The sequence below is a fragment of the Wolffia australiana genome, chromosome 8, assembly GCF_029677425.1.
Source record: "Wolffia australiana isolate 7733 chromosome 8, ASM2967742v1".
NCBI lineage: Eukaryota > Viridiplantae > Streptophyta > Magnoliopsida > Alismatales > Araceae > Wolffia > Wolffia australiana.
In genome coordinates, this window is record NC_135842.1 from 6,467,022 (window position 1) to 6,539,110 (window position 72,089).

At 39.8% G+C, this 72,089-nt stretch overlaps 4 protein-coding genes across 4 annotated transcripts; 3 read left to right on the forward strand and 1 right to left on the reverse strand.

The window, feature by feature from the left end:
- Positions 1-5,471: 5,471 nt before the first annotated feature.
- On the forward strand, positions 5,472-7,170 carry LOC144706370 (uncharacterized). The gene has a single exon (XM_078579286.1). The coding sequence runs from the start codon at positions 5,857-5,859 to the stop codon at positions 7,021-7,023; it is 1,167 nt and encodes a 388-aa protein (XP_078435412.1). The 5' UTR covers positions 5,472-5,856; the 3' UTR covers positions 7,024-7,170.
- A 932-nt stretch (positions 7,171-8,102) lies between these two features.
- Positions 8,103-11,975, forward strand: LOC144706371 (stress regulated protein). Its single transcript, XM_078579287.1, has 8 exons — positions 8,103-8,970; positions 9,540-9,758; positions 10,024-10,110; positions 10,224-10,370; positions 10,468-10,494; positions 11,128-11,223; positions 11,306-11,524; positions 11,797-11,975. Exons 1-7 carry the CDS (start codon positions 8,755-8,757, stop codon positions 11,504-11,506), a joined length of 993 nt encoding a protein of 330 aa, XP_078435413.1. The 5' UTR covers positions 8,103-8,754; the 3' UTR covers positions 11,507-11,524; positions 11,797-11,975.
- Positions 11,976-24,999: 13,024 nt separating this feature from the next.
- On the forward strand, positions 25,000-29,087 carry LOC144706476 (putative nucleolar protein 5-2). Its single transcript, XM_078579448.1, has 10 exons — positions 25,000-25,149; positions 25,355-25,452; positions 25,546-25,587; positions 25,665-25,844; positions 25,934-26,098; positions 26,376-26,576; positions 27,091-27,387; positions 28,113-28,313; positions 28,385-28,519; positions 28,598-29,087. The coding sequence occupies exons 2-10, from the start codon at positions 25,375-25,377 to the stop codon at positions 28,946-28,948; spliced, it is 1,650 nt and encodes a 549-aa protein (XP_078435574.1). The 5' UTR covers positions 25,000-25,149; positions 25,355-25,374; the 3' UTR covers positions 28,949-29,087.
- Positions 29,088-31,433: 2,346 nt separating this feature from the next.
- EMB2799 (NAD(P)-binding Rossmann-fold superfamily protein) lies at positions 31,434-35,004 on the reverse strand. The gene is made up of 9 exons (XM_078580069.1): positions 34,793-35,004; positions 33,466-33,578; positions 32,797-32,966; positions 32,637-32,730; positions 32,445-32,556; positions 32,273-32,361; positions 32,103-32,188; positions 31,777-31,841; positions 31,434-31,677 (listed from the first exon to the last, which is right to left on the reverse strand). The coding sequence occupies exons 1-9, from the start codon at positions 34,971-34,973 to the stop codon at positions 31,565-31,567; spliced, it is 1,023 nt and encodes a 340-aa protein (XP_078436195.1). The 5' UTR covers positions 34,974-35,004; the 3' UTR covers positions 31,434-31,564.
- Positions 35,005-72,089: the final 37,085 nt, after the last annotated feature.

Sequence of the window (72,089 nt, forward strand, 5' to 3'; positions counted from 1 at the left end):
ATATCAAACTCGAACAGATCATCGCACAGACCCGTGTGCGGTTCTATTGTTCGCTTTGTGCGAATTTTGTTCTAATTTTTTTTGGATGTGGGAATTTTTTTCGATTGTGCGAATTTTGTTGGAAGGTGTGAATTTTGTACGTTTTTGCACAAAAAAGAACAGAACAAAGAACAAGGCCCTGTACGGTTCTTTTCTGCAAATTTTTTGTTGTTTCAAATGAACAGAACATAAAAACCATGTCTACCCCCAACCCTACCCTGGCGCCAATTCACATGGCCACAAGGCACCATCAAGGTATGCTCCCAGAGACCTCCTAGACAAATGGGGTGTTTCGTTACCATTCTGCAAGATCGGAGGCTCTACCCGTGGTCTTGGTGGCGAAAGCGACCAACATTGTGCTGCAAGCATCGCAGGTCTACATGCATGCCCGATTAGCACTTGATGGCAGACACGGTCCAACTGGCTGGGCATGCAGCGGCATTGCACGCACCTTATGAAACACTTTGGGAACGATGCTTGTCTTTGTCCTAGGTGATGACTGGAGTGCAATCGATGCTAGTCTTTCATGAAGCAACAAGTCAAGAATGGCAATAACAACATGGGACAGGGAGACCCCCTGCTTGGTACCAATGCCTATAGATGATGCACGCAGGGCAATTAGCTCTAGAGGGGCGTAGGAAGACATATTGTGACAAAGACCTGTGGGGTGCAATGCACCATAGAGGTATCGACCTCATGTAGCGCAGGCATTGCGGGAGAGGAGCGGCAGAGTCAACATTCAAATTGTGGGTTTGCAAAAGCAACCTAATGGGACATTGTGTGATATTGGTGCGGACCATCTAGCACCGAAGACCTAGTCTCAACTAGCGCAAGGAGTCAGCGCGAAGGTGAAAGACCCGGCCTTCAAGTATTAGGCCAAGTCAACGGGCACTCGGAGGTTGACGTTATCCTCGTTTGTATTTGTAGCATGTCTTCTCATTTTGTGGGCCCCCACGTTCGGACCCATGCCTTGTGTTTGGACTTGGATAGGTGAACCCAAATGTGGATCTTCTAGAGGCCCACTCATACCTCTATGTATGGGAGGCGAGAAAGGGGGTACCCCCTCACTTCGTATAGAAGAAAAGGAATAGAGACTGAATTTCTTTTATTTTTACCATTTTTTACATTTGGCTTATTTATGAAAATGCCACTGCAAATTTGGGCATCCCCTTGGAGACTCTAACGCCGCCAACGGCATCACCAATGTGTGCCTCACGCCCCCCCCCCCCTGTCGCGTGCCTCACTCTATTGCCGCCGCATCGCGTACCTCCGCGGTGCCGTCGACGAGTGCCTGCCTGCCGCCACAACTGTCGTTGCAGCTGCCCCACTGCCACTTCGCATCGCGCCAGCCGCTGATCCACACAATGCATGTCACCGAGCTGTTTGCGATGCAGCGCCACTCTGCGTCACCGCGCGCCTAGCACCTTCCCACGGCGCGACCGCCTGCAACGCCGCACTGTTGTGCCATAGTGTCGCACTGCACCGCTGTGAGGACCCGCGTCATTCCCGTCGTCGTCTGCACATCGATCACGCCACCATCTGCTTGTCCCTCATGCTAACCTATCGCGTCGTGACACCATTCGCACGTCGCCTTGCTGCACTGACGGCACCACCATGCAGCCACCACTTCCGCACACGCCGCAATCGCGCAGTCTTGCCCCCAACCCGCGTCATATCACCACCATCACGTGTTTTCGTTGTCAATACACCCAGGTGACCCGCGTCGCCACCACGCATCGTCTTGCCGCCACCATGCGACATCGCCATCTGCTCTGTTGTGTTGCTAGGCACGTCGCCACCACGCACCGCTCACATCGATACTGTGCCATTGTTCGCGTTGTCACCATCAGCTTCCCTCGTGCGGCTTGCATTTCCACCACACGCCGTCCATGCCAACGTCACACATGCCGCCCTGGCCGCCATCCGCGTCACCGACAAGTCCCACAACGACTCCCATTTCACTGTCTAGATGACCAGACCACTGTCTATTTTAGTACGCTTGCATATCTCCCAATCTACACATTTGATATTTCCTTCAGTGTCTCCTAAGCCCGTCTCAACCACCGGGGTTAGGTTAGATATAGCTAGGGTACCACCGGAGAGCTAGGGTTTCTAACGATACATCCCTGGAAGGACCCGTGGAGGGTGTGCCCACTAGCGGCAATACTCGTGCTCACCCTGTCAGTCTTCAACTGGAAGTCCAGGTCATTGGGAGCCTAGTGCATACCCAGGATCCTCTTACTGTGATTCAGTATCGCTGGTGTCTTTCAACGCCGAGTCTATGCTTCTTGTTGATTATAATGTTGCGCCAACATCGGATACCTTCCACTCGCCCAACTGATGTTGGAACAGATGTTCAATCCCGGCATGTCGTTCCACATTAGATGCCTTCCGCAGAATCCAATGTATGATGAAGGATAAATATTTAGGCAGCCCTCACACATAACCAGGCATGACCACCCTAGTAAGGTCTCCAGGCAATACTATGTAGTAAGGTCTCTCAGCGGCTGACCCTACTACATTTTATTTTTATATACTCTAATGAGTTTCAATGCTCTGGTCAAGACTGCCTAACTCTGAGCAAAATATCATAACCAACATGCTGCTAAACTACAAGTTTAGTCGCATGACTTAACCCTCAGGGTAATTACTCCTAGATACATTTTGATCTTAAAACTAGTTTTCATATTTATGGATCTTAAGTAAATATTCATTGTACATATTCATCTATGAAATATTTAACTTTCAGCATTGCTTGGATGTGTGACAGGTCCTCAGGCCCCAAAATTTTATTATTTTACACATGATTATATTAAATGTTTACATTTAAATGTTGCTTCTATGTTTAATGTCTTCCACATCGGGGCTGATCATAGTCTACATTTAGAACATCTTAAAAATGATTCACTTTTTTGTCATAGATGATTAAAGGTGACCATTTCAGTAGTGTCTAGTCAAAATCAAGGAATATATCTTAGACATTATTAAGTTGTGACGTAGGTATTTATTGGACAACCATATGCAACAATTAAGTCTACCGTGCACCCATGACATTGATAATGTGATATGTGTTCTGTGTGGAGCAGATGTCCCATGTGAGTTACACATGGTATGTATGTTGGTTATGGATATACGCAAGTGTAAACCCCCCAGGGGACCGAGGGGACCTTTTCCATTAAAGTCCCCAGCACTAAATTGGGAAACTGCATTGTCATTCACGAGGGGAATCATTCTCCCAAACTGAGGGCTCTAGGTATGAAATAGTTATATAATGTGTCTAGAATAAATCATTCTCCCGAACGCTCGATTAAGGAAGAGTTTTGAGTGTATTAATCATCTCTTTTATGTGATCCCATCATTGCTAGTTAGATCATCACATTTTAAACTTGTATACAAATTTTGTTTCACACATCTTCTATTGATATTCTCAAGATAATATTAAACTTATCGATGAATATTATGTTTAGTATTTACATCTTTTATCTGTAAAATTTTTAATACTAAACTCAACCTCTCCCTTAGGTTTTCCCTAGTTTCTAGAAGCAAACGCCATTATTTTGTCTAATGAGTGATCTATTTAGTGAATTATTAGCCTTCAAGAACACACGGAGAGATCATTAACCCTAAGACTATATCATGGAGTAGTCTAAACTACTGTGGGAACCTTTGCAAATTTCATCTATTCTAAGCTAATCCATATTTAGGAATTATCCATAACATATTGTACTTAGTAACTAAAATAAGTTCCTAGACAGATGCTCAATACTAGAATATCAAGTTTGTAGCTCCTGAGCTGTCGTTAATAAGTGAAGTTTACATTCAAAAGGTAATGACGAAATGGACATAATTGAGAGCACGTAGGTTTACGTTAACTGACAAAAATAACATTATAGTAACACTTAGAAGTGCAAAATAAACCCAAGGAAAGCGGAGCTAAAAGGGGACTCCTGGGACTGTCGTACTTCACTCTTCTCTTGCTCCACTCGTTACGCTATAAAACTAGGAAATTCCAAATCTAAACGAAGAAGACTCCCGAAATGATGAGATAGGAGAATCTGTTCCATCCTGGAGTGATGGAAAAGCAATGTATGAAGATCCTCAAAACTTTTAGTTTAACTATAAAAAACCCTATCCCTATTTGGATTTTAAATAGACTTATGCTATTTAAAGATCATTCAAGGCGATAGTAGAAGAAGAATTATTCTCATTTCACAAAAACAAATTATGAGAAGCCTTACTCTCAGGGGCTATGCAGTGAGCACTACTGTACTGTCTCGTGATTTGACTTATTTCAAGATGGCTCGCTACTATCTAAAAATAATAATATGGGTATAGTGCAGGGACGCGGACGGGATGGTTTTTTCATCCCAGGACAAAAAAAGTATCCTCTCCGCGAGGTTGGATGAAAACCGGGATGGAAATTCGTCCCGAGACGAATGGACGGGGCAGCTTTTGTCCACTCGGATGAAAAAATGTCCCGGCAGGAGGTCTTGGACGAAAAAATCGTCCCGTCTGCATCCCTGGTCTGATTCCGGACGTTAGACAGGATGATCTTCGTCCTGTCCTGTCCACGTCCCGGACGATCTGGAACTATACTATTGCAGAGATGCAGACAGGACAGTTTTTTAGTCTCAGGACGAAAAAATAGTCCCATCTGCAAGGTTGGACGAAAACCGGGACAGAAATTCATTCCAATACAAACGGACGGGACGGTTTCCATCCACTCGGATGAAAAAAACATCCCGTCCCGAGGTCTTGGACGAAAAAACCGTCCCATCCGCATCCCTGCACTGATTCCGGACATCACACGGGATGATCTTCGTCCCGTCTCGTCCATCTTCCACGTCCACCTTGGACAGATGAATATGAATGAATATCAAGCACCCAGTGACGAAGAAAGTGGGGGCGTACCGGCATCTTTCCTTCAGAAGGAAAATTCCGAAGTACCAGATCAAATAGTAACTTGAAATTGAAGTGCCCTAGTGGCCCCACTCTCTCGCGTCTCTGAAAAGATACCGACCGGCCATGGTCTTTACCTACTTATGCAGCGCACCTCAACAACAGTGTCTATCCTATCCGAATACTGCATACATCATGAGAGTCCGGTCAATCACAGAATGAGCACTTCCAAACGTTCATCATCTCTTTCTCTCCCTATCTCTCTTTATCTATATCTCTCTCTATTTCTCTCTCCATCTATCTTTCCATCCATCTATTTAATCTGTCTATATCTCTTTCCCAGATTCCCACCCTCCGCCGTAGCCCACGACTTTTCTCTCATCCAAACCCCCATCATTAACTAATATATTTTCTCTCATCTAATTGAGAAGCAACAGGATAAAATATTTCTATTTTCCCTCGTGGCAGGTTGTCATCCGACGTGCGCATCCAAATCATCAGTTTCACAGGGGCCCGCTGTCAAAATAGGGAACAGCGATCCGATCATGATCGGATCGGATCAACCCAGATTTTCGAGCAGTGGCCGATCTGACGATGTGCTCTCGATCGATAATTCGATCGATCACTAAGTTAAAACACCAGATATGAGAAAGGGGGGGTAAAGTTACCTCGTCGGAGCAGGGCGCCGGCCGCTGTCTTTCTCCAGAAGCCAAGCTCAGAGGCAGTGAGAAGCCGCTTTAAAGGACTGTGAAGCCAGACCTGGAAGAACAAGGCGAGGAGGAGCACCTGGCAATGTCAATGGCGGAATAGGAAAGCTCCTGTCGTGGACTGGAGCAGCCGCCGCCATTAAAGCAGCTCATTGCTCTCCCCCCTTAAAACCCTAGGCCCAAGACAGAAGGAGCGGAAGAGGCAAAGAGGATGACGATTACCGCGTTCTTCGTCTTCCTGTTCTTGAGGACTGCGTCCGGGCTTCTAGATCCGGTCGACTTTCTTGTTCTGCAATCGGTGCGAAGCTCGCTCGAAGACATGCCCGGCTCGCATTTCTTCGCTTCCTGGGACTTCAGCCGCGACCCCTGCTTCTTCTCCGGCGTGTTCTGCAGCGGCGATCGAGTCGTGGCGCTGTCTCTCGGCGATCCCCGCGCCGGATCGCCGGGGCTCTTCGGCCATCTTGATCCGTCCATCGGGGATCTGACGGCTCTGGCCGAGCTCACCGTCGTTCCCGGCCGTCTGATCGGCCCCTTGCCGCCCACCCTTGCCCGTCTTACCAATCTCAAATTCCTCGCCATGAGCCGTAACTTCCTCTCCGGAACCATCCCCTCCGAAATCAGCTCTCTTCGTCAGCTTCGCACTCTGGATCTCAGCTTTAATCTTCTATCTGGTGCTATTCCCGCTGGCCTCGGCCTGATTCGAACTCTCTCTAACGTCGTCTTGTGCCACAATCGCCTCTCCGGCTCTGTTCCCAGTCTCTGCTCGGCTTCCCTGGTGAGGCTTGATCTGAGCAACAACGATCTCTCCGGTGGAATCTCCTGCATGCCGGATTCCCTCCAGCACCTTTCTCTCTCCCAAAATCGCCTCAGCGGATCGATCGACCGAGTGATCTCTCGAAATCAACGGCTGAATTTCTTGGATCTGAGCTTGAATCTCTTCTCCGGCGGCATCCCGCCTCGCGTCTTCTCTTTCCCGATGCGCGGGTTATTTCTTCAGCGGAACTTGTTCACTGGACCTCTGCGACCGGCAGCGGAGGTGACGATTCCCACGGTGGATGTCAGTTTTAATCGTCTCTGGGGCGGGATTTCGCCGTTCTTCTCCTCAGTCCGAAGGCTGTACTTGAACAACAATCTTCTATCTGGCGCCGTGCCGGCGCAGTTCGTGGCTAAGCTGATGGATGGAGAGATCGAGATATTGTACCTGCAACACAATTATCTTACCGGAATTCAGGTCAGTCCTGCGTCGGAGCTGCCAAGGAGAAGCTCGTTCTGCGTGCAGTATAACTGCATGCTGCCGCCGTCGCAGATGTCTTGCCCGTTCAAGGCTGGGCGTGAGAAGATCCGCCCCGCCTCTCAGTGCGTCAGTCATCGTGGATGAGCCTTCAGCCTTGTTCTCAGATTCGAAGTCTGTAGAGATCTGAATCATGATTATACACGGTAAGAAATGGCGGGAAAAAACGATGTTTGAATCGTCTTTGTAACTAATTTTTTGTAAGAAACATGTGTCGGCCTCATTTCTCTTGCGGATCGTTCTTTTTGTGATAAACAATGTCCTAAACGGCAATCCAATCAATGAAGCTTTGTAGATCCGAATCTCGCTTTAATAACGACAGAAATGCCTGCAAGAAACGATGTTTGAATCACTATTGCAACTATTTTTTTGTAAGAAACTTGTGTCGGTCTCAATTTCTCACGCGGATCGTTCTTTTCCTGAACAACAATCTCTGCAACGGCCGTCCAATCAATGAAGCTTTGCGGATCCGAATCTTGCTTCTATAGGGGTAGAAATGCCTGTAAAAAAATATTTGATCGTTATTGCAACTTATTTTTTGTAAGAAATTTTGTCGGTTTCAATCGCTCTTGCGGATCGTTCTTTTCCTGAACAACGATCTCGTCAACGGCCGTCCAATCAATGAAGCTTTGTAGATCCGAATCTGGCTTTTATAGCGGAAGAAATGCCTGTAACAAAGATGTTTGAATCGTTATTGCAACTAATTTTTTGCGAGAAAGTTGTGTCGGTCTCATCTTCTCTTGCCGATCGTTCGCTTTCCTGAACAACAATCTTCTCTATGGCGCCGTGCTTGCGAAGTTCGTGGCGAAGCTGATGGGCGGAGAGATCGATATCCTCTGCCTGCCTCTCTGTGCGTCAGCCACCGGGGATGCTCCTCGTCTGAGAATTGAACCTCGGCAGATCTGAATCTTGCTTTTATCCGCGAAGAAATGGCGGGAAAAAACACGTTTTGAATTGTCATTGACTCATTGTAACTATTTTTGGGCAATAGTCGCGGTTGTATGAATAAATAAATTTAAATACCATAAATAAATATATTGGGCAAGTATTTTACGGCCTGGTGAACTAGTCAAAACGTAAATAAATTTAAATACCATTAATATATAATGAAGACAATCAGGAGGGGAAGACTGAAGACCAGACCGGCTTTCAACGACGTCGCAGATCGTGGACTTGGCGGACTAACCTTGAAAGTTTGAATCTGAAATTCGTCTTCGGAGTGTTGGCGCTGCAAACGATTTCTTCAGCAAATTTTCAATATCCAGGATCGGATTACGGTGTAAAACGCCGCGTGGTTTGTTTATCTTCGATTTTGATTTTAAACCAAAACTATTTTTCGGTGTAAACGAAACTCCAGTTCTGCACGTTTACATTCCAGATTCCGTAAGTCCATCTCCGGAATGCTGGCGCCGCAAATCAAAATTTCCTGCAGATTTGATCACCGCGCTTCAATATCAACGTTCAGATCGACTACGTCACTAGTTTTGCTTCTCGTTCTTCTTTTGGACGAAAAATGATTTTGATTTTTGCCGAGTAGGTCGAATTTTAATTGCTGTCCAGTGGTTCGTCGTCAATTGACTGGCTGTAGTTGCACACAAACCATCACTTTCCGATTGATTTCCTCCGCTCTGCCAAATTTCCCCCGCACTACTCCCTGATCTTTTCTTATCCTCGAAGCTTCCATCCCTCGCGTCCATTTGTCTGGTTTCTAAACCTGCGGTTCAGATCGAATGCAATTAAGCGGGGGAACAAATTCCTCTTGCGGATCGATCACCATAATTCCTTCAAAATTAATTACGCGTCGGACAGACTGCCGAAATGGCGATCTGTCGGGGTAACTGGCTACCTGCTGGTTGTTTGAGCGTGAGGGCGTTCAAATTTGTGTGTACAGCCGAACTAGGCCACCTTCGAGTTCAAGTTCTTGAAAAAGTCGACGAAGTGCTGAGAAGTGGGGACGAGAGAGGAGCCCTCACTCTTGTTAAAGATTTACAGGGCAAGAACGGGGGTCTGCGGTGCTTCGGCGCCGCCCGACAGGTCTGCTAATTGTTTTTTTCTAACTTTTTTTCGTTAATTAGTCTTTATTATCTGCGCAATGCCGAGACTCTAGTTGATCCTTTCGTCTTCGTAATTCCTTCTTTGTTTAGAGAAATTATAAAATCAAAATTGTGCTCTGTAATCTGATCTGACGATGCGGACTGAATCGCCACTCGGCGTGAATTTGATCGTTTTCTTCGCCTAATTATATCCTAAACATGGCCGCCGTTCGCTTGACGATATTTTAGCTGTTATTTTAGCTAATTCCGTCTTTATACCGCGTGGCCATCTCGATTGCCTTAATCTATGGAAGAAAAGTATTCATAATTTGTATTTAACATTTATATTTCTTTTCTTCTTTGTGGACGGGACGCTTTTCAATGTTCATTTAGCTCTCCCCTTGTATTAAGGAACTTCTTTCCTCAGTTTATATTTCTCATTTGACATGGTTCCTGAAATCGTTTTTAAAGGTCTAAATATTTAACCTGCAATTGTCCACTTTAAGATTTATTAAACTAAAAAACGTCTTTTTTTTCTTAAAATTTGATATCTTGGTGTTTCACTGACAGGTGCCTCAGAGGATCTACACATTGGAAGAACTGAAACTGAATGGAATCCAAACAGAAAACTTTCTCTCGCCAGTCGATGTCACTTTAGGCGGGATCGAGAGAAATATTCAGATCCTTGCTGTCCTGGGTGGTATCTCAGCTTGGTGGGCATTTGACCTGACACAACTTCAACTGCTTTTCATATCCGTGGGATTTCTTTTCTTGTGGTCCTGGGACTTGGTAAGTCCTAAGTCCATTAATTTTTCATTTTATACAAATTTTCTGTTTTAAATTACTTAAGCGCCAGATGACATGTTCTCTATTAAATTACTTAACCTCCTGTATCTAGTTTTCGATGAGTCTAATGAACATGTCAAATCATTGCTATTTCTATTTTATTTACTTCTCGAATTTAGTTTTCTTCATCTAACTGATGAAGAAGGATTTTATTTCCATATATTCTGTGAAAGAGATAAACGTTTTATTTGAGATGGTTTTGTTCCAGGTGGCTTTTAACGGGGGCGTGAAGAACTTGATCCTCGACACAATCGGTCACAGTTTCAGTAAAAAATATCACAACAGGGTTGTGCAGGTTAGCCTGAATTCCAGATCAGCGACTTTGCGTTAATTATGAATATCGATAAGTCATTAATTCAAATTATTTTATCATTTTGTATGTTTAACGAAATGACACTTGTTCTGCAGCACGAAGCGGGCCATTTCCTCATTGCCTATTTGCTGGGCATCCTTCCAAAGGGTTACACGCTGTCAAGTTTTGAGGCCTTGGTTAAAGAGGGGTCTCTCAATGTGCAGGCTGGCACTACTTTTGTCGATTACGAGTTTCTTGAGGAGGTCATTTCTATCACTCTGTTTTTTCTCACTCCATCTCTCCCCCTACACCTCTCAATCTCGTATCCCCCTAATTTTTCTAATGTTGGGTGCCATGCAGGTTAATTCCGGAAAATTGTCTGCATCAGTAAGATCTCTCTCACTTGCTCTCTGTCATACTCTCTTTCACTTTCCCTCTCTTATACATTGTCCTCCCTTTCTCTCTCTCTCTCACCTATCCTATATATCGTCACTTTCTCTCTCCTATCTTATACATTGTCTCTCTCACACACACTCTCTCTCCTCTCTTAACCTTCGTCCCTCTCTCTCAATCTCTTATGCGCTCTCACTTACTTTCTCAAAAATTGTCTCCCTTCCTCTCTGTCTCTATCATATTCTTTCACCCACACACACTCTAAATCTACATCACTTATTTCTCTCACTCTTTCTTACTTTCTCCAAATATATCTCTATCTCTATCAATTTCTCTCTCACCTTTCTCTCATGTACACTCTATCTATGTCTCTCTCGTTCACGTTCTATCTCGCTTACTCTTGCTCAATATCTCTCTCTCAAGTTCTCCATTTATATATGTCGCTCTTTAACTTTCTCAAGTTCTTTTTCTTTCTTTTCATGGATGTCTCTCTCTGTATATATCACTACATCTTCTATCCCATCTCTTGCTTAGCCATGGATTAAAGAAGATGAAACTAAACTTCCTAGATTCATAATTTCAATATCCACAGTCGTGACAGAGCCTTTTTCAATGGTTTTATTGTAGTCTCTGAACAAGTTCACATGCATAGCACTGGCCGGCGTGGCCACAGAGTACCTCCTCTTTGGACGTGCTGAGGGTGGACTCTCTGACATCAGCCAGGTCAACGCCATTGACCTGTCCTCAAATCCTTGAACCCATTTGTAGAAGTCAACCCTTCTTATCGGGTCTTGAATTTTGGCAGTTGGATGGGCTGCTTAAGAGCTTGGGCTTCACCCAGAAGAAAGCAGACTCACAGGTCAGATGGGCCGTTTTAAATACAGTGCTGGTACTCCGTCGGCACGACGCTGTTCGGGCCGCCTTAGCGGATGCCATGTCCTCCAACGAGCCCATCAGTGCTTGCATCGAGGCCATCGAGAGAGCCATGGGAGATTCAGATGTTTAAATCTGCCTCCAAAGATTGGTATTATAAGCCTCTGCATTTTTTTTCTGACCAGTCTTAATTTAAGCAGATACAAGTCTATGATCTAGCATTTCAATCTTCTTGAATATCCTTTTTTTTTTCCTTTTTTTCATGAGAAAATTGATGGTACTGACAGAAATATTTTGGTAAGCGGATGGGGGTAGACAATGAGGAGAAATTTTCTCGAATTCCCCATGAAGATGTTTAATCAAACATGTATTGTGTGCATAAACCATCAATGATATGTGAATGGTGTTTATGGTTTTATTTAGGTAAAACTTTGGTCGAGGACGTCTCGGCTGGATGGGCTGCTTATTGGTATCTATTCATCCCCCTGCTTGATCATAAGGGATTGTACCAAGTTTTTTTGTCTGAGGTGACTCCTGCCCTCCACCATAAAAAGTTAATATGACATCATTATTGTTACATGCATACATGATGGATTCACTGATATTCTTGCTCTCTCTTGAGATCTTGAGGTTGTATCGCGCAAGTTTGTAGATAGTGATAATGTCTTTGATGTAACCAAATCATGCCAAACAAGAACTCTGCCTAAAATTTTATGTTTGATAGCATTGGTTTTGACCCGCTTTGAGACAGTATGAGACATGAGAAAGTTCCCGCGAAATCAATCCTCCATGAATCATATATATCAATGATTTTAATAAATGACAAATTAATGAGATTACTGCTCAACCTCTTTAGGTTGTACATAATTTGGCTTTGGAAAATGTTTGTAAAGAGAGGTATTGTCTCTGATTTTGCCAAATCAAGCAAACGAACTCTGGCATGGAATTTATGATCGGTGGCATTAGTTTCCAACCCGCGTCGAAACAAAGTATGGGCAGAAACTTCCCATCAAATCAATCCTCCAAATGAAATATTTCTCAAGTCTTTGCCTAGAAGCTCATAGAATGTTTCATGATGATATTTTTTGCAGATTTCAGTTTAAAGAAATTTTATAAAAATGCCAATCATCATCAAAAAATTGGACCATAAATGGAAGAGTGATAGAATTCTAGAATTTATTGTTCTTTGTGCACTTTTTAAGAATTTAATTAACTGATAACAAAAAAATATAGCATAATACTGCATTAAAACCTTTTTCTTTTGCTTTGGTTATCGATATTTCAAGTACTTTGTATGGTATGAGGTACTTGAGTGTATTATGGTAACATAGAGTTTCTCACTATGTGAATAGAGATGTCATTTGATAGATTTATTCAATATTGGAATATTTTCACAAAATAGAGCATATAAAGATACGGACAATAATATGATTCCATTTTTATTTTTATTATTTTACTCCGCATTATTGTAGTAGTAAAATCCACCTCATTTGTCTTGACTTATTAAAATTTCCAAATATAAACAAAATAAAATCAGTTTTGAAGTGGTCATGTAATTAACCATCTTTTTCTCTTTTGAGAAATCGGTGCACCCAGAAAATGTAACTGATGAAATGGTAGTAATTTTCAATAATTAAGGAGGCTTAAAAAAGAACACCAATTATTTTAGCGGTGAAAACCACGTTGAAAATCTGGATTTGGTTTCCACATTATAACTGCACAAGCAAAGAAATGTCATGACACCATACTCTCTGGGAGTTTCATAACCTTAAAATGTAAAACAACATTGAAATAACCAAATTTATATAGAAGGTATTAGAGAAAAGACTATGATGATCCGGGTCCAGTCTGGGTTTTTTTCAAAGACCTAAACCCTACTAAAACTTCGGTCCAGTTTGGGTCTGGTTTTGTTCAGTCCCGGTCTGGTCCGGATCGATACCGGTCTGGTCAGGGTGAATAGTCAATGTCAAAGTCAAAGTAGAAAATTTATGTTGATGGTTGAGTTAAATATCATATGCATCAAGTGAGTGCCCCCAAATGGTCAATAATATGGTGGATACTCTGAGCTCAAAAGAAACCTCTACATCGAGTTGGATTTGATATTTTCATAATTTTACATAAAATATTTAGTATTTACTACCAGATTCAGTCCGGTTTGCCCCTTGAACCTACACCTCCCTGACCAGATGGTCCACCCTCAAATGTAGGACCTATGCTCCCAGTTTGGTTCGGTCAAAATGGTCTGCGGCCCTAAACGTCTAACCCTATTAAAGATTCATGTAATTTATCTATGCTTCAGCAAAAAGGTTGGTGGAATAACAACGTGTTTCTTCAAAAACTTGTGAATCAATAGTAATCTTACAAAACAGCCATCTTTTCTTGCAAATGAAATCAAAAGTTTAATTACGTACAAATATATTTTATGCGATCCTAAAATCCTTAATATTCACATGAATGGCATTGGTTCACCTTCATCTGTTTGAAAAATTGTGTATTTTTTGAGAAATTCTGGACTAGGGTCGATCTAGTTTGGAGTGTTCTCAATTAAAACGATAAAAGACACAATAAAGTCCTAGAGAAGTAGAAGTATTGATATGTGGATAGCTGAAAATTTATGTTTTTTTTTTTGGTCACGGGCTTTATACTTTTAGTCTGCTACCAAAAGTGGGCATATTTTTCCTTTGCACTAGTTGTATTGTTTTATGCTCGACATACCAAATCATTATTTAATAATGTTTTTACATAAAAAATAACAGCTTTATAATTTATAAACATTTATATGACTCAATATACAAAAATTTTATGTCACCTAATAGCTACGAGCTCATAGAAACTACACATATAAACAAATGGGTTGATCCATGGTCTTGATTCCATTCTTTTGGAAATAATATGATTTAGGATGACAATTATGCATTAATTTTCTTGATATTTAATTATGTATTTAGTTCAAAATTTTTGATTCAACGTGAGTTTGCTAAAGGCAATACTCACTGTTTTATACAGGAAACATAAGGGTATGATATTTTCACATTAATCCAAACCTAACGACCAACCCCCTACATAAACTTATTCCCCTATGACCCTGAATTCCACAAAATTTAGGAATGTTATCCTTATGGGTTGTGTTGGAATCTTTGTCACAAGACATCATGAATAGATAATATTGTTGGATTCTATGAGATGTAATTAGGGAAATAGATTACAAGTTACCCCAAAAATGACTTGGTTACCCCACAAAAGTCCCTATTTTATTTTGTGTGCGCAAATCGATGCCGCCTATAAATATATGGAGATATACCCCTTTGATTATTTGTCTTCCAAATTTCCCTAACAAAAACCATAGAAAATTTTATCAATACTATCTCTTACCTTTGAAATTACTGTAATTTACTAATTTCCTGATAAGTATATCCATTTTCCATTATAAAAATCATTTCTTCTAATAAAAAATCTGAAAAAATTCAATTGATTTCCAGACAAATAATAAAAAAATCAGTAACCCATCCCCACATTAATTAACGTTAAATTCATTTTTAACTTGGGAGAACCCATAATAAAGGATTAGACCATGTATTCATATGAGATTAAATTTGAGTTTTATCTGGTTATTTTGCCAATTTTTTTAGGTATACATTTAAAATTTCTGATGTAGTATGTTCACATCAAAACGTATGTTGGATTGCTAGAATTTTTTCAAAGATTACCATAATACGTACAAAATGGATTAAATTTATATATCAGCATGCTATTATTTTTTAATTTACTTATTGATTTTACAATTACTAATCACTAATCCAATAAATATGAACCACATCCTCCAGAGTAGACCAATGGCCCAAGGGCTTTGCAGATTAAAAAAAAGTGGGTTTTTACTATTCATGATTTTTTTAAAATGCTTTATAATCATTGTGGTCACAGAAAATTTTAACGATATCTTTATATGAGTTCATGGTCAAGTATTTTTTACTGTTTACTCTATGATTGATAAATGATAATATGGCCAAATTTGAACCAAAAAATTGGTTTTTGAGTTAGTATTTTAAACGTGCATAAATTTGTAGAAAAATACCAGGTAAGATGCATCTGAACTTTAAAATGAAAGGGGTGTTTGATCTTGTGAACCCCTGTTTTCATTCTATAATGCTTTATTAATATTTTTCTGCCTTATCTTTTGTCGTAAATTTATTCTTTTGGATTACATTCATCATTTTCCATGGTAATTTTGAACCTCTATTACAATATGATCACCCAACCACAACCGTAGTGATTTGCCATTTCAGTTTCAGTGCATTTATGTTACCCCTCAACTCACTTGTCCATGGAATATCCAAAAACATGGAAAGACAAATTTTTGGAATGTTTGGAATGACAGTGAAGCCCTAAATTTTCGAACAACATGCAAGCTGAATTATTATCCACCATTATCTTTACTATACGTGGAAGCATGTTGGTCAACTCTTCAATATCTTATGCAAACTAGGGTATTTGACACGCAGTGACCAATTATAAATATAAAATCAAAAAATAGATGATCTTTTCAAGTAAGGAATCTAATTACAATTAGATTTTTGTGTTGGAAATATAAAATACATCAGATATGACAATGACAGTTTTAGAGAATGAAACATGCATTTTGGCATTCACCCGAACTTCCTTGTGCAGACTTCAAAAAATCTCAATGCCCTTCCACCTGTTTTGAGAAAACCAGGACAATGAATGAGATTATGTGTGTTGAATAATTTTCCTGATGATAATCAATATCGGTGGGTGAAGAAATACTTTTGTTCACAATCGATTCAAAATATAAGGTCGCTTACTCGAGACTCTCGCTAACTTTCAACTGTCAAGAGCAAAAAACTGGTACGACCTGTTTTTCGAAAAAATATAAGGTCAATTCGCGTGTAATGAGGTTAAGATCAATAAATTTAGAATATTGAAACGATACAAATAAAGTACGAGGCAAATACATAAGATTAATACCTCATCCTAGTCGTCATTGTGAGAAACGCCAATCGCATTATCTCCATCGCATAGTTGAGCATTCTTGGCACTTTGTTAGAAAAGTCCTTTTTCAAATAAAACTCTAAGAAGATGTGAGAAATCCACTTGACTCTAAGGAATCAAGTGACATTAGGCTAAAAAATCAATAATATGTAAAAAAATAAAGCTTTCAAAAATAAATCATAATTTTCTCCTTTTATCCTTAAATGATGAATAATGCTAGTGAAAATTTTAAAATATTTGGTATAAGTAAGTATAAAATTATAATAATTTTGAACTAGTTTGGTGTTATCAGATGGGACTTTTGTGACTCTGTGAATCCCTCCATTCCTACTTTCATTGAATTTAGAACTGGATCAAAAATGATTTTAGGTGTTAGATATTGTCTTTCGAACAAAAGAATATGAAAATTACTTTGATGTAATATCTAGCTATCACAAGACCTAAAAACTCTGATTTTAAAGGACACCTCGTAGGCATTAATCTATCTTTTTCCTAAATGAATTTACTATACCTAATTCAAAACTATTTCATGTATGATATAAATAGAGGGGGGCTCCCTCATTCAGTTACACATGCAAGTCAGTTTGAGTTCTCTCCCTTTCTTCTCTTCCTCTTCCTTGAGGGTTGCTTCATGTTGACATTGTGACTGATATTATGCGGCATGCATGCTAATCACACTACCATATATTATTTTTAAATTGAATTAGTATTTATTAATTATTATAATTATCCTGCGATATTTATAATGAAGTCCTTTAATGCATGTAATGATCGAGCAAATTTTGATAAAATCATATAACCAATATCACTTCTCTTTAAACATGTCTTCATAATATTCATATTTGAAGGATACCTGAGATTGGCATTGAAATATCTGGATAGAGGAACATTGTCTAATCCCACTCATATGATGAATATAGCTGATATCATAGCCATTAGTGTGGAATACTAGAGATAGATAGTGACGGCGCGGCACTATCCGACACTGCAGGGCCGTCACTCGAGTAGCCAGCACCGTCATCGAGCCCGCCACCTATACTTGTCCAGCCGACACGACGAGCTGCAGTATCGATGCGCAACCCCGGGTTCAGATATTCGGCGTGATGACACGCCACCTTCGGATCGTTTGACTTACTCATTTCTTATTTTCTGTTCATCGCTTTTCGTCTTTATCATTTTGTCGTTGTAGTGAGGGGAAGAACCCATATGAGGATATCATCCCCTCCCATCTACCTAGTGGGCCTTACAAGCCCTTTTATTTTCTTTTTCCCTTTGTAGTTTAAGGGGCCCATTTCATCCTTCCTATATAATGGAGGGGTGGGCACCCCCCCCCAGACCACTCTTGATATTTCTATGAATTATAACGTTTAGAAGTTGAAGAGTCACGTTCGTGGAGGAGAGAGAAGAAGAAAGAAGAAGAAGAAGAAGGAAGAAGAAGAAGAAGAAGAAGAAGGAGAAGAAGAAGGGAGGAAGGAGGAGAAGAAGGATAACGGCCACCGCTCGTCGTACCCACGCCGCCGCTCGCCGTTCCCACGCCGCCGCTCGCCGTTCCCAAGCCGCCGCTCGCCATTCCCCCGCCACCGCCGCCGCCGGCCTCGCGCCATCGCCCACCGCTCTCACACCTTCTCTCGCCGATTCTGCGCGTGCCGCTGCACGCCGACTCATCACTCCGTCGCTCGCCATTCCCCTCACGCCGCGGCCGCCGCTTCCACGCTCCACGCGAGCTGCCGTCTGCGCGCGCCACGCAAGTTGCCATCTGCACGTGCCGACGTCGTCGCCTGCGTGACTTCGCCCCTCGACCGTCATCTTGCACGCCAGTGCAATCGCGCGCGTCCACAACCGGGAGCGCCCACGTCTACGCGCCCACCCCACTACAGCCGTGCCCAGCGCCTGCTGCATTGCACCGTGCAGCCAGGCCGGCCCGCGCCCGGTGCGCACGCAGCGCATTGCGGCCGCGCCGCTCCCGTGCTAGGCCCAAACCGCCGCGCCTCACCACCGATCGCCCTCGTCCGCGCCCGGCCTACCCGTACGCCAGCGTCGACGCTCGCCCTGCACCCAACACCCTTCTCAACCATCTCGGCTGCCCTGCTGACCCCTCGCCGCCATCCGCATCCCCAACCGACGTCCGTGTCCCAACTGTTTTCTCCGGATCCCATTACTACGAGATATCCGTCGCCAGCGCGACGAAGGTACCCCTCAACTCTGCTGCTCTTTACGTCTCTTACTTTCTTCAGTATACTTTCGATTTGCCTCCTCCGCGCTCGGGTTAGACGTAGGTGAGAGTGAGACAGGTTGTGAAAATGACGACGACTTCAACGAGAGTCTTACCTGGCTGGTACGAGTCGGACGAGCCCAACGAGTGTGAGCATACTAGCGGGATATTCCCATTCGGCGACGTACTCGCCCTCGACCCTCTCGGGCGAGGTTCGAGAGGTCCATTTGACCTCAGCAATAGCAATCCCGTCAATCTCTGGAATGGCAACACTGCATCTCGGCACTCGCATGTACTACACGTAGGATTTCTCGCATTCACGTCATCATTTATACCTGTCCATTTGCATTTTTGGATGACGCAGATCGTCGTTGTCCAATCGAGATCCTGATTCGATACCGAGCCGCTACCCTCAGTGTCGACCGGACGACGTCTTGATGACGTCCGGCATCAGATAGTTTGCTGAATTGATCTGTATGAATCCCCGAATGTTATTATACTTTGACTATGATTGGAGAGTGCCTATTCATATAATTCTAAATGGTATTAGGTTGGGTGCATCAAGAAGTCCGAGAGGATGATTGAATAGTCAAGAAGATATTATCTGCAGCAGGTAAAAGAGGAGATAGCTCAAGAAAGACGATGCGATACAATCCTTGTCCAATGTAGTGAAATGGTAGAGTAGTTCTCTAATGATTCCAAATTTATCAATACTAAGTGGAATGATTGATTAGGGTTTGACAGTTTACCATACCCAAAGTAGTTTCAAGAGTGTCAGGCGGTTGTGGGATTATACATATATGATAAATGATGGCAACAAGGTTCCATTAGAGGTTTATCATACTTCTTTGTATATTTTTGGGCACGAGATGTGCCTTGGCACCCCACGGGCCAAAGTAATCGACCAATTGGTTTAAATTGATTTTTGATTAATTAACCCATATGTGATATAGTTAATTAATAAGTTCATCCAAATGAAGGTTAGTGGTCCATTGAAATTATTAACTTGATGGATACATGAGCATAGAGGGTCACACGCATAAGGTTTATGGATGGTGATGGATAAACTTTGAGTTTAGGGCTTTTAATAATTCTTCTCCATGACGAAGACTTTTATGAAAATGTCCCATAGACTTTTATCAAATGTTCTCCAAGCAATATAAATAGAAGGGGGCACCCTCGTTTGATACTAGCGTTCCCCCCTCTTGATACTAGTATCGGATTACGGTATCAGGACAAATGCTGAATCGGATATCGAAAATCACATTTCCGATATCCGTTTTAACCGATATCTGATACTTTATCCATTTTGATGTCGTCATCCACATCCGTTTCTCAGAAGGATGATGATATTGGATATTAGAGTTGGATATCAGATTTTGATATCCAACATGGAATACCTAAGTTTCAATTTTTTGAAATGAATATGTGAGTTTCGATATCGACGGATGGCGACATCGGGTGGACGGTGGCAGATAGCTGCATGGCAGCATCGGCATCATCAGTGGCGGCAGTAGCACCGGGGCAAGGAGTCAACATTGTGAAAGAGGTCAACATTTCTTCATCATCGTCATCTTCTTCTTCTTCTTCGTGGCCTCTTTATTGTAATCCTCTTTTAATTCTCTTCCTCGTCTTCCTCCTCCTCGTCTTCTTCTTCTCCTTCTTCTTCTTCTTCTCCTTCTCCTTCTCCTTCTTCTTCTTCTTCTTCTTCTTCTTCTTCTTCTTCTTCCTCCTCCTCCTCTTCTTCTTCTTCCTCTTCTTCTTCTTCTCCTTCTTCTTCTTCCCTTCTTCTTCTCCTCCTCTTCGTCGTGGCCTCCTTCTTCTAGTCCCCTTCTAATTCTCTTATTTTCTCTTCTTCTTTTTCTCCTCCCTTCCTCTTCTTCTTCTTATTTTTCTCCTTCTTCTTCTTCTTCTTCTTCTCCTTCTTCCTCTTCCGCCTCCTCCTCTTCTTCTTCTTCTTCTTCTTCTTCTTCTTCTTCTTCTCCTCCTCCTCCTTCTTCCTCTTCCGCCTCCTCCTCTTCTTCTTCTTCTTCTTCTTCTTCCCTTATTCTCCTCCTCTTCCTCCTTCTCCTCTTCTTCTTCCTGGCCTCCTTCTTCTAGTCTTCTTCTAATTCTCTTATTTTCTCTTCTTCTTCTTTTTCTCCTTCTTCCTCTTCGTCCTCATCATCTTCTTCTTTTTCTCTTTCTTCTTCCTCTTCTTCCTCTTCTTCTTCTTCTTTTTCTCCTTCTCTTCCCCTTCTTCCTCTTCATCATCTTCTTCCTCTATGTGTCTTCTTCCCTTTGCCATCTCCGTCCTCCTTTTCCCTCTTTTTGTTCCCCCTCTTCTCCTTCTTTCCTATCATTTCCCTTCCTCCTATTAACCTCCTCCTCTTCTGCTTATTTATTTCTTCTCCATCCTCTTCGTTCATCTCCTTTCTCTTCCCTCTCATATCCTCCTCCTCCTCCTCCCCTCTTCTTCATCTAATTCTATTCTTCCATTTGCCATCTCCTTCCTCCTCCTTCCCTATTCTCATTCTTGTTTTATTATTTCGTGGTTTTTTATCTTCTACTTTGTGTTAGTCTTCTTATCATTCTTAGATTACTCTTGGAATTTGTTATGTGTTAGGCTGTATTCAAATTTTCAATATTTTCTTCTTTGTTTAGAGTTATTGGCATAACTTATCATAACCCGTTCATGTATTCTAGTTAAAAACACCTTCTGATAACCCACTTATGGCTCTCACAAGTATAGCCACATTTAGAAGTAATGCCCTGCCCCAAGACACCCATGGGATACGGACCCAAGATCATCAGGTACTAATGTCGTAACATCTCATGGTGCACAGAGTCATCCATGATCAAACAGCTCTGTCATCGTGGACTACTTCATACCTATTGGTGATGGGTACTATGCATGCTTACTATGTTGTGAGAAGAACCTTCATAGTAAGAAGAAAGCGATCAAGCAGCAACATGGCATGATCACTAATGTGTTTTGGAGACATTTCAAATCTTGTCATCCTTCATGTCATGCGGAGTAAAGGGCATTGTCGACAAGAAGCAGCCACTAATAACCCAGGCTATAGATGACCAACCACATGGAGGGGCGATCCGACGAGAACCTTTAAAGCGAAATACCCCTGAAGACACAAAGGATGTCATTGCGTGTTTCATTTGCTTAACAGATTCCCCTTGGAACATCATTCAGAATTTCACATTTAAAGAGTTGTGGCACTACGCAACACAGGTGGACTTAAACCCCAAGTGCGAAGGTGATGAAGCATTAGATGATCCAAATGCATGACCGCATGAAGGAAGGGTTGAAGAAGCTATGGGATAGAGTCGACCAATTATTAATTTGCGGGTGGTTGTGCTAGTTGGCATGCAATTTGCGTGTGGTGGCACCCCGATGGACCATACAATTTGTAGTGCACGAAAAATATAGTAATGTTCGCTATTGGAGGAATTTTTTAAGGTTGTTTGATGTGTTGAAAAATCTAAAGTCTAGGCTATAAACTTGAATATTTATGTAGATAAGATTATGGGAAACTTATAGTCAAACATTTAGGAGATCACACAAACCTTATTGTCACTTCCTCCGAGGGCCAGTTGGTTTTATTTCTCCAAGAATCTTGATCACCCTTGAACTCTCTCTCCTATGCCCTTTTAGAATAAGAATGGATTGAATAAATATGACGCACTAGGCCTCCAACAATAAGTTGAGAGCAGAAATCCATGATGAAATGCAAAGAGAGGGTAAACGAGATTAAGTAAAAATGCCTAGGCTCTCCGAGCCATCGGATTTAATTTCAAGAGTTTGGAGGGCAAGGATTACTTGATTTCTAGCCTAGATCCACCTTCCCTCCTTCCAATATTTGAAAACAGGCCTTTCAAATTCAAATTGTGGGTTAGTTCCACAATTATTGCCTTTAGTTGACATGATTATTAAAGAGATTTGAATGATCTTCTAGAGTGGGCTTCTTGTATATTAGGCATCTTTTTGGTATCTAGGAGATGGCTTGGATTTTTATTTTCCTTCCTTCTGTATCCTAAATTCACCATTTTTTTACATAAGTCCTGTATTTCAAATAAAATTCCAAGAAGATGTGAGAAAGCTCCTTAAATCTTAGGAGTCAAGTGGGGTTAGTCTAAAAAATAATAAAATATATAAACATAGAGCTTTGCAAAATAAATCATAAAATTATCACGATATCTTTAAAATATAATAAGGCAAGTGCAAATATAAAAATAAGTGGTAAAAAATAGTTACAAAAGTATATTTTTATTGATCTAATTTGATGTTATCACCTTCTTTATTATTTCCACTATTTTGGCTAGGGATTTAAATACATCATCTACCTTAAGTCAATATCCTATGGTAAAAATGCACCAAATTATAGCTTAATCGCACAATAACCTTCATGCGCTTGTTGCTGCATCTGAGTTAGGACGATTTGAAATCCCCTAATTAGACATTTGTAGGTCATGATCAGAACACACTGTTCATGTGTAAAATGTATTTGATGTCTTTGGCCTAAGGACCCCTTGTACAACTGTGATATCAATCAACCTAATTGTCACTAGGTATAGTATCATTCAGGGATTTATACAAATTAATTTAATGAACCATTTCCAAAGTGGACCAATTATTTATCTTTCATGCCTATACACTCATCTCCTGGGTACGAGATTAACCATACTCAACATACGAGTGGTATTATACAATGCTATTCCTTTTGGATATTTTGATTTACTTATCAAGTATCCTTTGAATAAGAATATTAGAATAAATGTTTAAAGAATAGTGATCTACATATTATGATATCATCATAATTTACTTAGTCGTGGAATGTATTCATGGACTTCAGTTATAAGCATTGCAATGCATTATGATGAACATATATTGTTTTAATGAATATTGAATGAGACATGAAGTGTACATAAATAAAAAACTATGCATGCCTTTGAAATGCAACTCAATTATTCATTCAATCATGGTTTACTTGAGCTTTGACACTATTTAACCTTGAACATGGGTAAATAATTATTTATTTTAATTTAGTTACATGATTAGTATGTAAGTTCCATTGAAGAATAAAAATTATTGTCCTTGGATTAAGTTTAATGAAGCATCCTGAGTCAGCATCTTCGCTTGGGAAAATATGTGGAAGGTGCAAGTCAGAGCTTCCAAAAAAGATACAAATCATGTAAATTGATAGATTCAGAATTTGATGCGAATGATATTAGTTTTAAATACTTTAGGATTAGCTCACCTCATCTACAATGTCTTTAAATTGTTGGATACTGAAATTAGACTACTAATATCACTCTTCCTTGCTTTATTTACTCCCTAACTTCCCATATATTATGCATCTTTACTTAATGGAATCGGAATAAAATTTGGAAGGCATCACAAACTATTCTTAATGTTTATCCAAACCCATCAATAACCACATATACAGAGCTAGTCCAGAGTTGGTTTATTTTATTACATTGAACATTTGATGAGTGACACCGACATTATCATTTACTTACCATGTTTCTAATTTGTTTTATTCATTAAAGCATACAATCATCACTACACTCGATACTGAAGGACATGAAATCCTTCAAATTGTTGCACGGTTTGGAAAATTCTAAAAGTCATTTATACTAGAAGATTTAAAAGACCTGAATTCATACATAATTCAAATTACTCAGAAACAAATGTTTCTGATGGGTTTATTCTGATGGAACATAATTCAAATTACTTCTTCACATGCCTGTTCACCATGGTAGTATGAGCCAGCCAGCAATCACAAAAGTGAATATCTCATCAAAGAATCATATAGATGGGTGGATATCTGGGCCGCACGAGGGGGAAAGGTGTATCATAAGGAAGTTATCTTCAAGAGAATGAAGACATTGCTAGATAGCATCGTACAACAGTTTGGTCTAGAGGGATATGAAAGGAGATGTGGGGACATGTCTGGGTCATGTGTGAATAATAAATTATAAAATTTATAAATTTAAAAAAATTAACTCAAAGAAGCACAAAAATGTTCAAAATCAATGATCTTTATATTGTTGGTTATTTGAGTTGAAGTGCATAGCGTGCATGCTAAAGTTTGAGGTGGGAGAGTGCAAATTAACCTCCCATGAGCTCATAATTACAGTACCAACTACAAGAACAAGGACATTTAAAAACACACTAAAAATAGAATATCAAACTTTTTTCTTCTCTCTTTTGACACACCAGAACAAATTTTAACTTCCTCCAAGGAAATATTTATAATAATTTACAAATCTCATTTAAGTTAAAGCATGTTCATTTGGAGTATTAAAACAAAATGGATGGAGTATTGGAGTTACCAGGCACTCCAGAAATTAGGGTAAAATAGTTATTCGTCAAAAACCCTTATATTAAAATAAATTTCATTTTCGATTTTACTTCGTGACTAGGATATAAAACCCTAGCAGCCCTTCCACTCTTAAACCCCTTACATCTCGCTTGGGTTTCATCTTCCTTGCAAGAAACCTCTCCTTCCTGCGCCGCCTCCGGGGGATCGCCCGGAAGATTGAATCTGAAACAGTACAAGGTCAGGATTATGTTCATGTAGTTGATGTAGCTTGATTCGCATCCATTTCAACCATTGAAATAATCTATGGGTTTCGTTTTTTCCGTGGGAAATGACGCGCCCATGTTTAGCTTTTAAACGAGTTTTCTGTTCTTGTTTAATATGAATGAGTTCGTATTTAAATAGTTGTGGAAAAATGTTTTCATGGCTGTCATTTGTTGTGCAGGTTTTCGAAGTTGAGTCTCAATGTTGGTTCTTTTCGAGACCCCTGCTGGGTTCGCCCTGTTCAAAGTTTTGGACGAGGCAAAGCTTTCCAAAGTCGATGTGGGTATAGTTGTTGGCTTAGCGTTTTTATTTTATTTTTGTCAACCTTGATGTTTTGTCCCTCATAATGATTGATAAATTTTTGTTTTAAAGGATTTGTGGAAGGAGTTCACCACTTCGGATTCTGCGAGACAGGTATTCTTTCGAATTATGTGATGATTGTTATCTTCCTTGTATGTATTTTGCTGAAATATTTTGTGTTTTTGTCTCAGCTGGTGAAGCTCAAAGCCTTCAACAAATTCGAGAATACGTCGGAAGCTTTGTCGGCTGCGACTCTGCTCATTGACAGCAAGCCCAGCAAGAGTCTGCGAAAGTTCTTGCGCACTCACTGCGATGGTGAAACTTTAGCAGTGGCTGATTCTAAGCTCGGAAATGCGATTAAAGAGAAACTGGTAATGATTTCTCCTAAACTTCATATTTTGTAGGGAAATGCGGATTCAATTCATCATTGACACGATCATTCTTCCCATTTTTTTTGCAGAAAATTGATTGTCTCCACAATAATGCTGTCATGGAATTGATGAGAGGGCTGCGAAATCAATTGACAGAGCTCGTATCAGGCTTGGCTGTCCAGGATTTGGGGCCGATGAGCTTAGGTCTATCTCACAGTCTCTCTCGATACAAACTCAAGTTCAGCCCAGACAAGGTGATTTGCTCATTTATTCTTCTCTATTATACGGTAGATTGTTTAGTAAAATTGTCAGATAAGTTGGTGAGAATTTTGAATTAAGGAACTCACTAGGGAGCATGGATCGTCTTTTTATTGGTCGATGAATGTTTTCTTCAGAAAGTGAAAGAAAGTAGAAACAAAGATTCAAGTTTTGTCTTTCATTTTTATTTGTTCAACTCCTTGCTTCATTACTCAGTCGTAAAGGTTACTTTAACTTTACAAATAATCATTTAAGGTTTGTTATTTGAATCAGGTGGATACAATGATTATTCAAGCGATTGGGTTATTAGATGATTTGGACAAGGAGCTTAATACCTACGCCATGAGAGTTCGCGAGTGGTATGGCTGGCATTTTCCCGAGCTTGCAAAAATCATTCAAGACAACATTCTGTACTCAAAAACAATCAAACTGATGGGGAACCGTGTTAATGCTGCGAATCTTGATTTCTCTGAGGTGGGTCTTTCTTTTCTATTTATTCTGAAAAGCTTGAGAGAATTCTCTAGTTCCTCGCATGTTATAATTAAGGTTTGCCTCTCTCAACGATGTTGATGAGAAGATGATGGTCATCATCGTCCTCGCCATTTTTTCGAGCCATTATGATGATGACAAGGACGCGAATCAAGCTACTTGGATGATGATGATGATGAAAACTTCATCATCATTGTCACACATTGGTCTATGACGAGAATGACTATGTTTGAAAGATGAATTCAGTCATTGGTCTACCGCCACCCATCTCGCTTGTCTGCCGATGACTGTGAACGGCCTTTTCGCGGTTCAGACTGCTATGCTTCTCGCTATCTGTGAGGACGATGCGAGGATGTCCTCTTCATTTGTCTTTGTGTGGATGATGATCACCCTGCCAAAGTTTTCATTGGCTGACACTTTTTTTGGATGATGACGACGAGTATGATGAGTTAATTATGGGATGGCAAGCCCTTATTTTTATTTTTCTTGGCGTGGGCAGATTCTTCCGGAGGAGACAGAAGCTGAGCTGAAGGAGGCTGCAGGCATATCGATGGGTACTGAAGTTAGTGACTTGGACCTAGAAAACATAAAGGCACTTTGTGATCAAGTGCTGGCCCTTTCGGAATACAGAGCCCAGCTCTTTGATTACTTGAGAAGTAGGATGAACACTATTGCGCCAAATCTTACTGCCCTTGTTGGTGAGCTTGTTGGAGCTCGGCTTATTGCTCACGGTGGCAGCTTGTTGAATCTAGCAAAGCAACCTGGAAGCACCGTGCAGATTCTTGGGGCGGAGAAGGTAAATTTTTTGTGACACTTTTATCACGAAGTATTATTGAATTTCTTATAAATAAATAATCATTGAAACTTTTATATTTCGTGTTGATCTCGAAACTTTGGGTCTGCTGTGATCAATGGTTAGCTGAATTTTGGTTCGTAAAAATCCAGGGTTGACTCTAGATCTTGTGGGGATTTCCAGATTTTTTGACCGGAAAGTATGTTTAAAATTATGTCAGAATCCGTGTATAAATTTAGCTTTTCTTTTGATTTGCAATATCTGTTGTCCGAGATGGAAATGCGATAGTGGTTTTTTCTCTCTATCTTAATAACATTTAAGCGTCTTGTTTCTTTCTATTTCGCTGATGTTTATTTCCAAAAGTGTTTAGAATTCCACAACATAAGTTTAAAATTTATAAATAAAACCTCCAATATTTGAGTTGCCTCATCATTTCTACGTACAAAGTATTGTAATGCCGTTATAAAAAACTTCGAATTTTCTACAATAAAACCTTGAATGTTCGGGTAATCACGTGATTTATATTTTATAGAGTGCTTCTAATTCCCATTAAATTATGAAATTCCTTAAAAAACATTCGTTGGTTTCGTAACCCCATAACTTTTCTACTCTCCAATGTGTCTAATCCTTGCAGATAATCTTTGGAAACTCGATAATAAACTTCCAATATTATAATAAAACTGTTAACCATCTCGAGTATCTAATTTTTTGTTATTGGTCATTACTAGGCTCTATTCAGAGCGCTGAAGACGAAACAGGCCACCCCCAAATATGGCCTTATCTACCACGCATCCCTCATCGGGCAGGCTGCCCCAAAGCTCAAGGGCAAGATCTCACGTTCGTTGGCTGCCAAAGCGGCGCTTGCCATCCGGTACGACGCCCTCGGTGAAGGCGAAGACAACTCCATGGGACTTGAGAACCGTGCAAAGGTACTACGATAAAAACAAAACACTATTTTTCCTTCACTCCAGATTTATAATAATTTCCTTAATGTATCCAGCTCGAAGCTCGGTTGCGAGTCCTCGAGGGCCGTGAGCTGGGCCGGGCCGCCGGGTCTGCCAAGGGCAAGCCCAAGATCGAGTTCTACGACAAGGACAGGAAGAAGGGAGCTGAAGCTCTCATCACCCCTGCCAAGGTCCTTAACCTCTCTTATTTTGCAAAAATTAATTCAATAGCAGTCTATATCATGAAACTTTATGGAATATGAGTGCAGGCATACAACCCGGCTTCGGATCTGGTAATGGGTAATGGAGGGGCCGAAACAGGCACGAAGAAGAGGAAGCACGAGGAAACGGAGTCAGTCCAAGTACAGGAACAGGGTACAGACGAGGCCAAGAAGGAGAAGAAGAGGAAGAAGCAGAAGAAAGATGAAGAATCTGAGGAAAAAAAGGATGAGTTAGTGAAGGAAGAGGCAAAGAAGGAAAAGAAGAAGAAGAAGAAGGAAAAGGAAGAAGAAGTTGATGCCAAGAAGGAGAAGAAGAAGAAGGAAAAGGAGGAGGAAGAAGAAGCTGGTGGCAAGAAGGAGAAGAAGAAGAAGAAAAAGGATAAGGGAAGGGAAGAGTAGTAGTGGGGTTGATTTTGTATGTATTTTTAGGATTTCGCTCCCCAGTTTTGGGTCTTTCTCTGAAGATCTCATGGGGAAGCGCAATTCTCTTGGGATTTTATTTTCTTACTCTTTTCTAGTCAACTAAAATTACTATCTATTTGTCAGTCTTATATGGCAGTTGGAGATTATAAAACCAATGGGAATTCCAGAAATGCAGGATAAAAAGTCTACTATCGCTCACATTAAATGCCAACTTTTAAGTCTAAAATGGATGGATGGTTTTGACCTATTACAAATTTTTACTTCTGCAGTCAGAATAGTTTGCACTTAAAAGATATTTATGACTCTGTTTTCTAAACGAGTACTGTTTTTTTTATGAATAGTAATTCAATCGTCTTTTCCCAGTATTGTCTGGATGAGCTAACCAAGAATTGTCAACTATTTTGTCATGTCACAAATATTGCCATTAAGTAACCTTTCTTGACAATTCATAGACATTTTTTTGTCATAACATGGTTTATCTCTTTCTCTCTCTTAATGAAGTATGCGACTGTGTAGTAAGCAAATGTTTAGAAAATTATTGAAGAATGATGCCTAGAACCTTCAGTTCCCCATTCTTGGTTTCTGGGCCACATCCTTCCTTGAAGATCTTGATCTTAACATAAAGGAAATGTAAATATTAGATGTGAGGAACAAATAAAATAGGTTGTGCCAGTTGTTTAATAATTTAATGAAATGTAAATATTAGATGTGAGGAACAAATAAAATAGGTTGTGCCAGTTGTTTAATAATTTAATGGACACAAATAACATGAAAAGATAAAGGCATTCTGCATGTGGTTAACTCAAATATAGACTGGAGAGAACAATGCCATTTTCACTGAATTTTTCAGAAAATGTCAGTTTTCTTAAAATGCTTGTCAGAGGTCAGAGCATAAATTATTCACAAACTCATAAAAGGTAATCTGACATGCAATTGAAAGTTTTTTTGCGCATAAATTGTTTATTAATTTCAGCCGAGATGATATGTTGAACACTTCCCCACATCATGAGTTGGAGAATGCTTGAATGCCCTATGCTGAATGGATGATGAATGGGTGACATGATAAAGGTGTGTAGGAAAATGTTACTTTCAAAGCTAGTGATGATTCCAAAACATTTATCTCACGAATTGGCCTAAATTATGATTTGGTAAAACAGTTACTTCTTATAGATATAATTATCAATTATGTATGAAAATTAATTAATTAGCATATATTTATATGTTGAGGCAAACATATATTAGATTGCATTTTGAATAATCCCATTTCATAAAAGTATGACCAGTACTTGGGAATTCATTAATATAAAATACGTTGACATATATATAGATAAATTAATCTGATCGTGTTCAATTTTAATTATTATTCTTAAAGGAAAAGCATAAATAATTGAAATAAAGCACCCTTTCTATTCAATACTGCTATTATTGGTAAAAGGTAATTAATATTATGTTTACAAAAGATATAAATCCTGATATTATTAGTTTAAAATTAACCAACTTGAGTTAACTAATAATACTACTAGTTTTACCTTGTTAATTGCATCAATACGGCATATGATTTTTTTTTAAATTCTAGGACCAAAAATTCAACTTACCATTAGTTAAAATAGCATTTTTGACAACTAGTTAAGAAGTGCTGAGTTAACTTCATTTGAAATAGGATTTTACATTATTTGAGTCATAAAGGACAAATATTTGAGTTAGTTTCTATGATACGGCCTCTATATATTATCAATGAAATAGTTGTTATCTTAACTATTTGTATGCCATCATTGAGTACCGACTGTTTGCTAAGTTCATTGAACTCATGATATAGCTCATAGTACATTTTTTATTTCGACAGATTTCTAGTGTATATACAACACCCCTTGTATATTAAATATAGACAAATAAATATTGTCTTAACTCACATTAATATAGAAAATAATATCCATTGTTTGAGTAAAATTTTATTTTCATACTGTAAATATAATTAAATATTTATTACCCTCATTTAACTCATAACACGATTACAGTTTTAATTACAACAATATTTAGTTCAATATTTTTGATGTACACCACTTTACACAATTATAACTATAGTTGACAATATTTTACTTGCATTCCAACAAATAAATAATGTGCATGAGTTTAACTATTTTTCACTTAAACCAATTTATCTAAGTCATGAATATTTAACATAAATTATTAAATATTATGAAGCGGCCAGATGGCTGACTGGGTCAGCTAACCCAATCTGATCTGCCAAACCAGCTGACCAGGTGACTAACTAAGCTTATTGAGTTGACAAGGTCAGATAACGAGACTCGACCTGTCAATACAACCCACCTGACCCCGGCTCGGCCCGACCAGACCAGCCAAGTCCACCTGACTTCTGGCCCACCCTGTTGGTCAGGCCGGGTCGACCCATTGCCGACCCGACCGGACTGCAGAATCCTAGAAGAGATTCAGACATTGCAGGTCATATAATTATAATGCATTTCAAATTAAGGACATTAAAATCAAAATTAGGACATTACATTTCAAAAAATGGAGGTGAGATTGAACCAGCACAGAACTCTTAAGTAATGGAACTAACGTTACAAGGCTCCGCTAATCTGTGTTAACGCCGAGGAAGAAGGGGAAGCTCTTGTATTTGGGCTCCCACCCAATCTCTTCACGGGTTTTGGAATTATCCAATTTCTTCCCCAGTGGCCCATCTGTGCCTATCAAGAGAGAAAGAGAGAGAGAGTTCAGGAGAGAGAAACCCACTCGGTAGGATTGATAAAAGAGAATGTGAGAGAGAGAACAGAGCTGATAATTACCTGTAAATTTATCAAAGGTCTTGTCAAACTTGCGACTTTTGTTTACGTAATCCATTATTTCCTGCCTGATGGTTAAAGTGACCATTGTTATGGGGAGAACGAGAGGAAGACATGCAGAAACAGGACAATGATAGAGGGAGACAGAAAATGGAGAGACAACGAGAGTAAATAAGAGAGAAAAAATATAGATAGAGAGATAAAGTGAGACATATATACGGGAGAGAGATAGAGATACAGCGAGAGAGAGGGAGAGAGACATGCATCGAGAGAGATATAAAATGAGGAAGAGGGATAGAAAGAGAGTGTGATAGAGAAAGAGAGCAAACCTAGAGAGCGGATGGTTGTCACAGCCCATGAAGATTCGACTCCTGAGATTTTTCTTCAAGATGGCAACTGACAACGACGCAGCATCCTGGGTTTTGACCCGGATAATTAAACATCACTATAATTGTATAGAAGACAATGAAAACAAGAGAGATAGATAAATAAACTCAACCTCGTAATGGATGAGATTGACAAGATGATCCGGCCGGTTTTCATCACTTCCCTTTGACAGCCAATATGTATGAGCCCCTCTGTCAAACTTGTAAAACAAATTAAGGAAATAACAGGAAAATGGAAAAAAGGAACTATCAGCATATTGGCTTAAGAATCACGATCAATGGATATATAAAGCCCGGCGAGGCGCAGTACGCAGCCTCCAGCTTCTAGCACAGCACCCTCTGCATTAAGGAGGACGTCAGTTCGACGGCTTCTTCCCAATGGAATTGCTGGAGAATCCTGCAAAAGCCAAGGCTGATGTCAGCAAGGAATCCATCTGTATTCAATGAATTTTAGAGGTGTTGACCAAGATTAAGTGCCTCGTCACAGGGCCTATTCTCTCCACAATCGTATATGGCTGAGCTCGATGTGAACAGAAATGAGCCTTCTCCACTCCAACATGCCGCTGCCGATCTGATTAGAAAAAAAAGTGGAAATCACGCATAAAAAAGATCTCCTGAGTGGGTTCAAGAACAGTACCTGATGTCGGCAATATAATCAGCGCTTCTAGAAGGGGGAGCACAGAAGATCACGTTCGGAAATTTTTCGACGTTGGAGCCGCTGGATATTGGGTGGATTCCGAGTTGCCTAAGATCATCGTGATGATCAGTGGTCAGTGTCTGGCCTGCGACTTGGCTGCCAGGGTAGTCCTGATACAAGGGCATCGCGAAAATGGAATTATATTCTTGTCTTAAGATAGAAAAATAATGAAATGTCTTGAGATTCAAGCGCCTACCACTGCGCTAAAAACCACAGCGGATAGCAAGGATGCTAGCATTCAACATTTGTGACATAAAATGAAATGAAAGCGCCAACGTGGAAGGCCAGAAATGTAGTATTAACTAGTCTGCATAAATTGGTGAATGAATTTGTCCAATCTAAAGGATGAAAACAATGCCCGAGATCAAATATGATGAATGAGAATTCAAGGAAAAACAGACGTTATTTTTCAAACAATGGAAGCAAGGAGAAATGCAGTTAAGGGGTCGTTTCTAGTTTGTAGTGGATAGTTCTTCAAAGCAAGAAAAAACTCTGTCGATCTCCCTCCTTAAATACACATTTATCAGCAGAACGTAAGACACTATTCTGACTAAACTATCTTCTTGGGATAAAATAAAATTTAATCTAAAGAGAAAATTAGATCGATACCTTTTTCCACAAGTCTGCAATAATGCGGCCAAGCACACCAGGTCCAACTATCAGCAAGTCACTTATTCCGACAGAGGATTGGATAAGCGTCGTTTCTCCATCAGCAGATGTATCTGCAAGAACCAAAGGAGACAATCAAAAAATTGTGTGAGCAGAGGAAAAAAACCTTTATATAAGACTCCCGGAAACAAGAAAAATACTTTTCCAAAATATAAAAGACATAAGATTTGAAGTATTGAAAAGAGTTTGCGACATAAAATGATGAAAACAGCGGTTAAACTGAGAAATGAAGAGATATTCTACAAAAAAAGACAGCATAGAAATCACGAAACTTAAAATACGTTGTATACAACATAAAATGTAACGACAAGGCTTAGCACATCATGCCTTTTGAAAAGGATTCACCCATTTATAGATCTTACTGTCGGCTGTTATAAGCAACAAAACAAATCGCCAACATTTATGTCGCTTGATGTTTTGAAGAAACTGTCAACTTTAGAGCCGAGATGAACACGACTATAGAAGGAACTAAGGGAGGGATGGAGAGGAACCTAAAATTATCTCGTTCACTTCCTTTAGGATTGTAATCGGAAATATAAATAAGATATAACAGTCGATTGTGTGGTTCATTGGGTAACCTGTAACCACTAAACCATTGATATTGGAACAATAATTTCGACCATGAATTGGCGTTGAAGATTAGAATTTATGAGATGGAAGAGGCTTTTAAACGCCATATGGATGAACTAAATTGAAGAATATAACCAATCAAGAAACTCCAAAACAAACAACAGTGGTCCATCCACGGATCACCAGTAAAGACCAAACGTCCGATTGACCTGAGGGCCTGTATTTCTTATTAAGAGAATTAACAAGGAATCCCTCTTCTAAATCTGAATGTGCAAGTCCTCAGGAGAAACTCGTTTCTTGCTAATGAGCTAAACCTCGGCTAAACCTTGGAAATCTTACTGCCTCAATGCCTTTTAAATCATCCTAGCCATTATCCTACTGAACTAATTTTACTAAATAGAACACCAATTCCGCCAAAAGGTAAGGTGTTACTCCTAAAAACACGCACAATTCTCAAGTCTCTAGGATAGTAGCATGAGCAACAGTTATTCGCTATGTGCCCAAGACAATAGATTCATTTAGTTCTTGCCAATAAACTGAAAGCCAGGTGCAAAATCCCCTAAACCCGCAACCAGTTTCGAGCTTTAGAATAAAAAAACCTCCCAGCAATGGGGTTTTCTTTCATCGACCCAACATTCAACGGCAGCAGAAAATAAAGTCAAAATTAAAATCATCTTCAAACAAAACAATTTCTCACATGCAGCGGCGGCAGAAAATGAAGACGAAATGCGAAGGGGCTGTCGACAACTAAAGTCACATGAACCGTAGTCAGAAGAAGACTTCATGGGCAATCGCCACCTCGCCGAGGAAGGGTAGGGAGCTGATCTTGGAACGGAGGTCGTAATCGGGCGGAAACCGCTGATGTTGACCGCCTGCATCGTGGGGAAGAGATTAGATTGCAGTAGGGTATGGAACCCAGTACATATGCACAAAAAGATAAAATCTTTCTGGGAAAAAATCATCTTATTTTCATCAAGATCTTCCCCTTTTCCTATTTTTAAATTCATCTCTCTTTACTAGGATAAGTTTTGGTGCAAGCGATTGGATTTTACAAAGAGTATGAAAATTTTGTTTCCTGAATAATTAGAAGCATGGGAGTCATACTAACATGCAATGGTTGTAAATGATTATTGATAGCATCAAATTATATCAATAAATTTATATTTTAATATATTTTTACCATATATTTTTAGATTTGCACTTGCATTATTCACCATTTAAATATAAAATGAGAAATTTCTGATTTATTTTCCTATGCTCTATTTTTATATATATTATTGATTTTTGAGACTGACCCCACTTGATTCCATAGAGTTAAGTGAATTTCTCACATCTTCTTGGAATTTTATTTGAAAAACTTAGAGCTGGAGGACGGATGACGCTCTGCCCCCCCCCCCTCCCCCCTTCTAAGCTCTGCCCACCTCCCCTTCCTCTCCCCCCCGCTATCTCGCCGCCGCTGCCCAACCCCCTCGCCCACCCGCGCTCGTCGCCGCCCCCCCTCCCAACGCTCGCTGCTGGCCCTCCCCCTTGCTCTCGGCTATGCCCAAGGTGTTGGGCAGCATATTCTGTGCTGAAAATAGTATCCATTCAGTTTGTAGGAAGGTGTATCATGCTGAAAGTTCTTCAGATCGCACTTCAGATTGCACTTCATTAAGTTCTTCAGATTGTGCAAGGTACAACTGAATAAAGGCTTCGTTACAGATTTCAGCATGCTCCAGATGACTCCCACCATGGAAACCCAAATGCTTATTGTAAGTCATTTGCTGTGAATTAGGAAGTAGTGAAATTTTTTATGGTAACTATTTTGACAATGTATTTTGACAGCAAATATTTTCGACACCATATAATCACAGCAAACATTTCAACAATGTATATTTAAAATGACACAACAGAATTAGAAAGTAGTGAAATCTTTTTCTTCAACAATTGCTTACAAGAAGCAGAAGAGATCCGCAAGCCCAAGAAGAGGTAGATAGCTGAGAGATAGAGAGAGGGCGAGAGGCGACGACTGCACAGGGGAGAAGAAGGGACAGACGGAGAGATGGAGAGGGGTGAGATACAGAGAACGGCGCGAGGGGCGAGAGGCGACATAAAGCAGTGGAAGAGGGGGAGAGCGGAGACATACGAAGGGGTGGGAGGGAGAACGATGACGATGACGGTGACTTTTGACCCTTGCCGGAGCAACGATGGTGACTACAACACCGAACAGAATAATTCCGTAGGGGCTCACTCGTAACGAACGGGCTCGGCTCGTACCTAGGAAATCACTCGTGACGTAGTTTTCTTGATAATTTCTCTCACCTAATCTAACCCGAGTGCGATGGAGTGCAGTCGAAAATATACTAGAAGACGTAATTAAATTGATGAGCAAGGGAAACGACATACCTCGTCGGTGGCGGTGTTCTTCGTCGATGTCTTCGTTGATGCACGGGACGGTATGAGCTCGTAGGCGGAGGCGTGCCATTGACAGACACAGCTTGGCTCAACTGGCAGCGGGATCGCGGCGCAACAGCGTGTAGTTGGAGATCGAAGGCGATGAAGAAAGAAGAGTGGCGGAGGCAACGCAGCTCGAACAAGTGATCGGGCTCGGCGGATACGACCGCAAGGAGGGGGAAATCGGCGCATGCAGAACGTGGTGCCAGGACTCTTAAATGCGTTTGCATAGTGGCAGGTGCAGTATCACCAGCGTCATAGGGCGCAGGTGGTGTCGGTGGCTCAGCAGCAAAGACAAAGGCTGGGAACATATCAGATGCATACTCAGGGTGCTACCTTGCATCGCATGGTCAGAGTCCAAGGGTGTAGGGGTGTCGCGAGTTCCGTTCGTGTGGGCACTCTGCAATGCATGATAGGTCAATGTGTCTTGTTCTGCGGTCTAACAACCGGTGCGGTTGGTGAAAGGATCGAGCGATTGGTGTATATCAGTGCCACCAATAGTCCCTGTTGAAGTGGCCTGGTTTGCACGTGGGGTAGTTGAGTACTGCGATCACATACACTCCACGTCACAAAAACTGCATATGACATGAAGGGCTTGATGGAATTATATGTGGCCGACAAGCCAATCACACATTCCACATCTCGTTCCATGTTCATTAATACAACATATTCATTATAGTGCACGTATGATGCATATAATAAAGTCCGTGAATACATGATCGAACTTAGTGAATTATGATGAGATCGTAATATGGAGATCACTAGTCTTTAAGCATGTATTCTAAACATTCCTATTCAAAGGACACACGAGAAGGACATCAAAGTATTAGGATAGAATAGCTTTATCGAGCCTCACTCATATGATGAGTATGGCCAGTCCCATAGCCATTAGTGTGGAGACACTAAGGATAGATAATGGGTACTCTTTAGTGGAAAGAGTTCACTGAATTGATTCGTACGAATCCCTGAATGGTATTATACTGAACTGTTAATCATGTTGATTCACATCACAGTTGTGTAAGTTTTCCTTAGACCTGAGACACCAAAGACGTATTGTGGATGGATGGTTGTACTTTGACTATGGCCAACGAGTATCTAATCATGGGATTCTAAATAGTCTTAGTTCGGGTATATCAAGAAGTTCATGAAGACGATTGAGAGGTCAAGATGGATCGTCCACCCTTGGTATAAGAGGTGACAGTTCAAGGAAGACGATACGATGAAGTCCTTGGGCAAGGTAGTAAAATATCAGAGAATAGTTGTCCAATGATTTCTAAATGCATTAGTACTAACTCGGATGACCAATTAGGGTTTGACAGTTGACCATACCCTAAGTCATCCAAGGAGTGTCAAGTGGATGAGGGATTATAAATACACGGTAACCGATGATGAATATGTTCCATTTGTGAGTCGATACATACTCCTTTGTATCTTCTAGAACACGAGGTGTAGCTTGGCACCCCACGTGTTGGAGACTCGACCTATCGATTGGGTTAAATCGATCCGACATTAAATGATCTATATGTTGATATAGTTAATTAATTTGGAAGGCCAATAAAGGGTATTGGGCTGCTGGAGTCGTTAACTAGACTGATACATGGGCCTAGAGGGTCATACGCAAATGGTCTTTTGGATGTCGAAAGATATACTTAAGTTTTGGGGATTTTTATGAAAAATACCCACTTAGTTTAAATAGGGGAATGACCTAAACAAAATTCACCCAGGAAAGAATTGTTGAGGGGCCTTTCCCCTTCCTCTCCCTTCTCCCAACACCCCTCTCCATCCCCAATGCGATCGGGACGACATAGCAACAACGGCGGAGATTGAACGGGGCACGTCAACGAGAAGGAGGAGATTCAACATGCCGAGGATCGTGTGGATACGTCTAGAGGCTGCACATGTGAGAAGCTCGACTCCTCTCACTTTGGGATCCAAGAAATCACGGATGCGATCCGTGGAAAGGTACTTCGTTTCATGATTTTAATGATGCCATTCAAGTCTTCTGTTGTGAATCGTTTCAATTTCTTCATCCATGTCAAGGCCTCTAGAACCCAACAGGGCCCACGCGCGGGTGTTGCCCGAGATGGGTCGATCGACCGGTCCGAGACTGGTGAGGTGGGTCGACTGAAGGGTTAACACCTGCGAGACATATCGTGAGAGCGCTCGGTCGCGCATTGGCGGTACGACAGTGCAGGGGTGCCGTTGTGTGATGGTTGAGCTTAAGTGATCGCAGCCACAAACACGTTAAACATGGTTTTGTTGAGGCACTAAAGCAGTCATGATCAACATCCGTGGCGCGTCAGGAAGTTGTGTGACCGTGGGTCGTAGTGCGGCGGTGCTGCGGCTCCATGGCTGGCGAGGAAGATTAACCTAAACAGCTTCAACCAGGATGGGTGTGGTCTTGTGAAACCACGTTGGTTGCATACGGGAAGCACGACATTGTTCCCATGATGACGTCGCAGGGGAAAGGATGACGATCTAGAGAAACACCTTCTTCAACTAGGAATGAGGCTCACCCCTCTTTCTCTTCCTCTCTCTCCTCTTCTTCTTCTTCCTCCTCCTTCTTCCTCTCTCCTCTTGGGCGAGATCTGAAAATGATGGTATTTGCCCAAACAAAGAAATCCAGATCTGAAAAAAGAACGTGGCGCCCATCATGGCCTTATATAGGGCCATGATGGGCCTCTTACAAGGAGTCCATTAGGGAGGCCCATTAGATGACCCCCTTTTTTTCAACATAGATAAAACTAAAGAAATTAAAACAATGCAAAAATACATGATACATATGGATCAGACACGGAAAAACTTAAAGGTACGAACGCGTCACGACGAGTACTATGTACATGCCGTGACGAACACAAAACATGAAATCAGATGAGCGAAAAGCAGAGAATTAAAACACGAGCATGTGCGTGGACGTGCATTACCCGAGTATTTAAACCCGGGTGTCTTCACGAATGCTTTGGCGTGCCGGTTGTGCTGGACACGAACCGGCGGTGATGTTGTTGACAGTGAGGATGGCTGCGATGATGTTCCGTCGATATCATTTGGGCACGTTCCATGAGTTCTGTTCCATTCCGTCCGTTCAAAACCGTCATTTGTTTTCATCCTCCAGCTCTAGAAAAACTGGACTTAGGTAAATACAAAGGTGAATTTGGGATATAAATGGAATGAAAGGAGGAACCCAAGCCATATCCTAGATATTAAGAAAATGCTTAATAAATAATAAGCCATCCAAACATACTTAAGAACCTGGTCAACTAAAGTCAAGAATTGTGGAACTAACCAATAATTTGAATTTGAAAGGCCTGTTTCCAAATATGGGAAGGAGTGAACATGGACCCAGGGTCAAAATCAAGTAATCTTGGCCCTCCAAATCCTTGGAATTAAATCCAATGAACATGGGGAGTTAGGGCACTTCTAATTAATCTCTTTTCCCTCTTTTTGCATCTCATCTTGGATTTCTGCTCCCAACTTGTTAGAGGCCTAGTGTATCAGACTTCTTTGATCCATTGTTATTCTACAAGAGTGTTGAACAGAAAGTTCAAGGGTGATCAAAATTCTTGGAGAAAAGCACCACTTGGCCCTTAGGGGAAGTGACAAAGAGGTTTATGTGATCTCTTGAAGTTGTTATTTGAATTTTCACACCATTTTCTGTTGGTACAGAGGATAGCCTTGACTTCAAGATTTCCAACGCATCAAACAATACTAAAACATTTATCCTTTAGCAAAATTTACACCATTTTTTATCCACTACTCGTTTCTGCTGCCCAGTGGCATACCGCTGTCCGTAAAGTTTGCCACCGAAAGGGAGGGCCTAAGGTTCTATCTGTCCTTAAAATTTATTTCTTTCCCTAAAAAAATACCCAAAAATCTTAAAAATCATAATAAATTATTATAAATTAAAAGAAACAACATCAATATTTATTTCATTTATTTAAAATAGTTTCGACTAGTTTTCCTTCATTTGATTGATTTTCTCTTTAGAAATAATTTAAAAACCATAAAAATATTCAATCACCTAAAAAAATATATTTGATTTGGAATTTACTCTCTCATTACCTTATCCTTTTGGATTTAACCCTTACTAACCCTATTTGAAGTAAGGAAAAATTTATAAAAATCATTGCATATGTCAGAGCCTTAAAACAACTAATTTAATCCAAATTCTTGTTTATCAACTTTATATGATTACTCACCTGCTATAATTGAGACATCACAATTTTTTTCTGGTAGAAATCACCTTATTTTTATAAATACCTTCCTGTTATGTACTATTCAAAACAACCTTCCCTCACATTTTCTTCACTGGTCTAGAAAATAGTGCAAATGATTGGATATTATACATAATTTTAAGAATTATTTTTACATAAATTATAAGAAATGAGGACTGTACTGATACATAATGATAGTATGAGATTACATACATTCTGTAAAGATAAATTACCTGCCATAATTAGATTATTTTGAAAACTCTTATTTTTTTACTTTGAAATATAAACATGAAAAAGGGAATGCTGTATATAGATTTTTTTAAGATAATGGATAAATCATACTTTTCATCATGGCCTCAAATATTTTTCAAGCTTTTAAAACTTATAGTAAAGAACTGAAACACAAATAATATTTTATAAATATGTATTTTTTGCTTTTTAAAAAATATGTTTTCAAGACACCACAAAAGGATTGTCTTAGGCAACCAAAACTCAAAATATTATCCACTAGAGCACCGACGCCATCCTAGGGGAAGTGAGTTAATAAACAGCTGGAGGATTTTATTAGGTGAATTTATTTTAAACATCATGTTAATTCTATGATGTCTCAAATAATCATTAATGATAAACATGCATTAAATACATTTATTTTCCTCCGTGAAATCTTCATGCACATGCATATAAATAACCACACCCACTTTAATAAAACTATAACCCCATGATCGAATCTCATAAAGTTATGGATTTATTAAAGTCCATATAGCCTTTTAATCCATGAGCTATGACTATAGGAAAAATTCTACCACTTGACTAGGAGGTCTCGTTAGCAAAGGATGTGTAAAAAATCACTGATCTAGTAAAATATAAAGGGGGAGGGGTTATCATGAAGATGAAGAGTTGAATCTTATGTAATGGCTATTGTGTGGTTGTCAAACTAATAATACTTCCATATGGATTTTAAGTTCATCGAAATAAATATTTATTCATTATTATTCTTGCGTGATGTTTATAATAATGTCCTTGAATACGTGAAGTCACTTAGTGAATTATGATGATATAATAGAACAGTGATCACTAATATCTAAACATATATTCTAAATATTTAAAATAACTCAATATTTAAAATATATGTTCAAATGCAGAACTCAAGGTGGAGTGTTTGCAAATTTGATGATTCCACACCATGTTGGAAATCCACTCTGCTGATCAAGGAGAAGATACAAAAAATCAACAACCCAAACTGATCCAACTTTAAGCCCCCATATCAAACAAAAAAATAAGTTTCAAGGTAAAATATTAAGGGTACGACTGTCTTTGCCTCTACACCCATCCATGGTCTTAGATATGTAAAAAACCCAATAATATGTCTTCTAAATATTTCTATTCGATGGATACTCAATATGGACATCTTCTAAATAATCCTACTTATATAAGAAGCATGGGCTGATCTTCTAGCCATTAGTGTATAGACAATAGGGAGAGAAAATCGGTGTGTGATAAGTTGAATTTCAGGGTACTTAACTCATTGTTGTGCAAACATGAACTTAAGCACTAATATTTGTAATGTTTCATCTTAAACCACTAATTACTAAGTAGTGAGAAAAAGGTCGAACCACAGAGAGGATAAGTTACTAGATTAATTTTGATTTTTCTAGAATTGGAAGTGATAATGAGAAGATTGAGTGAGTGAATTTAGAGAATTAAAAGTGGAAAATAGATCAATATGTGTAGAATTTTGATGTTTATAAATTCATAAATCTTATTTCGAAGACAGAACAATTTATAAACTGTGGATGAAAATTTGATATAAGTTTGAGAATGGGTGAAATGAAAATTTTAATGGAGAGAAATTGATATAAAGCCTAATTCTGACCACCGAATTTGTACTTGATTGAAGAGTGATGCTCTCTACAATGATCACCCCTTTGTGAGCCCGTATATTTTTCCCCGGGGCTTGGAAAAAAACACAAAGAGTGAACATAGGAGGGAAGGAAATTATTTTTTCGTGAAGGCTTGGAAAAATCAATTTTGATGTCTCCAAAATCTTGTTTCACAAGGTTTTCTCAAGGCAAAGAGAAAAATGAAGATATGTCAAGAAACCTAGATTTGAGACTTATTTATGGTGGCCATTGGTTGAACACGGAAGCTTAAGTGGTGAAATTGGCAAAAAAATTTCTGCCCCCAACTCCATTGGGATCAAAAGTTATGACGTTTTTCCTCCCACACATTCTGATCGTTTATTCATTTTAACTGTATCTTCTGATGCATTATCAGCTGTCGGATTGATCCATGATGATCTCTGATTTTCATAAGGCATAAGGTTGTGCCACATGTTTCTCGTTGATTGGTCCACACTATAACTGAAGTACAGAGTGATTCTTAGCTGTTGGACCATTGCTCATCAAGTGCGAGAGTGATAACGGCCATAAGATGCTCATAGATGATGGGGGATCATCTGGATCATCCCACCTGATGATCCATGGGCACACATCACCATATCACATCACATGTCTTCCACCTGAAGAAATGAAATAAATAAAATAATACTGACTGCGGGATCACGATTGGAAGTCGACTGTGAAGACATGTGTCACGATTTGAATCATTGCTGAAAAAAGTAACAGTGGCACGCTCGTGGGTCATGCTCACGTGGACCGGTTCCATACATTCAGACAGTCCACATTTGTGCTGCCTTTTAACTTGGTGGATGCATGCCACCCATCACTTGCAAGAACATGAAAAACGTAGTCCCAGATGGGATGTGGGATAAAAATAGACAGCTATATAATATGTGTGAATTTTGATTATTCAAAATGCAGGCACCCTATGCCTCCTCTCACATCACATGTGCATAAGCACATTGTCTGAGTGCCACTTTGCATGCCCTTCAGCCCTTGTGTGCCACGTGTGCTCGGCTCGCATGCCCAACGTGTGTGCAGCTGCCCAGACAGCTTGCCACATCAGCCCAATGAAAAATGGCATTTTTAGTTAGTTTTAATCCCTAAAAATACTTGGAAAATATATAAAATTCTTAAATTCAAACATGCACACCTTCCAATCTACAACTTTTAACATCAATTTTTTGCCAAACTAATCCTCATTAAATCAAATTTCCACTCAAATCTAGACTAAGCTCAAAATATGCTCAATTTAATGCAAATTAAGTGTTTGAGTGAAATATTATGATATTTGGAAAAATAACATGAAAACATGATAACATGCAACATAAATAAATAAACTGTGCCATAAAAGTGCACAAATTGCATGTTATCCTACCTCGCAATTCAAATACCTGTTAGTAATGTTCCCCCGTCCCAACCCCCTTTTCGGATGACGATATCAGGATGGGTGCTGAACCAGATCTAGGAAATGGGCTTTCCGATTTCCGTCCATACTGATATCGTGATGCCAGAAGTTGATATCAGATCTCGGTAACAGTAGTACCATTATCCAATACTATTATCCATCCCAATATCAGCATCCATTCTTGTCTCAAAGGTTGGATGATGATACCGAATATTGATATCTATTTTCTCGATATCTGGTATATGAATTCAAAATAAATGGTCAAATATTTTTTAATACGTAAGCTATTGTAAGTCATATATACTGTTTTTTGAGTATTATATAATTTTCTTGATGGTTTCAATTTATATTTCACTTTTACTATCATACTTAGTCTGTCCCAGTACAAATGATGCATATTTTTCTCACAACGGAGCATATTATTAGCCAATCTAATTGATAGATTTGGCATATGGTATAGCGCATGAATTTTTAAACAACTTATCAAACATAGGTATTAATACTACCATTAAATTTATATTTTTTCCATATGGGACATTATTCCTCTATTTTTCAACCGATATTCAGATATTGAATATTGTTTTCAGGATATCATTTTTTTGTTCATATTTTGATATCCGATATCTGGTGTCGGCATCTGCCACACCTTGAGCCCCGTGATATCTGTCCCAATATCCGATGTCGGATGGATATTTGATATCCATCCAATATCTGGTATCTGATATCAGAAACAACCCCGATTTCTATTGGATATGGAACGGATATCAGACGCGCAATCACAGCCTGATAGTCCCTAAAAATGTACAATTAGTTCTGATTAGGTCACCCCTTCATGAATGAGAAAAAAATGCATTTGCATGAAGTGTTAGAAATATCAAGCACAAGCTAAGTCTGAAAATTCTCCATGAGAATTTGAATCCTGAACTTTCCAGAATGTTAGAAACACCCCCCTGGTTTGGGAAGAGCTAATGCAGTGGATAGGAAGACATACTTCTCTCTAGATATAACACTGATCCTTGGGTGTCTCACTTCTCTCTGTGTGCAGTGGACCTCACGTCTCTCATACCAAGGTCACACTCTCTCTCTCTCTCTCAGAGATAGCAGCTACCTCGTGCTTCATTTCCCTCATTAAAATTCCTGCTACCTGAAATATAAGGTAAACACCTCTACCTTGTATTAATCCTTGAATATCAAATGTGATCCTAATGGGGCGTGGGTGGTGAGAATAAAAACCATAAGGGTAACTACGAAGCTGATTGGAAATGATTGAAGAAACATTTTGTCACTTCAGATGGCCTACTCCCAAGATTTAGATGAATATAATTAAGATAGGACAGAGGAGGATGATGATGTAATGAGGTCCTCACTAAAATCACTAAACAAAAAGACAAGATAAGCACATGAGATTGAAGCGAAGGGGCACACTAGCTTTAATAAAATAGTGGATGATCTCATCAGCTTTGTTAAATAATGTATTTTAATGGAAACCTATGTCTCTCATTCCAACAAGGAGCTTGTAAGGGTCTTGAGGATCTATTGAGAACATTAGTGCTAGCTCTAGGTCGTCCTAATGTTATATATTATTCCTGTATTTTTGACATCAAGAAAATCCTCAAGCTGCAAAAAAAATTTTAATTGCTTTGTCTCTATCATGATCCAGATAAATAAGATTCATCAATTTTTAATATATTTTAAATAAAATTTATTTATATCGTATTTAGTTTAATCTAAAAATATCTCAATCATCTTTATCAAAATATTATTAAATAAGAAAATAAAAAAATATTTATTTTTATCTTGTGTAACATTGCCCATACTTTTCTTCAACATCAAGGAGGCCATAATCTGATGCTATCCTTAATTTATCTTGATTTTCATGAAAACTTCTTAATTTAAAAATATCACATGTTTCCTCAATAACATGCAGCCCTCTAAATATATTGGATTTACCCTAAATATCAATGATCAAAATTTGATATTTATTATGTATCAATAGAATTTTGGTACCTACAAATAACAAAGAGCGCTAGTTAATTAGATGTTTTAAATATTATTATATTTTAAATTATTTTACCCAAATTTATACATTGTCCAGAACTTTTAAAGGATACCTAGAGGATCCAGTTTCACTCTATATAATTTATATGCAAAATAAAGCTAGATTTAAAATTTTAATGAATAATATGAGAGATATTTCAAGTTTCACATCAAAATTAAGAATACTAATGTTTTAATTTATTTTTCTGTAATTTTACTTGAATTAAAACTACAATAAATAATCAGTGATTTTGTCTATATGATTATTATTATCATAAATGTTAATATTTCCCAGTTTATTCAAGTCCTCCTCCCTCCTCCCCCCCAAATTCGATACATTTTTCATCAGGATCATAAAAGTCAGTCCATTTATTTTGATACCAGATGCTATTAAGTTCCCAATTCTATTATCATTTGGGACTTAAATTAGCTACCCCATGGATTGATGTAAGCCATAGTAATTTGATGGTAGGGGGCCATACTACTTATAAATATTCCTTCATATGGATAAGAGATTCATTCTATGTATTATATTCCGTCTGTGTGTAGTACAGTTTGACTGCACACAATATTTAGCAGTTGGCTTAATTTTTTAATATTAAACAACATTTTTTATGCATATAATTAGTTTACATGAAATGCACATGAATATCAAATAATGATGAACATTAGCTGATATATTTGTATTCAAAATATTAATTATTAAAATCTATAAACTCATTTTAGTTAAAAGGGTTTATATTATTAAAAATGAAAAATTAATTATTAAAAATTCAAATTTATTACTAATGTGGAACCAAAAATATAGTAACTAATTCAAAATTGTATATTAATTTTAATATAAAGGTTATGATTCAATTTGATTGTTAAATAATACGAATTCATATTATTTAATAAATGACCATTTAGAATGTATATATTCAAACTATGACATTTTTCTCTAAAAAAATAGAGTCTTGGACCCATATGGGAGACAATATTAGGTCTCCATTCATCATCAACTCGCACCACCTCATCCCCCCCCCCTCCCCCATATATTTGTCATCTAGTTCATATTTTCAAACCACACCAACATTCAATGTTATTTTGAGATCAAAATTTTGTGCATTGGGTCTTGACATTTTGTATTATTTAATATATGGAGACATATTGGGTGTGAAGTCAAACTGTACAACAGATGACACTAGTTTCTGTTGGCGCTTTTCTCCACTACAAAAGGCATGACATCACATAGTGAATGTAGGATATATCTGAAATTCATTCTGTATATACCGATCTTAAGGATGACACCTAAGTTTTTGGTTGGTGTGAGATGCTTAGCTGATAACATGCATCTTTAGTGCCTTATATTATTATATTTATGCGTCTTTATGCATTAAATTACTCATATTTGCATGTTATCAAGCTTAAAATGATTAAATCTATTTTTAGAACAAATTTCTGAATTTTCTATATTTTAGGATTTTTCTAATAGTATATTCTAAAAGAATATAATTTTTTGAGAAAGAATATGATTTTTCTGGAATTTTTGGATATTAAATTTGGAAAGATATGATTTTTCTGATTCAAAAAATATATTTATACGTATTTTTTGGGCTTTTATTTGATTTAATATGAAATTTTAAGTATTTTTGTTTTTTTTATGGCATAGTGTGACGTGGCGTGCGGATGCGCCGCCACATCAGCATTGAGAAAGAGATTTTTTCTTTGTTTTTTGTCCTTTTGACATGTACATGTGGCACGGAATATGAAAAGTCGCAGAATACGAAAAGCCACGGAATACGAAAAGCCATGGAATATGAAAAGCCACGGAATACAAAAAGGCATGGAATATGAAAAGCCACGGAATACGAAAAGCCACAGAATACCAAGTGCTTTGACTTCTTAACAGGCACAAACTGATGACATTGATGAGGAGAGAGAAGAAATTAAAGGCTAGGATTGCTTCAACTTCCAACGGCCATAACTTTTCATCTTCCCCTCCTCTTTCTATCCATACCCTCTAATCTATAAATAGAGGCCTGGATCATTGTAAAAACCATCTTGAACTTGCTTCCTACTTTTGTAGGCTGATTGAAAGAGAGTGAGTTTTGAGATCCATCAAGAGCGGTCTTGGTGTCTTGGGTGTGTGGGAAGAGACAAAAGAGAAGAGGGGGAGCTTACCGGCACTCGCAAATCGCCGTGATCCTGGCAGAACGTAAGGATCTAAGGTAAGTGTCTTCGCCTTACGTTGTTTCTCTCCCAACATCATCGTTATCATAGTTATAGGTTTTCATCAACGTTTCATTATCACTTCACTTACTTACGTCCCCATTCTCTCATCTCTCCATCCTTGCCATCGTACCACTCCATATCGAACCACTATCCTCGTTCATACCATCGTTCATCATCATATCCATCACAATCACTTGCTCTTTTCTTTAAGTTAAATTAGCTTATAATTACGTATCTTTTATCTATATCACTAGCTCACGTCCTCAAATCTTGCTTTAGTCGATCCGCTCGTCCATCATCACTAGTATAAGAAAGTAAATAATTAATCATCGTTCCCTGCGGAGACGATCCGTACTCATCACTAACTAAGTATTTTTAAGTACGGTTAAATATATTTTTATTGAATAATCTCAATCATTAACGACAAATTTTAACCCTAAAATTGAGATTATCATTAGTCATTACACTTAAGAGATCTATTAGGGAAAAAGACATGAATAGCTTCAAATATGTATATTTTTGGTGCATCATACAGTCTAATAACAACTTTGCTATCCTGCTTCTTAATTTTCTTTCGGAGGTCAGTACATTTTTTTTATTGTTTCTTAAATCTATATATCAGAGTGATTATCTAAATGAAATTATTTTCGAGAAATTTTAGGTTCCTTTAATATTATGGTTTTTATTTCCCTTCTTTTTTTGGGCTCATGGATATCCCAGTCCATCTAATGTCTATATAAAGTTTTCAGTAAATCAAAATTTCCAGAAATAAATCATGATTAACTAGTATATGTAAAATAAGACATCGTAAAATTTGGGCACATGAAATCCCATTGTCTACACTCAATTTTCTCATTGATGTTTTCAGAACTTCATTATTTTATGCATTGGGGACAATGCATGTTGTAGTTGGGGGAGTTACAATTAGTAAAACTTAAACTGAAATTAATATGGTTCTTCCTTCACATCATGATGACCATATTGAATTCATATGATTTCTTTTATAATTTTATAAACCGTGCACCAATGTTTAACTGAAGTCCACCTCAGATCCAATTCCATTATAGATAAAATTCACGTTTAATGATCTTTTATGATACAAATCATTCACATAAAAAATTGACTTAAAAAAGTAGGTTACTGATGAAGGCAAATTGCATATTTTTAATGTTTTTGAAATTTTAATTTACCTAAATCAAATATAATTTGATAAAAGTTATAAAACTCACTCAGACTTATAGTTAGAGCAAGGTTGTCTCCACAAGGACTGGCGTTTCGAGGTGTTTTTAATAGTTGAGTAGTCAAAAGGTCATGATAGTAATAATAATGAAGATAGTGAATATTGGTAGTGATAGGTAATTAGTAATTGAGAAATGATTGAGTGGATGAGAGGACTAGATATAAGGGATAGAATACCAAATATATTTTATAATAGTTATAGATATTGAAGATAATAAGAAAGTATGATATTGAGAGGATTGAATAGTTTTATTGTTATGGATGATGTTAGTAAGAATTAGTGGAAGAAGTAGAGAATATTAATAAGGTATATAAGGCAGTAAGTTACTATCGCTAGAGGGTAGGAGGTTATTTATTTAATTAATACTAAGTTATACCTGGTGTTGGAGATAGGTATAATAAAAATGGGTAATAGGACTTACTGACATAGTGAATAGTAATTTTTGTCCTGAGTACTTTATAATGAGTTACTTTACTAAGAGGACGGAAGAATAAGAAGAATGGGAGTGGAATTTTGATAGATAAGGAGATATTATTTGAGTAGGTGTAGATTAGGGGATAGAGAAATATTTATATATATACTAAAATTTTAATCTTAAGAGAGTTTGGTAAGTTTATGATATAATTAATTAGCTAGATAAATAGGGAGGGAGGTTAAAAGAGAATAAATGGGGTTAGTAAGAGTAATTAAAAATGAGTATACACATGATTAGGTCAACTATTGCAGTAGAATATGATATATGGATATAATATTTCTTATAGTTAATATATATATTTTATACATAGTTTAATATATTTTTATGGCTGAAATTCGAGAGGAACAGGGTGGTTCTGTCGACACCCGAGAGGTGTTCGATAGAATGCCTGGAAGAGACTGAAATCTAATGTATATTTTTTTGTAAGGTTAAATCATCAAAGATATATGATAAATCAAGGAAAATCCTTTGTTGTAGAGCACATGTTTGATGAAATGCCTCAGAGACCGCAAAACCAAATCTCAATGAAAACTTGATCAATATATAGGCTGAATCAAAATTATCAAACTAATGAAGTTCCTAATGGTTATCATCCATATGAAATGAAAAGGATTACGAACCCTGCCCTGAATCGAAGATCATGGGTGGGAACACCCATTGCCACCCCTTAACATTGGTGTGCAGTTTCCCCCTTTCTTCTCTCGTGTGCTAGCGTAGTTCTTCATCTTCTTCAGCCTCCTCTTGCGCCGTCTTGAGCTCTAGGAGCAGCCAAAGGGGTTTCATTCCCCTCCTCTTGCTCGAACAGCCTCAGAAGGGTCCTTTGCCATAGGCCGGATCTCAGTCGAAGGATCCTATTAATTGGGGCTATGGGGGCTCTTTAAAGACCTGGGATGGACCTTCCATGGCCATTGATGCTGGGGGGATGGTCCTGGGAGTCCTCCCAGGCCACTAGATGGCCTTAGAAATCCCTCTCTCTGGTCAAAACTGGCCTCCAGCGACATCGTCCATGGCTAGGGGTGGAGATGGACAAATCTGCCCCTGGCCATCGAATCTCCATTAATGTTTGTACAATGATTGTGATTAAATTGCAGCTTTGGACCCCCTTCCTACGGTATACCCCTGTCCTAGGCCCGTTAGTGTCTTGTCAACTGTCTTGTCAGCACTTTTCTTGGTCATGATTTATTCCTCAGGGGATCCACCATCCTCCCCAGCCAATCAGAAGCCTACAACATAAATAAAGAAAAATATTGGTAAGACTAGGAAGATATCATCGTCCAATCTTCATTATGAATATCAGAGGATTGAGATGTTATCCCTATACTTAAGTTGATATGTTCTAATACGGTCTTCGGGCCGGAGTGGTCTGAAGTCCAAATATAAATCCTATTAATTTTCTGAATATCATGGCCCATTGGGCCATGATCTTCGTTGTTGATTTTGAGCTTGGCCCGGCATGGAGCTGAAGAAAACAATGGGATATAATCCTAAATCAAAAATTTTGAGAATAAAGAACAGTATGTAGATGCTTGCCGATATTAAGGTATGAAATAAATTAAAGACTTCCCTTCCTTAGGCGTGCACGGGCCTCTGGGGGGAATTTAACCGGCCGCTCCCACTTGATGGTTGCGGGTGGGCTTGAGCGCCCCATGTTTGCATGCGATTGGCTAGCTTGGGCACTGCAGCGCCCTGGCTCAGCCCTAGACATGGTCGTGCGGTTCGCTTTGTGCGAATCCGTGCGATTTGTGCATTCTGTTTGGATTTCCGAACAGAACAAACTCTAAAACGAACCGTATTTCGCATAGACCCTTGTGCGGTTCGTTTGTGCGAATTGTGCTATTTATTTTTTGAAAAAAGAAAGAAATGAGTGTTTTAGGTCCTCCTCCTTGCAGCCCTCTGTCCTCACTCCCTCCCCACTCCCTCCATCCTCCTCCTTGCCGCCCTCCTTGCCGTCAGTCCGCCCTCCTCTAGGGCTTCCTCAACCCTCGTCCGCCCTCCTTGCCGTCGCTCTCCGCCCTCCTTGCTGTCGGATCACCCTCTGCAAGGTAAGAACTCACCCGTTCTCTCCCTCTCCCTCTCCCTCTTCTTCTCCCATTCTCTGTCTCCCCCTCTCTCAATCACTCCCCCTCTCCCTCTCCCTCTCCCTCTCCTTATTCTTCTCTGGTTCACTGACTCTTCCTCACGCTCTCACTGCCCCTATTCTTCTCCATTTTTAGATCTCCCACATTCCCTCTTACTCTCCCCTCTAGGCCTCTCCCTCTCCCTTGCCAATGTCACGGTGTATATTCATCTCCAATTCTCTGCCCCTCACTGTCTCTCATTCATTCTTCCTGCCCCTCTCCCTCTCCCTCTCCATATCCATGTCTCCCCCTCTCACGGTCTCTCTTCTTCAAAAGTACTCTGTCCCACCCTCCTCTCTCAATCTCTCATCCTATCTCTATCTATCTCCATGTCTATGTCTCTCACTGTCCATCTTCCTCTTTTTCTCCAATTCTGCGTTGTCCCTTCTCTCAATCACTCTTCCTCTGCTTCTCCCTCTCCCGTCGCCAATCTCTCTCCCTTTCACGGTGTATATTCATCTCAAATTGTGCAATTTGTGCGTTCTTATTTTCACACATCAAACGAACAGAACAGAGAACAGACCCCTGTGCGGTTCATTTGTGCAAATTTTTTGTGCGAATTAAACGAACAGAACAGAACACACATGTCTACTCAGCCCTAGCTACCGCCTAAAACCAAAATGTTTAAATCCTTTTATATATGTATATATATTATTTCTCTATCTTTCTTTCTCCAACTTTGACTGCTTCCCTCCAAAAGCATAGATTGACATATTACAGGGAGCATTAATCTCATTATAATTAACAATGTTTTAAACATATTTTTATTAAGAAACACTAGGACTTGTAAGATAAGTAAAAATTACATTAAAAATGTATTGTTTTACCACTTGCTCTATTAAGTACATAAGATGAATATACTTATAAAGTTGAAGATAATACACATAAAATTGACCCCAAAATGACTTTAAAATGTTTATGATTGCATGCCTTATTTGGGGTTTATCAGTTACCTGCTAAGTGCTTAGAAAATATGGTTTAATTGAGATTGTGTGACTAAAGAGTTTGTATTTAAGAATAAGTGATCTTGATCCTCATGGAGGCAATGTCTTGTTACAAAATTAAAACTAGTGAATTAATTTCTACACTCATACCTAGTGAACCCTTTGATGAGAAAAATTTAGAGGTGAAGGAACATGATCATGGAGTTTATTCTACCACCTTCAAAACCCTCAATAGTCATGATTATTTTCTGAAGTACTCAAAATAAAAAACACAAAAAGAAAAAAAATCATGCATTTCTATGTATGATAGAAAAACCATTCTCTACCAACATGTCCAATCCATGAATTCTCCCTGCTAATGTATTCCACTATGAATTCTTGTATAGTAGCATATAGCATCCAATGTTCATAAACCAGAAAACTCTACATTATAGTTTCGGAGTTTTTGATTCTCTATATTTAGGAAACCTTAGGAGCTAATTAATTACTGAAAATGGAAAGCAACATATACTTGTTCAGGTGCATACATTATCAGAGATGGTGAAAATTTTACCAAGCTTTCATTAGGTTCTTTGTGTCATGTGATGATTATCCTAGGGAAATCCTTTCCATAATTATTCAAAATGACTATGATTGGTAGCATACTCCCTCAAATGGATGAATATTCTTCATTTCATTCATATGTATCATGTATTCAAGTTTTATTCATGAGAGAACTTAGGGACTAGAAATTAGTTAAGTTTGAGGATTTGATAAGGTAATTCAAGTAGGGAAAATCTTGATGTAACATGAGGGGTGGGATCGAACGGCTTGTGTCACACCACAAGGAGTGGGCAATGATGCGTGATGCAAACGTAAATAAATGATGCGTTTGTTGGAAACATTAAATAGAAGTACGACAGAAAACTGACTGACATGGGACGGTAGTCCGGATAGTCAACAGGAGGAGTTCTGGGGATGGTCAAGCTCCCAATGACCCGGATGATCAGTTTGAAAGGCCGATGGGATAGGGGACAATCACTGCCCATGAGCGTCCATGACCATCGCTGAGAACGATGTGAACCCAACTCCGACAATAAGAATCCCTAACATGAAATTTGGTAGCTACTCGTGCGATTTGGAAATCTCTCGGCAGAGGAGCAAACATGACCGACACTGATGAAGATAATGATAATGTAAAGAGCGCGGATGACCCCGTAATGATAGGCTCAGGCCCAATGTGGAATTAAGAATTCCGTGGAATGGAATCCGAGTGATCGAGGGAGATGACAGTAGATGACAGCCTTGTCTGTCAATTGCGGATGGTGTGACAACTGCGGATGAGATGATCATGGGCATAGTCAAGGCTGTAGATAACATGATCAAGACCACGGAGGGGCGCGGCTGAAATATCATTGGGGTCAGACGGATTGGAAACGGTGCGATAGGAGCCGACTGTGGCCAGGAGTGAGGGCTGCTAACGACATGGGGAGGCCACGGAAGGACCAACGATGGACCAGAGTCTGCGGTAGGAGCTGCTGAGATTAGGGACCCAGCCCTAAGGCATGAAGGAGTGCCGCATGTGCGCGCTGGAACGACCGAGGAAGCTGTGGAGGGGCCCTCTTAGCGGCACTGGCGAGGCCATGAGATGCGCGGGAGGGAAGCCAAATGCGCCATGAGGGCATTGGCAATACAGGGTGGCTGCGGCTGTGGCATCGAGAATGCTGGCTGCATGAAGAATACTGTGGGTGGCACGAGGATGACTGAGACGATGTGGTTTTGCACCACCGATGGTGCCAAAGTAATTGGCTGGGGGGGTGCTGGCGGCAGTTCTGCACTGCAAGGATGATGCTTGATAGCGAGTCGAGGGCAGCAGCAGCCAATGATTCCCCTCCACGGAGGGGAAGAAGATGGAGATCCTGCTAGTGCAACACAAGGTTTTTTTTCCTTCAACAGGATCTCCAAGCAACATGCGATAACCCCACCCCCTTTTGTAGTGGGGGGGATGTGGTTGCCCTAATGGGCCTCATTAAGGGAGATGTCCAAATAAGGACTCTCCCCTAATGGACTGAACAAAAATAAAACAAAACAAATGGAAACTATAAAGTCCAAGAAATGACACGTGCAAGAAATAAACGACGCGAGGAAGCTGCCTTCAAACCTGATATTGGAAATCAGGTTCTTCACATTGGCTCGGGCTCCACGACACGGCTATTGTTGAGCTTGAGCTTGTTTTCCAGATGGTCCTCCATCAAATCTCATGCGCTTTAAGTATTTCACCGTTGATGAGAATAGAGTTTTACCAATAATAATCCATAAACAATGGCTTTCTTACATATAGGTTTCATTGAAAATCAGTATTTGATGAGATATGTGTGATCATCATGATAACACACTATGAATGATGTTAACAGCTAACTTCTTATTCATTTAGTTTCTTAATTTTTTTTTGAGAATTTAGTCATTTCTAATGCATGAAGTTTTTGGACAGATTTGTATAATTATTTGTAATGTTGAAGTAATATTGAGCTTAAAGGAGCTTGATGGGGTGTAGGAACAAAAAATTTCAAGGAAATAGTTAGAGGGACATGGCCGCTCAAACCACTAACCCCTCAATTTCCCTTTTGAAGGAGGAAGATGAAGTTCAACTTTTGGATATCTCTCTGAATGAAAAAATAAATAAATTTAAGGTAAAGAAATTAAGAAAAGAGAGAAGAGTAATTGATGGCGCACGCCATCAAGGATCACTGACGACGTCGTCCGAGCTGTCGGCCACCATCATCGAAAGCCAGGTGAAGATGCTCAATTATCGCATTTTTGTTTCTTCGTCGTTTTCCTAGTCATGTCTTGTGTTTTCTTTGCATTCGTTCTATTTTTGTCACATAGCGACGATCCCGTGTCCGTGTTTTGTCATCTTTGGGAAGGGGTCCTTAGTCATTTCGGACCCCTCCCCTTGTGCCCCCTTGTTTTACTTCATCTTTTTCTTTTTAGTTTGATTTCCCCTTTTTATTTTGTAATGAGGGGGCCCATTATATAAGGGCCCCCCAATGGACCCTTTTTCTTTATGTTGACCCATTAAGGGGGGAGGGCCCATTGACCTCTTCCCCTTTAGAAGGGAAGAGGGGGGCGCCCTAGCCCCGTAGACCAGGAAGAACAAATTAAGTGTGTGTCATTCTGTTCTCTCTTGGTCTCACCGTGAACGATCAAATGAGGTGAAACAAGGAGGAAATCAGGCTTTTGGAGGAGAAATTGCCAAGGAAGGAAGGAGATCGCTCCTCATACGATCCTCTCCTTGCCCCTCTTCCCACCACCACTAGAGTAAGTCTCTCGATACTCCACAAAGGTCGTCGCAAAATCGCCGCTGACCGTCCCCCTCTCTCTCGCGGCGCACCGAAGCTGTTGAATTGGCAATTCATGCATGTGTGGATCCATCCGCCCGAGTCATTCTCCACCCCCCGGCCCCCTGAACGATGCGTGGAGGTTCCTGTTGGCACCTCCTGCGTGTGTAGATAAACCCCAAGGCATTTCCCGCCTTGGGAGGTGAAGTTCCGATGCCAGGCCTTGGCGGTTGGAAATTGGAGGTCCCGTGGCATGTCCCGTGTGTGGAAACAAACCTGGGAACGTCCCTTGCCCATTCTGGTGAAGTCCTTGGCACCAGGCCCTCGACTGTTGTGAATTTGCTAGCTCTCAGATCCAACCCCTTCCCTCTCTTTCCGTCAGTATGGCTGGTGTCTCACCCGACGTTCGGTCAATCTGCAGCCCTGTGATACCACTCGGCGGTGCCTAAAGCCCGCTGGCTGACTGCAACTCCCGTGCACCAGCTGCAATCCACCGTGGGACTGTCAATCATAACAGTCCGGACCAATGCCTTGGCTCCGTCGATGCCACGCCCTTTGAGGGCCCTACGGAAGCATGCTGATCCCCCCTCTTTCCCCTTCGCGCTTGACCGGTTCGTCATTGTGAGTAATTTTATTACGGCAGATCTGCCTAGCGTTTGTGTTGATTCAGGGTTGACATCGCGCAAATCATCACCCTCCATCGGGTCTAGCCTTGTCATCATAGAAATTTCGGTTGGCTTGTGTGCCGGGACAAGTCACGCTCTTGTCATCCTACCTCCGTTACTGCTCTTGCACCCAGATCACTAGTTGAGCCGCTGTCAGCTCTTTGTCGCCTTTCTACCACACCGCTCCGACCGCCGCAATCGTCGACGACCCCCCTACATGACGAGCCACACTGACAACGAGGTACGTCGTTCTCTCCAATCGTTTGTTAATTATTCCTTACAGTAAGTTTTTGTCTTGACTCCACCGCGCTCGGGCAAGGTAGGTGAGAGAGGCCATTGAGAGAAACTACGATTTACTTGAGTGTCTTACCAGTACGGATGAGTCCATTCGTTACTTGCGAGCCCTACGGATTGATTTTGTTCGGTTGTAGACATCTTTGTCGCTCCGCCGAGGTTCGAGAGGCCACCATCGTCGTCCCGGTGACCCTGTCCAAGCTCGAAGCTCGCCACCTCCCACAAGTCAGAGTCTGCATGTACGACACGTAGGGCACTCATCTTCGCATCATAGTTACATCGTCCCATTAGGGTTCCCCTGTCAGACGACGACAACGTCCACGTTCGATACCACCATTCCTTATTGGTAGTGAGCAATCATACTTGGTGCCAATCGGACGACGTCCTAGATGACGTCCGACATCAGTAATACCACTATAAGGTTAAATCTCTTTGCTTATCTTTATCTCTCTGCTTGAGCTTAGAATTTTTGTACCCAATACGAAAGGCAGTCCACATGAGCCAAGCTTGTAATAAGATACATGTTGATATGAATGGTACATGTTTGACCTCATGAAATTTTTCTTGATCCATGGTTTCCCCTTAAATTAGCATAACACCTTAGTTTGGAAAAGATATTCAAAGCCAAGGCAACTTATTAGAAGTGAAGACTCTCATAATTATTCTCTCAACATTTTTATAAAACACAAGGAACATCATTATTATTATTCTCTTCCCTGTTTTTAAACCAAATCAACAATTTTAATTTACATTTTCGTAGGGAGCTGTTGGCGGTTCCCCATGGTGCCACCAGTCGCACGCACCGGCCGCGACGGCCATGCGCAGTAGTGTGCGTGCGGCTAGGGTGGCCTTGGGGGCGCCCTTGTGTGGCCGTGGGCGCTCAGCACCGGTCCTGCTGCCCAGCATCACGCGCGACGCTGGCGCTGGCCACTCAAGGCATTTGAAAACATCCCAATCCTAGGAAGCGGATGTATGACAAGGGCACCTAGCCCTCTTGCAGATGCCAACCCAAGTGCCGATGCCAGCGTGCGCCAATGCCTACCCATGGAGGGTACTTAGCCGATTTAAGCTCCTATGGCCTGCTGTAGTCGGTCGTGTGTGGGCGTGTGCAGGCGCCTAGGCCTGCCCTACGCGCGCACAACCGCCATTGGCCGCAAGCAGGCAGTTGCTGCTGCCCTTGACAGGTTTCCCCCCTTAGCTGATTTTTGGCTATAGGGACTCCTACGGGCGGGCGTGTGCTGGTGTGGATGGGCGCGAAGGCCTACCGCATGCGCCCGGGAACCACATACTGCATGCGGCTGCCCAAAACAAGGTGGCGCCTAGTACTTGGCCGATTTTTGGCTCCAAGGGCCTCCCGCGGGCGGCCATGTGCAGGCTCAGGCAGGCCCCTGGGGCTCCCATGCGCATACCCTGACGATTTTCACTTCTCTTTGAACCAAGGCATCTCAAAACCTGGCTCTGATACACTACTGGGTTTTGTGCCTTGGTTCATCCACGAAAAACATGATTCCATGGATGCAGAAGCATGTTAATCAATTTATAATCGATTTTTAAAAACATACATCAAATGTACCTTGTGGGGAACTTTTTGCACCCTTGACTTTTCCGCTCTTAGATCATTCTGAAGCCGTTCACGTATTTGGCCTCTAGAAGTATCCGCGCGATCACTTGACACTTGAATCTCCACCTCATCTTCTTCTACTCTTCTTGAAAATCTTGAAGATCTTCTCACTATAAAGACACTCTCTTTGGTTGAGTGGGGAAGAGAGTGGAGAAAAGGGGGGGGCTCTCAAATCTGGTTGTTTAAGGTGCTTGAAATGAGTGCCCCTTCCCTATTTATTTTACCTAAGTTTTTCTCAAAAACCCGACAAAGTAAAATATATCCACCAGTGCCCTTATGATCTTATGTGTGTGATCCTCTAGGCCCGTGTATCATTCTAGTTAATAGCTTTAGTGGCCCAATAACAATTATTGGCTAACCTTATTAATTAATTATATCAACATATAGATTAATTAACTAAGGATCGATTTAACCCAATCAACAGATTGAGTTTCCAGCCCATGGGGTGCCAAGCTACACCTCGTGCTCTAAAAGATACCGAGTAGTGTTTGAACTCTCTCATGGAACCTTTATCATCGTTGGTTACCATATCTGTATAATCCATCATCCGCGCGAGACTCTCGAATGACTTAGGGTATGGTTTATTGTCAAAACCGTAATCTGTCATTTGATTAGTACTGATGCGTAACGAGGATCATTGGAGTTCCAAACTCCTTTTCCAATATCCTCATTACCCTAGCCATGGATTTGTGGCATCGGATTCCTTGAGTCAATCTCCTCTTATACCGAGGGCAGATGATCTTGACCACTCAATCATCTCCGTGAGCTTATTACTACATCCAAACTATGATTTGAATGAATCCCATGATCACAATAAAACTAAAACTCATCCGCCGAAGAATTAGAATCTGGAGATGCATCAGAAGAATCGTTTGCATAGGTTATGTTTTAACATAATAAATGTAAGAACAAGGCACGCAGCGCTAGAATAACCTAAGCCCATAGGTTTGGAAGAGTAGGGTCAGGTTCTGAGGTCACGTTACGAAGTCAATGAACAGCGAATGAAGAAATGAAGAAACGTTCTAAGGTGCGAGTTTATTAAGTTATCTAAATACAAAGGCACCATGAATCCCCAGCGACACATGCGCAGGATGCAATGAAATGAGAGAGTGACTACTTAAATTCTCATTTGCTTATTTATAAAAACTCAAATTAGAAGCAGGTTCTGAGGTCACGAAGAGGTTATCCTAAGGCGCAACTTCAGGTGCGAGCGAGCGGACGAGCAAAGATGAAACAGATTAGAAGAAGTTCTAAGGTTACGAAGAAATGGAAGAAGGCAATACTCACCTCATTGGTAGGTGATGACAATTGATGATTATGAATACTCCCATCCTATTTTTTTTATTCCCCAAGTCACTCATCTTAAGGTTCTGAAGGGGCGAGTTTACGAGCGGGCTATTAACCACAAAGCAAAGTGGCCGGTATCATACAACACGTAAAATAGAACAAAACTTACCCTTGTAAAATAAGGGTTTTGCTTAACCAAAAGTAAATGAGGTGTTCTCAATCGGCGAAGCCTCTAAAGCCTGAGGTGATCTCAATCGGCGATGCCTCTAGGGTTTTCTCAATCGGCAAAGCCTCTAAGGTATTCTCAATCGGCGAAGCCTCCATTGCCTTTTGCTGAGGTGTTCTCAATCGGCGAAGCCTCCTTGGACTGAGCTGAGGAGTAATGCCACAAATTTTCAAACTAACTGAGTGACGACTCATTGATATCGGATTGTCGTTGTCATGAATTTCATATGCCGCAAGCTAAGACCGTCGACTTTGCTTTGTGGTAAACTCGGCCCTTTGGAACCTTAAGATGAGTGACTTGGGGAATAAAAAAAAAAGGATGGGAGTAGTCGTAATCATCAATTGTCATGACCTCCCAATGAGGTGAGTATTGCCTTCTTCCATTTCTTCATAACCTCAGAACTTCTTCTAATCCGTTTCATCTTCGCTCATCCGCTCGCTCGCGTCTGAAGTCGCACCTTCAGATAACCTCTTCGTGACCTCAAAACCTGCGTCTAATTTGAGTTTAAATAAATAAGTGAATGAGAATGTAAATAGTCACTCTCTCATTTCATTGCATCCTACGGATGTGTCACTCGGGATCCGTGGTGCCTTTGTATTTAGATAACTTAAAAAACTCGCACCTTAGAACGTTTCTTCATTTCTTCATTCGCTGTTCATTGACTTCGTAACGTGACCTCAGAACCTGACCCTACTCTTCCAAACCTATGGGCTTAGGTTATTCTAGCGCTGCGTGCCTTGTTCTTACATTTATTATGTTAAAACATAACCTATGCAAACGATTCTTCTGATGCATCTCCAGATTCTAATTCTTCGGCGGATGAGTTTTAGTTTGATCATTGGCTTTCCAAATTATTTATCTCTATTCATATTCATCGAATATGAATATCCAGAATACATGTTTAAAGACTAGTGATTACTGTATTATGATATCATCATAATTCACTAGGTCATTGACATATTCATGGACTTCATTATAAACATCACACTGGAATAATAATGAGCACAATATTTTATTCAATGAAGTTAAATAAACATGATTGTGTGATTGGCTTGACGACCATTTTGTGAAGTGAGACCTCTATAATTTTGATGGTCCATTTTGCGCTATGCATTTCAACAATTTATGTGCCATGATCCATCATCCTTAGAAAAATTTTATGTTATGTTATATTTTTTCTGATCAATAATTGACTCCCATTATCTGTAATAGTGAATATTTAGGGTCAAACTATTTAATTGTTTATTTTGAATGAAAAAAGGACAAAAGTGTCCCTAAATTGGGATTTATCATCTACAGATTGGTAGTGGGTCTCTTTAGGGAAATAATTCACTGAATTGATCGATGTGAACCCCTTAAAAGGTATTGTCTGCAAATGTCACCCAAGTGGATGTGTGTGATAAATGTATTAGTGGTCCTTACGGCTGATATACTAATGACATATTGTGGACTGGAGGTTGTGTTTTTACTATGACTAATGAGACCCTTGTCATGAGAACCCAAACAGTCATGGCTTGGACACAATAAAAAAATGCTCAAAGTTGATTATTTGATTTAAGATGTGTTTCTTGATCTAGCTATTAGAAGGGACATGTTTTGAGAACAAGACGCAAGGAATCCCTATGCCAAGATGATTTAAACAATTATCAACATATAAGCCCCAACAAGGATGGTAGGTATGGTTTTCACAATTGATCATACATTTACTGATTCTTGGAGTGTCACCCAAATGTGGGTTTTATGTACATGGTAACTCTAAAGACATGAAGCATAACTTGATGATATAAAACTTTGATTAATATGTATAATATCCTCAAGGTTGTGATCTCAAGATAACATGGTAAGACACACCCATGGATGGTTTGGATTAGGGTTTGGCAACCGTGTTCCATCATGCCATGAGAGGTGTGATAGAAGATGTTGGGACAAAAGACATATATGGGAGTCTTTTATGGTAATGGAAGATGAGACAAGTTCCATGGATGATAATGACATGATGGATGATAAAGGGTCTTGACATGCGAATGGGCGGGGTGATGAGGGGTCTTGGAGTCTGTTATGATGGTGTGGATAAATGTTTTTAGTAGGGGAAAATATTTCTATCTGACAATCTCAATAATTGGTTTTTAATTTGTCATTGGTAATTGAGATTACTCAATAAATATATAAACCTGTACTTAGTAATTTTTAGCTAGTGATGAGTATGGACCATTTCCTTAGGGAACAGTGTTAAGGACTTAATATTATTACTATGGTGATTATCAAAATGAAATGAGATAATTCTTAAAATGAAGTCAAGTGATGAGAAAATACAGTGAAAGATAGTGATATCGATTCAAGGAGAGTAGATAGTAATTTAAAATTTAAATGAGTACCTGAAAAGGGGAATGCAACAATAATGATGAGTGGCGTGACATGAGTAGGTTAGAGAATGAGTCAGATCCGATAATGAGTATGGTATGATGATAGTAAAATGAGATTATGTGGACATATGGAGGTGGTGTGACGGTTAGATGTATCGTGGAATCAAATTACGCTGCCAATGATGTCGAGAAAGGGCAATGTAAGGCAAAGATGCTTGACATATATCCTTACATTCTGCCAAGATCATGGCAATTTACGAGTGTCGGTAACCCCCTTCTCTAATGCTTCTTCCCACACACCTAATGGATCTCAAAAACTCACTATATTTCAATCAGTCCACATTAAAGGGAAGCAAGTTTAAGGATGATTTTGACAATTATCCAGACCTCTATTTATAGAATAGAGAGTATGGATGGAAAGAGGAGGGGGAGATAAAGAAAATGAAAGTTTAAGTTCAATAGGATCGTCAGATATTGCATTTTAAATTTGGAGCAATCTTAGCCCCTGATTTTTCTCTCCTTTTCTTGGGGCTGACATTTCCTCATTTTCTATTTTCGGTTGAACTGTCCAATGGTCTAATATTCTCAATAAATAGATTGCCTTATCTTCCACATTCACACGCTTCCAAAAGTCGCAACATGTACCTGCATGAGAAAAGGACAATTTTTTTTTTTTGAATAATCCATTATTGCATAATCCATTTTTGCAATGATTAACACAGCTAATGAATAAGCCACAAAATGGGTGAATTATCCTAATAAAATCCATTATCGTTGTTAATTTTAGCTTATATGCTAAAAATTATAAAACCATAACTTAAGATGTACAGTGATAAGTATATGTATCATTTAAGGGAAGCTAGTAAGGAATTCAATTAGTGACATACTTGAATAATTTGACCCTAATAATTTTTAATTTAATCTTCAATGAAGATCAAATCACCCTAATTGAATGAAGAATTTAGAAAGGTAGGTAGAGGAGATGGGAAGAATCAGGGGTATCTAAAATTGACTTCTTTGATCCAATAAAAAGGATCAAAAGAGTCAAGTAGAGGGGTTAAGAAGGAGATTAATGTTGATTTGTGTTTTTAAAGTATTTGGGCATGCAAGATAGCTCACTAATTTTTCCTAACTTATCTATTCTTGAATAAAAATTAATCTATTTTTTGTTATTTTTTAGTTCTCAATTTGGAATTGGAGTGGTTAGATCAACTCAAAATCACTCCCCTTAATCCTAGTGAAGGCTTGTACATGCCGCTCAAGCCAAGTGATTTAGAAATTCAGACCAAGATCAAGAAGAATAATCATAAATTTCGCTAACACAATCCAAATTACACTAAATTTCAAATACAATGAAGTAAAAAGTACCAAATACAGTTGATCCAGGCTGTTTTTCCTCTCTACCTTGCAGTTGTGAAATATCCCTTTCCAGAATGATCTCCTCTACTCGAATTTCTGCTTTTATACTTGGGTTAAATTATAAAATTACCATTTTAACCCCAATAAGTAATTATTTTTTATCTAAAACTGTAGGCATGACATATATTATCTAATCATACAAATAGAAAGAGGAGGTTTAGATGAGCAAATCCATAAAAAAATGAGCTCAATCCGACTTTAGGATCAAAAGTTATTAATAATGAATATTGAGCAATCATAGCCGTTGGATCAAGATTTATTTATTTACTTAAAAAACTTTCAATACACGCAATCAATGTAGATCACTGATTGGCTGCTAATTTTCATGTGATTTTGGCAGGTTCTTCCTGACACGCCACATACCCATTGGGTGAAATAAGAAATAATAAACAAATACACACCATACATTTTAAACTCACTTACCTGTGCGTTGTTACTAGCGCCACCAATCAGAAGCTGCCACATCACCTGCAGTGCACATGCTTTGTATGTGCAGCACGACCAGTGCACTTACCACCCAGGAGAGAGATTTATGTCCATCGCATTTAAGCCATCGGATTCTCTTTCTACTGCCGAGATCGTGCCACGTGGCATCGCGAAATCCAGTTCTTGACATTTTGCATAAAAAATAATTATGCTTTTGCCCCTCCGCTTTCTCTCTCCTTCATATTTTCTAAAAAATACAGGAAAATCCAGATTATTTAGATCAAACCCTCGACTATTTTAATTGGATCTTTACGCCTGCAATGTGCAACCAAGAGCTGTTTTAAGGGTATATTTGCAATTCGATGGATCCAATGGTGACACATGGCGGCATATTTTGAAGTGTCAAAAATTATTAATGAATTATTATAAAATAAATTGTAAGTTATATAAATAATATATATATTTACTCTGAAAATTCATATCTCTGTGAATATAAGTCCAATTATTTCATAAAAGATATATTCTGAATCCTAAAATTAAGTTCTTTAAGGATAAAAATGTTGGAAAAATCCTTTAAAAATCGTTTTAAAATCCACAATAATTAGAATATGTAATATCAATTTAAAATTAGATTTAATCCTCTAAAGCTTGATAACACATATGCTAAATTATTTTAATGTATAAAATATGTAATATCATAGAATTAAACCAATAACTTGTGTGTTATCACTCTCCCTTCCTTTATGAACCCCTCTTAACATGTTCACATGAAGCATTGTGAGCTCTAGATGTGGTAGTGCTACAAAGGTTTTGGCGGTGTAGAGAGTGTGAGTGAAATAGAGAGTGAGAGAGATCGACAAACACATAGAGGGAGAAATAGTGAGATATGGAAAGAGATAGAAAGAGCACAAGACTAATAGAGAGTTAGAACAAGGGAGAGAAAGAGAGACAAAGAGAAAGTGAGAGACTCAGAGAGATAGAGAGACATAGAGAGAGAGGTAGACATACATAAAGAGAGAGATAAAGAGAGAGAGGCATACAGATGGAAAGAGAGAGAGAGTGATAAATGGACTGAGAGAAAGACATACAGAGGAAGAGACATACAGAGAGGAAGACAAACATAGAGAAAGAGAGAAAAATTGACAAATGGAGAGAGAGAGATAAATGGATGGAGAGACAGAAAAACAGATAGAGATAAATTGATGAACGTAGATAAAGAGAGAGAGAGAGAGGCATGTAAACAGACAGAAAAAGAGAGAGAGATGGATGGACATAGAGAAATACAGATAGAGAGAGAGACATATGGAAGGAGAAAGAAAAATAGAGAGAGAGAGACAGATGGAAGGAGAGAAAGACAAATAGAGAGAGAAAGACATACGGACGAATGAAGGGAAAGAGAGAGAGGCAGGCATATAGAAAGAAGAGAGATAGAGGGACGAAGAGAAAGACATTCTGAGAGAGAGAGAGAGAGATGTACGAAGAGAAAGACAGATGCAGAGAGAGACAAAGGGACTAATGGAGAGAGAGAGAGACGAACAGACAGAGAGAAAGACACAGAGAGAGAGAGAGAGGAAAGAGAGAGAGAGACTCAGAGAAAGAAATTGGGAGGAAGTATGAGACTGAGATATGTGAGGTGGAAAAGGATTCATGACAAAACTACCTTTCATACTCCTTCCCTTCACCACTCTTCATACATCCCATCAATCCTAGTTCCATATGTCCTGCCCAGATATGCAAATCTCTAGATGAGAGAATGGTGTTAATAAATGGAAGAAAAGGGTATCAGAGTGGTTAGATAGTAGGAAAAGGACAGATCATGGGAGAGAAAAGAGTAGAAGTAGGAGAGAGATATCAGGGAGAGAAAAAGGAGGGTGGAAAAATCAAATAAAGTTACTGAAGTGAGAGGGAATGAAAAGAGAGAAAAGAAGGAAGAGAAAGTAGTAAAAGTCAAAGATGATGATCTGATAACAGAGATGAAGAATGGACAGAGATAACATATTGGTGAGATGAGTCAAAACATGTGGCTAATGTAATGGTCCTGTTCCTAGTTTATGGAAAAGGCCTAAACCTTACCCAAAGTTTGGTTTCGGCTCAGTCTAGCCCTGGTATTGTCAAGCTGACAAGTCAATATCAAAGTAAAAATAAAATATCTGAAAAGTCAAAATAAAATAAGTTATTCTAAAAAGGATATTCCTCAATGGTCAAAAAAATTGAGATATGATTTTGAAAAATGGAAGGAAGAAAATTAGAAGAATCATTTGAGATCATGAAATTCGTTCAAAAAACTAATTGTGATGTAATTTATAATAAAAAATATGTAGTTGCGATCATATTGATAGTGATAGAGATAAAGTGGTAGAGATGTGGTTGATACATTACTCACATCAATCAGATTGTTATTGGGATTTCATAAAAGAATCTATCTGTGCGCACAGAGATGAAAAACAATTTCTTGAGAAATGTTTCAAGAAAATGTGCCTTCCCTATTTTTTTGGATAAAATGGACACTACATATCTTAATATATCTGAAATGATAATCTTGTTTTGATAGGTTAAAGGAAACTAAGAATTTGAAAATTTGGATTCCAAGGAGGAAGAGACAAAAGAAATAGAAAAAAAGGAAAATAAAGAGGAATTATGGGAGTGGGAAGTGGGGACACTAGAGAAAAGCGAGCGGGGACAGAGAGTGGTGAGATTGAGTAATAGAGATTGGAAATTGGGCATGCCAAAGAACTAATGGTAATGTATGTTTCTGGTAGGTCAATCAGACATTCCATATCTCATTTCATGTTCATTTATACAATATATTCATAATAGTGCACATGTGGTGCTTATAATGAAGTCCATTCATGCATGATCAGACTTAGTGAATTATAATGAGATTGTCATTTGGAGATCACTAGTCTTTTAAGCATATGTTCTAAATATTCATATTTGAAGGATAATTCATGTCAGACGTCGTCTCTGACATCGTTTGGTCGACACCGAGTATGATGGCCCGATGCCGATAAAGGATAGTGGTATCGAACGTCGACGGTGTCGTTGTCCGACGGGTGCAACCCTAATGGGTTATGTAACTACGACGTGATGTATGGGCGTCCTACATGTCGTACGTGCAGGCTTTGACTCGAGGGAGGCGCTGAGCTCCAAGCTTAGACGGGTCACCAGGTGACAGCGGCGGTGGCCTCTCGAACCTCGTTAGAGCAACGAAGACGTCTACGGCCAAACAGACTCTGTCCGTTGGGCTTGCGCCTAACCAGCGTACTCATTTGTACCAGTAAGATGCTCAAAATGTCGTAGTTTTCTCTCAATATGCCTCTCTCACCTACCTAGCCCAAGCGTGGTGGAGTCGAGATGAAAATATACCGCAAAAGGTAAATAAATGAGCGACTGGAGAGGATGGCGTACCTCGTAAGCGTGGCTCGCGATGTAGAGTTTCGTCGATGTCGGCGGTGATTCAGAGCGGGTGGAGCGGAGAGATGCCGGAGAGCACACGACGCCTCGACAAGCGGAGGATAATGTCGGAGCTATAATTCAACGTCGGAGGAGCCAGGAGAGAGAGAGAGGGTAAGGAGTGACCGAAATGGCGGCGGCAGATCAGCAACGTGACCGTCGTCCGTTGTTGCCAGTGCAGGCTTGCGCAGCGAGGGAGAATGACCGGTGAGGGGCGGCGTCCGAGAGCACCGTTGGCGCCGTGTGAGACCATGGAGAAGGGGCACCGTGGAGACACAATCCTAGGATGTTCACCCACTTGACCGGCTCACAGGTTTTTGAGCACTTTGACAGCAATTACCCGTCACCGCGAAGTGCACGGACACGTGGGTTCAGAGGGGCTGGTCTCGATGAACGGTCATCAACCAGGGTCCATCGATCTAGAACACCCAGATCCCCTCGACCGTGGTCCACTGGTCAAGAGAATTCACTGACCCACAAATGCGTTGCAAGCTTCTGGTGTCCCACAGGTAAGGTCTAGACCACGCGCCGGGAAGAGGTGAAGGGGAAATTCGCCCGTCCCTCCCGTCTGGTGCGTGGAGAAAGAGAAGTCCCCCTGGTGGAAATCCGTTGTGAGAGAGGTGGGGCACCATTGATTTATCTCCCAACGGTGGGAATCCATCGTGAGAGAGGTTGGGCATCGCCAATTTGTCTCCCAATGGTGAAATCCATCGTGACTTGCCAAGCTGCATTGTGTGGCGGTGACGTCACAGGAAATCGACCGAATGGGGGAGGGCCGGAGGTGCGACCTGTGTGTCCTGGCGGAGGAATTTCCGTTCGCGGTGGAGGGGTTTCCTTCGCCCAAGGCTGGCCGTAGAGGGCAGCCTGAGCAGTCCCCTATTTCTGTTCACTTCCTTCTTCTTGCCTTCTCTTCTCCCTCGATTCCTACTTCCTTCGTGATCTTCTCTTGAATGAGGAAGGGAGACCAAGATAGTGAAACACAACGATCAAATTTTCCTCTTCCTGGTCTGAATTGTCTAGGGCGCCCTATCTTCCCTTATAAAGGGGAGAGGTCAATGGGCCCCCAAATTGGGTCAAAGGGGTTGATGGAAGCTAAGAGGGGGGGGTGAATTAGCTTATCTACTTTTAATTTGCCTAAATTACTATTAAAATTCCTTGGATTGTCGCTCACCTTCTTTCTCTCGAACACAAGATTTACTTGGTTCCTCGATCCGCTAGTGATCGAGTCAATCCAAGGCCCCCCTTCGAGTCCTAATTAGGACTCAGGATAACCTTACTAAGGATCCTCCCTTGTAAGGCACCCCAACCCAACTCACCGAGTTGCCTCTACAGAGGAGTCTTCCGATGATACGTCACGTCCTTGGGTGCACGAGCTTCACCCCCGAATCGCCTTCGGGTAGACCGTCACGAGCTCTTCCTCGTACGTCCACTTCCCTCGTCACTGTCACGTCCTTGGTGCCACCAACGTCACCTCCCTGCCTTCTCGATCTTCAACACCTGTTCAGATTAGTGGAAGAAACGATATACCGCTCCCCGTGATTGATCAAAGGTCAATCACCGCTCTCAATGATGTATGAATGATCAAATGCACTAAGATTCAAAATGTGATATCAAGATCAATTCTGCAAATCTGTCTCAGAAGTACTTTCAAGATCAACAAATCAATTCCTCTTAATCGCTTTCAAAAATAATATCAATCCCTTCACTATCCTTCACAAAATCTCATAAAAATCACCACTAACTCAATAATTGTGGAGGAAACTATTACCCTATTCAGTAAATGAATGAGTGATGAAAATGAAAAACTTCCCTTGAGAGTAGAGAAGCACAAGCACACTGATTGCAGGGGAAGAATTTCACAAGAGGGAGCACTTTCTTCTTCAAAGAGGAGCTCAAGAGAGATGGTTTTCCCAGTCAGATCACTCAACCCTTGCTCTGAAGGGGTATTTATAATGCTAGAGGGGTATATTGTAATTTTCTGAGAATTTCAAAAAAAAATTGAGCTCAAAAGGAGCTGTAATTAATTTTTTATGATTTTTCAAAGTTTTATAGAAAGTTTCCTAAATTAAAAAATTAATTATAGTAATTAGTGCTAATTAAAGTAGTTAGGTTTAATATAGGAATTCCAAAAGTCAGAAAAAAATGATTTTTAGAAATAACAAATGAATTTTGGAAAGTCAACTGTCGGACCCGACCTTTGGAATAAATCGAATTTCCTAATTCGATTTATCGGGTCCAAAGTAAGTTAAATATAAAAATTTTATTTCTATATTAAAGTGCACACATGGCGCACTGGTAAAGCACCACGTTGCTGGGGCGGAGGTCGTGGGTTTGACTCCCACCCGCCCCATTTTATTATTATTATTATTTTTTTTTTATTTACACTTTCTACTGTGGACCCGACCGCAGACTTAACTGGTTAGGTCCGCCCGTCAGGTCCGCCACTAAGGCTAATGGGCTCCGCCCATTCAGGTCTTATTGGGCTCTTTATAACCCAAAATAAATAAATAAAATGATTAAAAAACCATTTCTCATTCAATAAAAATTCTTTTCATTTCTTTATTTTTTGACATTTTAAAATATAAATCAATGTTTTAAAGACACTTTAAAACCTAAAACACCCTTTATATTATTTAAAACATTTTAAAAACATTTAAAAACATTTTCAGAATATTTAAAAAGCATTTTTAATTATACAGAAGATTTAACAACTTTTATTAAAAATTATATTAATAGCTCTTAATATTTTAAAACAAAATTTTTTTTTTAAACATTCAAAAACCTTTAAAAACCTTTAACTTCAAAGAACTTATTAATTTATAAAGTCATGATTACAATTGTAATTTAATGTACATTAAAACACAAAAACCTCAATAGGGGGGAAGAAAAGGGTCCATTAAGGGGGCCCTTATATAATGGGCCCCCTCATTACAAGGTAAAAGGGGATAAAATAAAACAAAATAAAACAAGAAGAAAAAAAGGACAAGACAAGGGGCAATGAAGGGGATCTAAAAGACTAAGGATCCCTTCACTTTGACGGTGAAAACACGAACATGGGCCACATTGCCGTGCTAAGAAAAGGGACGAATGTGAAGAAAACACGAGACACGACTAGGGAAAAAACAAAAATCAAATGGGATAATTGAGCATTTCTTTCACCCAGTCCTCGACGACGACGGTGGGTGGCTTGGAAGACGTTGTTGACGATCCTTGATGGCGCGTGCCATCAATAATCGAGAAGGACATTGAAGTATGTGGAAAGAATACCAATATTTAGCCTCACTAAAATGATGATTATGGCCGGTCCTAAAGGTTAGTGTGGGTATACTAAGGATAAATTGTGGGTGTTGTTTTGTGGAAAGAGTTTGTTCAATTGATCCATTACACTCCCTGAATGATATTATGCCAAACTGTCCATTAGGTTGATTCACGTTACAATTGTTAAGTGGTCTTTAGACTTGAGACACCGAATGCATCTTGTGGATGCACAATTGTACTTTGACTATGACCTATGAGCTCCTAATCATGGAAATCTAAACCGTCTTTGTTTGGGTGCATCAAGAAGGTTACGAAGATGATTGAGTGGTGAAGATGAGATTGTTTGCCGCTTGCATAAGAGGAGACATCTGATAGGAAATGGTGTGATGAAGTCCTTGGCCAAGATAGTTAAATATCAGTGATGAGTTCTCCAATGAGTTTTGAATGCATCCATAGTAATTTGGATTCCCAGTTAGAAGTTCAAAATTAAACATACCTTAAGTCCTCTTAGGAGCATGAAGTGGATGATGGACTATACGTACATGGTAATCAAACACAAACAAGTTCCACGAGTGAGTCGATACACACTCCTTTGTATCTTCTAGAGTACGAGGTGTAGCTTAGCACCCCATGGGTTGGAGACTCGAGCTATCGATTGGGTTGAGTCAATATTGTGTTAATTAATCTA

Bases quoted from the DNA above. Each gene is read 5' to 3' on its own strand.
- LOC144706476 (XM_078579448.1), top strand. From the start codon at position 25,375: ATGTTGGTTCTTTTCGAGACCCCTGCTGGGTTCGCCCTGTTCAAAGTT. The intron at 25,588-25,664 runs GTATTCTTTCGA...TTTTTGTCTCAG, and splicing joins CTTCGGATTCTGCGAGACAG to CTGGTGAAGCTCAAAGCCTT. The intron at 27,388-28,112 runs GTAAATTTTTTG...GGTCATTACTAG, and splicing joins AGATTCTTGGGGCGGAGAAG to GCTCTATTCAGAGCGCTGAA.
- EMB2799 (XM_078580069.1), bottom strand. From the start codon at position 34,973: ATGCAGGCGGTCAACATCAGCGGTTTCCGCCCGATTACGACCTCCGTT. The intron at 32,557-32,636 runs GCACTTAATCTT...TGGCTTTTGCAG, and splicing joins AGAATAGGCCCTGTGACGAG to GATTCTCCAGCAATTCCATT. The intron at 31,678-31,776 runs GTAATTATCAGC...CTCTCTTGATAG, and splicing joins GACCTTTGATAAATTTACAG to GCACAGATGGGCCACTGGGG.
- LOC144706370 (XM_078579286.1), top strand. From the start codon at position 5,857: ATGACGATTACCGCGTTCTTCGTCTTCCTGTTCTTGAGGACTGCGTCC.
- LOC144706371 (XM_078579287.1), top strand. From the start codon at position 8,755: ATGGCGATCTGTCGGGGTAACTGGCTACCTGCTGGTTGTTTGAGCGTG. The intron at 9,759-10,023 runs GTAAGTCCTAAG...GTTTTGTTCCAG, and splicing joins TCTTGTGGTCCTGGGACTTG to GTGGCTTTTAACGGGGGCGT. The intron at 10,111-10,223 runs GTTAGCCTGAAT...CTTGTTCTGCAG, and splicing joins ATCACAACAGGGTTGTGCAG to CACGAAGCGGGCCATTTCCT.